The 72,089-nt window shown below is 41.1% G+C and overlaps 1 protein-coding gene across 3 annotated transcripts; it reads right to left on the minus strand.

Annotated features, from left to right (window-relative positions):
- Positions 1 to 4,507: 4,507 nt before the first annotated feature.
- On the minus strand, positions 4,508 to 46,962 carry PAN2 (poly(A) specific ribonuclease subunit PAN2). 3 transcript variants are annotated; one of them, XM_034412363.3, is made up of 26 exons: positions 46,749 to 46,962; positions 38,337 to 38,619; positions 37,142 to 37,311; positions 34,401 to 34,521; positions 33,010 to 33,087; positions 32,656 to 32,923; positions 32,135 to 32,477; positions 31,870 to 31,966; positions 31,306 to 31,425; positions 30,105 to 30,224; positions 29,885 to 30,013; positions 22,713 to 22,912; positions 21,919 to 22,061; positions 20,052 to 20,155; positions 19,527 to 19,625; positions 18,443 to 18,519; positions 17,871 to 18,012; positions 15,076 to 15,213; positions 14,841 to 14,900; positions 13,408 to 13,498; positions 10,783 to 10,940; positions 10,559 to 10,702; positions 9,667 to 9,846; positions 7,830 to 7,923; positions 6,849 to 7,046; positions 4,508 to 5,132 (listed from the first exon to the last, which is right to left on the minus strand). In XM_034412363.3, the coding sequence occupies exons 2-26, from the start codon at positions 38,604 to 38,606 to the stop codon at positions 5,098 to 5,100; spliced, it is 3,579 nt and encodes a 1,192-aa protein (XP_034268254.2). In that variant the 5' UTR covers positions 38,607 to 38,619; positions 46,749 to 46,962; the 3' UTR covers positions 4,508 to 5,097. The 3 variants fall into 3 exon arrangements, with proteins under 3 accessions (XP_034268254.2, XP_034268255.2, XP_034268256.2); XM_034412364.3 differs by having other exon boundaries at positions 46,745 to 46,927; XM_034412365.3 differs by having other exon boundaries at positions 46,796 to 46,926.
- Positions 46,963 to 72,089: the final 25,127 nt, after the last annotated feature.

The raw sequence follows: 72,089 nt of genomic DNA on the forward strand, positions 1-72,089 counted from the left end.
TTTGGTAGGTTGGGCTATGGTTTCTTTTTTGCCTGAAGACTGATGCAAAGAATGAGTTAAAACAGTTCTGCTTTCTCTCTGCTGCCTGTTGCTTCCTTGCCATCTTCTCTCTTAAGTGGACCTACTGTTTCCTTGACTTTTTTCTTGTTATTTACATATTGAAAGAAACTTTTTAAAAAAATTATCTTTGACTTATGGGAAGCCTCCCTCCCCAGAAGAATGGAATATTTTGGTAAATATTAAAAAGGCAGGATAATATATTTCCCCTAAAGGAGAAATAAAAAAAATCTTAAAGGAGACAGAAACCAGTCCCAGTCTCCCTGCCCCAAAGCAGAAACTGAGGTGGCCAGCTTTTGAAATGCAGATTTTGTAATCCATTCAAATCTGGATATTTTGAAACTCCTTGGCAGAATGGTAGGATTAGAAAGCAGCCCCTCACCCAAGATCCAACACAGGATGAAAGCCATTAGCCACAACAGGAATTGCCCAACACCCTTTCAGAACACAAGGCCCTTCATTGCATCATCCCCGGAGCAGTCCAGACTTCAAAGTCACAGAAACCTATAAAGATCCATCCACTCATTCAACCATTTTGTCAGCTGTCCAGAATCACATGTGGTTGGTGGTCCTGCTTCATCAATAAACCTTTCTTTCCCATCAGCCTCCATGTTTCCAGTGTCTTTCTCCCAGCTTGGAATGGAACCAGATGGATTTTCCATCCAACAGACTTGTGTTGCAAGACTTTGTTTATTCTGAGCTTTTGCTTTCCTGACTTCGTCTTTGCAGATTCGGGCTATCTGCTGGTACTCTTCCTTAGAGACCGGTGAATCAGGCTTTCCCCACTGACTTTACTCATCAGAAGCCCCCTGGGAAGGTTCGTAAATGGTGATCACATTATCCTGGGATGCTGCAACTATTGTAAATACATACCAGTTGCAAAGTGCCTGAATTTTGATCGCATAACTACTGGCATACTGTGCATAACTACAGCATAACTACTGGCATGCTATGACTGCTGTAATTGTGAGGACTAGTTTTAAGTACCAGTACTTTTTTCAGCGCAGTTATTAACTTTGAATGGTTGTAAGTTAAGGACTACCTGTACCAATCTTTGGTCCCTATGGCTCTTGGCTTCTAATGTGAAGAATAATGAAGCATTTTCTATATCTGCCAACTGGTTAAAGGAAGAAATCCCACCTCAACACATGACTTAGAGAAGTGTCACTTTCAAGCTTTGAATGAGATGACTGTAATGTCATGGGGACCCAGTCAAGAAAAAGAGATTGCTGGGCTTATTTGTGTTACACTTTAGTGCAACTGGAAAGGCAGCTCTGTTTCTCCTGTGTAAAAACTGAAATAACAGTAGCAGAGTTAGGATGGACCTTGGAGATCATCTAGTCTAACCCCCTGCTCATGCAGGAGATCTGTACTAGGCATTCAAACCGCTGAACTGCTGACCTTTCTGATTGACAAGCTCAGTGTCTTAGCCATTGAGCCATATTACTGAAGGCTTGAATTTGGCTCTGCAAAAACAAGCAATTCAAATGAGTACAATCACAGACTTGAAAAATTGCCAAATGATTCAAAGACCAGATTATGCAAAGTAGAAGAAACAGTAGACTACATACTCAGTTCATGCAAAAAGATTACACAAACTGATTATAAACAACATAACACAGTTGCTAAAATGATTCATTGGAACATCTGTAAAGATTACCATGAGCCAGTAATGAAAAATTGGTGGTAACATATAAATGAAAAAAAAAAAATAAAGCTGAAAATAGTGCAGGGCTGCCTTATACAGACTCAGAACTTTGGACCCGCTGATTTTTCACCATCTATCTTTGGCTGACCTGGTATTGGCTTATAGCTGTATCATCCCTGACTGCTGGCAATACTTTCTGGAGCTACTGGAGTTCCAGTTCAACATCTTAAATGGCAACAATGCAGATTTGTTCCCCCCCCCCACCGCGCCCCCCCCCCCCCCACAAAGTTTCAGGGTAGATTTTCCCATCTTTAGTTGGAGATGCAACAAGAGACTGAGCGGACAATCTCAAAGGTTTAAAAGATGTAAGTGAGCCAGTATTTGCAGGGTTTTCTGCATTCTAAGACCTCCATGAAAAAAGGCAATATCAATATGTTCCAACATATTCTATGCCCCTCTGAACTCAGTGGACAGAGCAATAGTCCACTGTGAAAACTGTCATATCCATGTCGATCGAGCCGCGTCTTCATGAGAGGGAAATGCCCTTTATTATATAGATAGACCCCAGGTGCTAGAGAAATCCTGTGGTTGCTTTATATCCCAAGAGAGATTTCCAGGACCCATGGGGGGCAGGAGCGTGGACCAAGAAAGGGAGATAAAGGGACCTCTCCAGAACCTCTGATTACAGCACATTTTTGAGAAGGAATTTCCAGGAAATACTTGAAGCAGACCACTGCATTTGCAGATTTTCTGTTCTCTAGAAGAATGGGGGGAAATTATAAACTAAATTAAAATTGTTTTTTTTTTCTATGCAATAACATTTCACTAAATTAGGAAACTGGATGTTTCCTATCCTGGACATCAGCTTTCTTTCACCTGTGCATGATGAATATTATATTAGGATCTTCTTGGAATCTCTGTATTAATTTGGAATTTTCTAGTCCAGCCTTTGACACAGAACTGTAGTAGATCAATCCCCTCTTCTGGTCTACTTGGGGCATCATTGTTTTCAATCAAACTTCTCTTGATCTATACTTGAGCTTCTTCACTTCTAAATACTTGTATCTTATGATAGGGGGAACAGCTTTTTTTTTCTTTTTAATAAAGAAAATGATTTGATTACTGATTGCAGGATTAATTTACTTTTCAAAAGGTGAGTGGGACAGGAAGGGCTGAAAGCTATAATCATATATTATGTGCCACATGACCAGAAAATTGTAATGTAGAAATGGTTGAATTATTCTCATCAGAAGAGCAACACATGTGATGAGAAACCTCCTTTACTAATTGGAGTTAGGGAAAAATACTAGGTAAGGCATCTGGAAGACATGACAGTGGAAGCAGTAACTCCATGCAGCTGGCTGAAAACAGGAAGTGGATTTAGTTGTATAAAACCAGAGGGGTCCATCCTTTCACCCTTTGGGCTCAATTGTTCAACTACCACGATGACGTTCCATGATATTTTATAGAGTAGAGGTGATCCAAAGGAAGAAGTACTTCCAGATGAAATGTAACATACTGTACCTATGCTGTGGCAGGATATGCCTGAGAATATGTAAAGTACGAGTCTTCTGGGGAACAGATGACATGAAGGAACATCCTGAGGGTGCACGTTTCTGAATTTTCATATCTTACAATTTGCTTGATAGTACAGTCTCAATGATAAGGAGTGCAACAGTACTCTGGCCTGACCAGCCAAATACCTACAAATGAGGGCAGAGGGAGCCTCTCTATCCCTTTCCTGTAGCTAAACACACTAAAAATTTGAGTTTCAGTCAACAGAAGAAATTTACTATTACAGAATTGTTACCAAACTATTACTATGTTGCAGTTAATATTCAAGAATGAATTGTTTTCCATGCATTGTGTTTGTGACTTTCAACCTGACTATTCACTGCAGAATGGTTACAACTATTTATAATAAAATACATCCTCTTGTTTGATAATTCTAGAGCATATCTTCTCTATTTTAGATCGGCATGGATTAGAATCAATTCTCCCAAGATATGGAAAATTGCTGGGCTAAAAAATGAGCAGAGTCACATCTTCAGATAACTTTCATCTTCCATCAAAACGTCTTTCAGAAAGTGTCATCTCTTCCCCCGACTCAAACTTCTTTTTTTTTAAGGGGAACTTTTATTTGGGTTTCTTAACCAATTAGCTTGGTGGCTTGGTACCGCTAATTACAGATATGCAACTGAGCAATAAGGATGCCAAATATGCTAGCTCTTTCTTGTATGCTATTAATTTATGAAAATAAATTAGGCAGGAAAGAAATTACTAAAAAGACAGAGAGGAGTCATTTGATTGTTCTGGAAGACTATTATGATGAAAGGAATTATGATGGCTGAATGGATTTCAACCACCTGGCCACTGCTGCTTCATGTATCAAAAAGCAGAGATCCTTTTTAAATGACTGAGCAGATACATATTAGATTCCTTGCATTTTTGTTTAAAAAAGGCAATAATCGCAAGATGTTCCTGACATAAATAAAAAATGTTTTTTTGCCCTGGCAAAACATTATGGTTGTCAATCATGCTGTTACAGATTCACATAAACTTCATTCCTCTAAAGTTTAGGTTGTATAAAAGGGGTTGATCAACCTTGATGTAAGATTATCTAATAAAACCTGAACTTGCTCGGGTGACTTGTCCACCTGCAGGTCCAATTCCACTGAATTAAAACCAAGATATATATTAATGCTACTCTGATTATGTTTAACAAGAGAGATGATGATGAAACAATATGGGATAACTGTGAATTAACAGGACAAAAAGCAAACAAAAGGCTGGATTGCAAAATAGCATTAGAAGCACCAACATTTTTATAGAGTCTTTATGTAACCTTGATCACAATTTACATACAGAAAAGATTAAAAAGCCATGAAGCCTCCATGACAATAAGAGTCCAGCTCTGGATTTTTTTAGGAGCAACTCCCAGCTAGAAGAGAGCACAGGTGCCTCCTACAAGCTCTACTAACAACATTGACACCTGTAGAAAGAATCTTGAAACACTTCATCAGTTGCTTCTCTCCATCTTTTGATCAAGAACAGCCTATCCCTAAGCACCTAATAGATGCTGCACCATGTATCTACTCTGTGAATGCAGAATGCACGCAGTCTGTGATCCTCTGTGGCCTGCACCAAAACTGTCTCATGTACTCTCTTGGCCATGGTGGTTTAAAATGTGACCTGAGATCCAAGAGACTTATTGGGAAACCCAAAAGAAATCCTCTGAACCCTGAAATTCATGTTGACTAGGCATTAATTATAATGCCTTCCTGTCTTATACACCCACACTATCTTTCAGTCCATTGATATCCATATTCCGGGGAGCAGGCTTGGAAGGGTCCTCTTCTCAAGGGACATTGGAAATGATAGGGTTACGTGGATCAGAGAGACAACACACTTGAGAACACTGCAGCACCTGCCAAAGAAAGACAGCACAGTCTGTGAATTATGGAGAAACCATGATGAGCAAGGCTACAACTAAGAGGGGATTTAAAGTCACATCCCAGGACCAGAAATCAGAATATAGGCAAAAGGAAACCAAGCCCAAAGCCAACAGTCTCTGCTGGAAGATTGTAATAAGCTTAAGATACAGAAGTACGATGTCCCTTGGTATATGGAGGACAAGCTTCATATTCCCCAAAGCAGGCAGAATTGGTTTCTTTTGGAAGGGGAAGGGAGGAGTTTACAGGGGACCCCTCCCAAGGGGAGGGCACCTATGGTATCTTGCTCCTTCAAACCTCCCAAATTGGAAAGGAAGCAGACAACATGCAGCCTGCAGGCCATGTTTTTTACGCCCTTTAAAAATTAAGGGATTCATGTCTGCATAAAGTTAGCCTAAGAAGCCTTTCAGTGAAGCAATACATCTTTTTGTCTTTGTTGCAAAGTAAACTCTCTGCAAGACTTTAATTTCCAGCATCTTTTAAGCAAATTCTGCTCTGCAGGTGAAATTAAAAGGACTGGAGACTTGGTCTTTCTATCTGAAGGCGTAAACAGGATCACTATCCATGTATTTAAATATTCTGTATGAAAATACAGAGTTTTATAGGTTCAAAGGCAGGTATGAAGGCATATATTTGCAGCCATCACACTTGAAACACAGCTAATTGAGGTTCTGTATGCCAAAATGCACTCTCCTGCACGTGATTATAAGCATTTGTAAATCTTGTAGAATCTTTATACAGAATCACTGAAATGAATCACTGAATTGGGAGGATCCTTGCAGCTCATCTATCTCAAGTCCATGTTTAGGGCAGGAATCTTCTAACAAAACAGGGAACCATCTCACTATCGAGGTCTAGACCGTCCCATTGATTAACAACTCTCATCATGAGGTATTTCCTCCTAATATTCAGCCTAAATCTAATTTCTTTTAATTTTAGTTCGCATTCCAATCTCGATTTCAGCAAAGAAACGGGCTTATTCTCTTTTGCACATTACAGCATTTAGTTGTCCACACGTCTGCTTGCAAAGACTCTTCTCCTATTGTGAAAAGATGGCCGCTCCTTCCGTTCTTCTATATGGCACTTGATTTCCAGGTCATTTTATTTTATTTTATTTCATTTTTATTATACTTTTAACAGTTATTAGCCGCTCACCTTACCGTGTGGTAACTCTGTGTGGCTTACAATTTATTATTTATTACATTTTATTCTGGTAGCCTTTCACTGCAGTTTCTCTATGAAATATTATTTTCCATAATCTGGACATGTTTCCGTTAATCCAGGCCAAGATTGGCCTGGCTTTTTAAGGGGCTGTATAAGGGGTGAAATTCAGCTAGTTCTATCTGGCTCAGGGGAACTGGTAGCGGTGGCTGTGGGAGGCTCCACCCACCTGTGCGGACATCATGTCGTTGCTTTTTTGCGACAATTTTAAGACTCTGCGCATGCGCAGAAGGCTTTGTGTGTGTGCAGACAACGGCGCACGCACATTTGCAAACCGGTAGGGAAGGAAATGAATTTCACCCCTGGTATCCCATTGTTTGCTCACATTCAGCCGACACTTTTGGCAAGCCTTATCTCCCCAGTCCTTTATCAATGAGTTTGATTTTTTTTCCTCCCAAGATACAGAATCTTCCATTTATCTGAGGGTCACAGAACGCTAACACTCAACAAGCCAAGCAACAGAAACTTACTCTTGGGGCTGCTCTGGCCATCAGGTTCAGGGACCTTCCAGTCCATTTTTCTCCCTTTTTCGTAGAGGCCCTTCAGCACCTTCCGGAACTCCTCAGGTTCCAAGCCTCCAGTGCTCAGTTCCATGTATTTCCGATACAGCTGGAGTGCTGTTCGTGCATCTTCAATGCTGTCGTGAGTCTCTCCTTGAATTTTCAGGTCTAAGCAAAAGAAAAAAAAAGAGAAAAATCCAACACATGGCAAATGTCATCTTGCCTACTTCCTTTGGTTCAAGAAAAGAGGAAATCTCTTTAGGCTAAGGTTAGTGGCAAGAATTTATTTTTGCAGGGTTGAAAATTAACTCAACTGTAAGACTTTAATATTAATCTAATCTGGAAGGCCTTCCCTACTCCCCATTCTCTATATCAGGGGTCTCCAACCTTGGCAACTCTAAGACTTGTGGAGTTCAACTCCCAGAGTTCCTCACCTAGCAAAGCTTTGCTGGCTGAGGAACTCTGGGAGTTGAAATCCACAAGTCTTAAAGTTGCCAAGATTGGATACCCCTGCTCTATATCCAAATTCTCAATTGCAATGCAGGGTTTGAGAAACTGTAAAACTCATATGAGGGCAGTCAGCCTTACTAGGTACATACACTGGGCCAGGAAATCAATTCCACAGGAAGGACATAAAACTACTTTTATTGATTTATTTGGGCTTTAATAACAAAACTGTGCAAGTCTGCTGGTATGGCATCTCCTCCTCCTCTGTTTTAAAGTTCAGTGAATTAGGGAGGCGTCTCTGCCTGAGCAGTTTCCAAGTTGTTATCTCCTTATTCAGCTGTTTTTGCTTAGATATCAGTTCCTGCACATTATCATCAATATCGTCTTCCTGAGATCTTTACATGAGGAATGCTTTAGCAACTAGATTATCCTTTCATACAGGGTGGCTTGGCTGACTGGAAAAGGGGCGCAGCTTAACACTGCCCATAGGATTATTGTACTGACCCAAAAAATACCAGGCAAGGAAGCGCAGGGAGATCATCCTCTTCCTGGGCATGTGGAACAAATACACTGTGTCGATTACTTGATCTCTGGGAACCTGTAAGAGGCAGGAATAGCCCTTTTAGCACACAACCACATAATCATTCCCCAAAGAGATCTCAGTCTTCTAACCTTAGATCAAAACCAGACTTGGCCTAAAGTCCACTTGCTCCAAGGGAGATAAGCAAGACAAACAACTAAATCTAGTAATTAATATAACTGAGCTGCAGTGGCGCAGTGGTTAAGAGTGCAGTACTGCAGGCTACTTCTGCTGATCACCGGCTGCCAGCAGTTTGGCAGATCGAACCTCACCAGGCTCAAGGTTGACTCAGCCTTCCATCCTTCTGAGGTGGGTAAAATGAGGACCCAGATTGTTGGGGGCAATATGCTGACTCTGTAAACCGCTTAGAGAGGGCTGTAAAAGCACTGTGAAGCGGTACACAAGTCTAAGTGCTATGTCTAAGTGCTAAAGCAAATTAGCTGAATGTCTTTGATTACTCCTGATGTATTTAATAATTTTTGCTTTCCATATTAAAAGTAGAGTCTGATAGCAATTTCTGAGTGGCTCAGGAGCTGACCCGGGCAGAAGCTTCTTCAGTTCTCAGAAGCAGCTTCTTGGATGAGAAGTGAAATGTCTTCAAAGAAAAACCAGAAAGTCCAGTTGCCTCTTGAAAAAGCACTTTTGGGAGAGAAAGCTAACAAAATTCAAAGGTAGGCTGTGAAAATGAGATGTGTCTGCAAACAATGACTTCAGATTCTTCAGTGACTTCGACAGTGGCAGAGCTTCTAATGTACTTGAAAAGTTCTTTAAAATTCAGGAAGGTATTCAGAGGTGCATCTGCCTTGAAAGTAGCCCACGTTGAATTGTATACGTATAGGGCAATCAAACATTACTAGTTGACAACATGTTTTGTGACATTTAGTATTATGTCATAAAATGGTTTATGATAATTTTTGTCATAAAATGTATTATAAATTTTGCCAGATTTCAATTCCATGGCTCCTGGACTTTGGACACATTCTCTAAATTAGCCCATGTGGTGTACTTTGGTTCAAAAGGTTTTACCCTGCAATGTACTGTTTTGCCTAGTTAAAAGTTAAAAGTATTACTAGTATATCAATAATCCTAGAGCCTTGCTCCCTTCCCTAGGTGTGCTGTCTTTTCTCTCTCTCACACACATTCCACTGCAACCTCTTCACACATGAGGCCTGCACTGATCATCCTATCTGGTGAATCCCCAGCAGTGGGGGACCTGAGAAACCAAACTCACTTGGGTCATCTCTTACTCTACTACAGGAAATGTTGTAAAATATTTTGCCCCCACCCCCACCCCCGGAAGTGCAGAGAATACCATTTCTTTCCAGTGGATCTTGGCCCAAGTTGTGCAATTTCCAACCTACTCCTCCTGTTATTGTTTCATTGGTTTTCACATTGACTGCCAATGATGAATTGTGTCGTTGTTTTTATTGTTTAACTGTTAATAATTCCAGACACAAGATAAGTGACTATGTGGAAATGCCTACAGAATTACAGAATTGGCAAAACAATTTGAGTCAGGGAATCTAATTTAAGGTATTAAGTCATTCACACATATCACTCATGTTCAGTTACATCTCAGTTACTATATCTTCTTTACACACACTCTATTTTCACTCACCATAAGAAGTTAACCTGTGAGAGAGAGAGAGAGAGAGAGAGAGAGAGAGAGAGAGAGGGAGAGAGAGAGAGAGAGACAGGGAGGGAGGGAGGGAGGGAGAGAGAGAGAGGATATCTATCAAGATTTTATAAGGAGACAGTCACCATGATATTGATAACCCGGAAGTCTTTTTGCAATCCATGGCCCACAAACTTGACTCCAACATCTATAAGGAAGCGTAGCTTTAAATAGGTGGATTTGAGGGTTGTGAGATGTTTGGATGAAATTTTGGCATCCAGATCTCCTGGCTTTATTCCCGAGTACTGAGTAAGATAATCCACCACCTACAAGAACAAAGAAAATGGAATCATTATGTAGTGAAAGGTCTTCCTGTCCCTTCCCATCTTCCAGGCCACTGAGTGGAACTACTTCCCATTCAAAAACATGTATTACCTGATAGGAAAAAGGAAGACAAATTCCTATTAATATGCTAGAAAACGTACTAAAAAACAAAGCAAAACAGGAATAACAAGCTTCAGCTCAACCAAAGCAAGACTAAGTGACTTTGGGTGTTAGGGGCTCCTGGTTCTTGAGACTTTCCACTTTTTGTTCCAGGTGTGGTTGTGCTACCCCAAAAAGAACCTGTGTGCAATTTGGGGGGTGGTTTTCACAGCTCCTGTTCAAGGAACAAGTGATAGCCATCCCCCTAAGGGCCTTTGCACAACTATGTGTTGTGTGCCTGGTCCTGGACCATAAAACCCTGCTCGGGATCTCTCATATCTTGGTCATTTACCTCTGCTGTGTGGGCTGCACTGGTTGCCAGTCTGCTTCCAGGTGCAATTCAAGATGCTGGTGATGACCTATAAAGCCCTTCATGGCACGGAACCAGGTTATTTGAGGTATCATCTCTCTACAGTCAGGTCTTATTAAGTCTTTTTCTATCCTGGCTCCTTCTCTGTGAAACATCATTCCTCCAGAGCTCAGATTGGCTTTGATCTCTGTCCACTTTTTGCACGGTCTTAAAACCATGGAATATGCTTTGAAGTTGTTGCATACCTGTTCTTGTGTGGAAATGTAATCATCAATGAAAGGAACACCCTCATTGGGACCCTGCCCCCGGACACAGGTGATCCTGGCCACTGACATCTGACTGGGTTTGATTGTGGATTTGGTCCCGTCACTGCGAAGCTCGGCTTCCTCCTATCGCAGACGATGGAAAGGGTGAATAGATACTGCCTGTGCTCGAAATCTTGTCTCTTGTCCTAATGTGTGATGCCTACCTCATTGAGGGTCACAAACTCAGCATCCAATCCCACCAAGTCTCCAACCTGTGGCATTTCGCTCAGCATGAGGGGGATGAAAGTGGCGTGACATTTGCGCTGTTTGCGAGCGAGGGAAGCCTCAGCAAGCAACACGCTGGCTTCAATCGGGTTCTTGACTTGAAAAAGAAAATGAAATTTGATCACAGTTGACTCACTCAGAGATTACATTCGGTTTACAGAAAAACCAAACGAAAAAGGGAAATCCCATCTTGGTCAGGGGATGCCCCAGAGAAAACCTCAAGAGCACAACTTCTTCCTTCGTACGAATGATACTATTTTCTAAGAATCGGTGGATCACTCAAACCTAATGGCCTAAAACTCTTAAAAGGAAACCTCTAGCAACATAGGACTGACTTCTCTAGAAGAATTGAACAGCGGAATTTAAAACAAGGATTTTATTTTAGGAAGACAGATCCATAACAAGGGCAACTCAATCCTGAAGCTGGACACATCAGTTGACACAGTTCTAGAAACATGCCAAATAGATTTCTGGTGGCACAGAGAGTGTAGTTTCAGGAATCCACAATGTCCATTCACAGCCAATTCAATTCAAAATACATTAAAATTAAGATGGAAAACACCACTGCAGCTGCTTCTCGAAAAGTGACCAGCTGCCTTGCAGAAAATATCTAGACATGTTGGTTTATGTGGAAAAACAGCTGCATAGCTGCTTCAGCATTCATCTAAACACCCTCCAACAATTTCTATTTCACAGTGTTTTGGCTAGCAATGTTTTTCATTCTTGACGCGACCTCTGTTGTCTATGCTGATGGGCCTTTTCATCTCATGATGATCGCTCAGTTTGTTTCACTTCCTTTTGAGAGTACCGCACTTCCTCGCAAAACATATTTACTTTGTTGTCTCAATCTTTGTGGTGTTAACTTATGACCACCTCTCAAAAATTCCATCCTCACACTCACTGACTGTGAAGGAGGGCAAGGCTATTTCTCCTCCCAGCTGTACAACACTATTTATGATGCTTCTTGCTGGAATTTCCATTTGGCTGTAAAGGCAATTAAGGAAAAGACCAAGGAGTGGGTGCCCAGTGATTGTAAGGAAGGCTGAAAGTGAGGAAATTGGGGTGGTTCAACGTGAGAACACAGGTCACTCCAAGCAGGATAGAAACTCCCCTCCCCCCTCCTAGGACACTGAAGGTTTCATGTGCATCTGCTGAATATGTACAAAATAGGTCCCTGAAAAACAACCAAGTGAGGATATAAAAAAAATGAACTGTCTGAAGGCTAAGATAGTCATATACCCCGCTTGTTAAATGGGCAGAGCTATCTTTGTGTGGAAGCAGGAAGGAAAGCTTATCTGCTTTGCTTGATAAGGAGATTTCACTGGGCAATGTAAGGCTGGCAGGACCCTCGGCCATTCCAATTGGCAGTCTATGTGCCAGCTAAGCCCTATGGCTCGATTAACCTGAATATAATCTATGGCTTTTCAAATTGAGCATCATGTCAAGTGAATTATCCATTTGGGATATTATTATTTTTTTAGTTGTATGGGAAGCAATTTTCTTCAGGCAGGAGAACGAGAGGGCTCAGAGAAACAAGCTTAAATTAAATCATAGTTATGCTTTTGCTTATTCTGGACAAACAAAACTTTTTTCCTACACCTAATTTCACCTAATTGGTATTTAAAACATACTTTTTAAAAAAGAAAACATATTATTTGGCCTCAATATGCTCAATAACCACTGTAGTTTACTGGGATCTATGAACTGGGCTCATGGGGGAATGACGTACAATTGAATCATACTCTATTCCTATTATATAACATTCAAAGCTACTTGCTCAATAACATATCTCTCTCTATATGTACCTGTATAATAAGGGGGCTAGCTGCTGGAATTCCTGAATAAAGATTTCAGTACAAGGTAGTCCTCAACGTATGACTGGATGTTTAGTGATTGTTCAAATTTACAACGGACCTCCCTGGGGGTACTTATGACCTAGTTCCAAAGTTACAACAGAAACCTCCCCCCCCCCCAAAAAAAAAATCAGATGACTGCATTTTGCGGTCTCGGCAACTGGCCCACATTTATGGCTGTTTGTGGCATCCCACAGTCATGTGACTGCGTTTTAGGACATTTTTGCTGGCTTTTACTTCTGGTTTTCAGCAAAACTGACCTATAGTGAACAACTGGTTTGCTTTCCAACCATTGCAAAATAATAATAATAATAATAATAATAATAATAATAATAATAATAATAATAATAATAATAATAAATTAATTGGCTTGGTCATGTAAGTGGCCTGTTTTACAACCATCACAATTTAGGACCACAATGGGCAGGCTCCATTATAGTCCTACGTCGAGGACCACCTCTATGTCATTTCAATAAGCTATAATAAAACAATCACCTATTACTTGTTTAGGAATTCCTGCAGTCATCCTTCTTCTATACATACCTATATAGAGGGACGTTATAACTCCTGCCCTAATATTACTGGATACCTGGGTTATAAGAGACTAAAGGTTATCATCATGGCTGAACTTGGTTGTCAGGTTTTAAGAAAGAGCAGCTCCTAATTTCTTGCTACTTTTGTAAGTGCGTTTGTACATGCACACACACTCACTGTGTAAATTGAACTTGGAGTGGAGGTTCCTCCGCACATAATAAAGGATCGCAGGCACTTTCCAGGTCATGTCAAATTGTACAGCCTCACACTGCAAATCCAAAGGCAGACAGGAAAAATCAGACAGACAGAAGTAGGAGAACAGACAGATCAGAAATGAGTTCTGGAAGCTGTCTGGAGCTGTTTTTAATTAAAAATGGAAAAAATGGGGAAAAAATAGTCCAAAAGAAGAAATGTTGACTTAGAATTGTGCCTGTCTGTGCTGACTAAATTTCTTTAGACTTCAATGCAGAATGTCAAGGAAGTTTCAGCATGGATACAAGTTGTGACTTGGATCAGGGATGGGCTTCAGATCCTTTAGCAACGGGTTCATTGCCCCGTTGCTGGGTGGGCATGGCCATGGTGGGTGTGGCCTAGTCGGCTGCCTGAGCCACGGCAGGGTGTGTGTGTGTTTTTCGCCCTCCCCAGGCTCTAGAGGTTTTCCTCAAGCCTCCGGGAGGGCGAAAATTGCTTCCCCCAGGGTCCGGAGGCCCTCCGAAGGCTGGAAACAGGCCCATTTCTGGACTTCCAGAACCTCCGGGAGGCCAATTTTTTGCCCTCCCAGACCCTCCGCGCGGCCCCTGCACTTACCTGGAATGATGAATGGGCCGTGTGGAGACTCCTGGGGTGGGCGTGGCCAGCCAGGGGTGGCATTTGGGGGTTCGCCAAACCCCAGCGATCCTTGGCTAGAGGATCACCCAAACCCTGCCGAACCCCCAGGGGCCCACCACTGACTTGGATGAATCAATACCCACATTTGTTTATCCATGGAAACAGTTCAGGGCAACCCTGGCTAGGCTGTAAATTCTAAGATCCTAAAGACAAGATCTCAAATTTCTCAGTGGGGACACAGCACAGCATCTTGGTGCATATTCCCTGGCACAAGCCAGGCATATACATTACTAAAATATGCTTTATAAATATGTTCTGTAGTAACATTACATGTCTCCAAATAAAATAAGCTGTTTTATATCCACTTGACTATAAAATACATTTCACGTACCGTCTTTAATGTACAACTTAATATTGTTTGCAAGAAAAAAAGGTAACACAGGATATGATGCCTCAGCTAGGCCATTCAATAAAACAGAGATTCACAGAAGCTTTAAAACAAATATCAATTCTCATTAGCATGGAAATATGTCTTGAAACACTCCAATCTGTGTAACTACTTTCTATGTACTATGTACCATGTAGCTACTTTCTAAAGATATGCTCTTTCAAATCTATTCAGTTCTGATTTCCATTTTATGTCAAAACACTGCATAAAACCCACACTATCTAGTTTCAAAAAAGCCTGGAACGTGAATAACTCCATACTAAATATTCATTTCTATTTCTGTTGTATGTAAGAAAGCAAGAGAATAGAATATAAATCATCGTAATATCCTTACCTTATCCACAGGTTCAATGAGAAAGTCATTAAAAAGATACCACTGCTGGTGTGTGACACCCTTTAAAAAAAAAAAAGAAAGTTATGATGCGTTAAATACAAAGATGTTCATTGCAATCATCTTACAAGCAGGTGCAATTAACTCCTACATTTAACCCCCTTCCATTTAATAGGAATCGACAGTTAGAGTGCAGATAGAAAGATCAAGATGCTCAGCTTTTTATTAAAAGGCTCACCTCCTTTCTTTGATGGTAGGTCTCTCCAACTTTGATATGCCCCACAAGGCTGCCCCCAGTCCGGGAATCCAGAATATGTACAACTGTTGCCATGAGGTCATAGACGTACGTAGATTCTTGATCCTCCAACATGCCCAACTGCAACAAGAAAGAGAGTCCCAGAAGTGAGCTATTTTTCTCTGTGGCTCTAGCACAGTTCTACATGGGTGTAGGTCACTACATTCTCCCCAAAGAGGAAAAGCGCACTATATTTAGTACTACTGAAGCCAACCCCCTGGATAGTTCAACTCCAATATGCTTGCCTTTCCAGAACCTGATATCCTATGTCAGTGTGGCAGAACAAAGTTTGGAGTCTAACTTGTCTTATTTGTTCATTTATCCTTCATCATGTTCTCTGTTTCATGAATTGACATAAATGATTTAACCTGATGAACCTTTGGTTCAGTAGTGGGTTTCACTCAGTGGTGAAACGTAAAATTTGTTACTACCGGTTCTGTGGGCGTGGCTTGGTGGTGGGGGTAATGTGACTGGGTGGGCGGGGCCAACTTTTTTTTTAAACTTTTAAAACCATTTATTCTACAACCTCTTCGGCTGAAGAGGTTGTAAAAAAATGCTTTTAAAAGCCTCTGATGATCCCAGCTGAGCCGCGCGATCATCAGAGGCTTTTTTTTTTTAAACTTTTAAAAGGATTTTTTCCGCCGAAGAGGTTGTAGAAAAAATGCTTTTAAAAATTAAAAAAAAAGCCTCCGGTGATTGCGCAGCTCAGCTGGGCATGGGGGGGCAGGGATGTTTGCTACCGGTTCTCTGAACCACCCGCCTCCATCGCTACCTGATCGGGCAATCCGGTCCAAACCGGGAGCATTTCACCTCTGGTTTCACTTACCTTCGCTACTGGTTAGGAACTGTGAGCACATGCGCGGTGCTTCTGCGCATGTACAGAACCTCCTGCGCATGCGCAGACCATCCGTGATGACGTTCAGGTGGGTGGGCGGAGCCTCCCACCGCTGCCACTACCGGTTCACCCAAACAAGAGCAAACCAGTAGAAAACCAACACCGCTTTGGATATGTAAGTGCTTCCATCGTGGAAAGCCAGACTGCTTTTTTCATATAGTTTTTTGCTTTGACTTTTTCCCAAATTAAAACATAGTGTCTTTGAAAGTATCTGTGAATTCTATTTTTTCCATACCACCGAAAGGCATGCCATCTCAATTGAAGATCGTGTCCCTCCAGCAACAATAACCTTCTATGCTTCAAATCTATCCACTCTCTCACCCATGTAAGTGCTGAAGCCTTGTAGTAAAGCTCCCAATCTGGCAACCCAAAACCCCAAAACTTTAGAAACTTCCCAATCTGGCAACCCAAAAACCCAAAACTTTAAATTTTTGTCGCATTTTCAGTCTTATTCTTGCTCTTTTCCCTTTCCATATATATTTCAAAATTATTTTAATTAGCCCCTCAAAGTATTTTTTTTCTAATTTTTTAGGAATTGTTTGAAACAAAAAGAGCAATTTCGGCAGAATGTTCATTTTTATAGTAGCTATTCTTCCTAACTTTGATAGTTGCGTATTCTTCCATTTCTCCAAATCCAGTTTAATTTGTTGCTTTAGCTTTGTATAGTTATCTCCTTTAATTGTTACACATCTTGCTGTTAAATAGATTCCTAAATATTTTACTTTCTTAACTACCTGTAGATCTATCTTCTTCATTAATTCATTTTTCTGTTTATCTGTAAGGTTTTTAATTAATAGTTTAGTTTTTTCTTTAATCCTTCTATTCTTCTATTTTTCCTATTAGCTAATGGTTCTTCTAAGAAAAACACCAGATCATCTGCAAATGCTTGTAATTTTTATTTTTTTCTTTGTTTATTTCCGTACCTTTTATTTCTAAGTCTTTTCTAATACTTCTGTTTAGCACCTCCTGGATCTACTGGTAATTTTTATGAGGATTTTCAACAGATTGGTAAATTTACCCAGATGGATTGCCTATTGCAACTAACAATATTTCTCCATAAAACTGGGTTGTTTTATGAAGATTAATTGTTCTGTCAGGAAATTTCTTTGTTCTAGGTTGCTTCTCTCCTTGATTAGTTTCCATTCTTCTTGTCTTGCCTTCATGTGCTTTGGAAAAGAAGCTGATCCCCCCCCCCCCTTCTTTGTAGCAGCCTCTCAAATATCGGAACACTGCTATCATGTCATCTCTAGTCCTTCTTTTCACTAGACTAGACATACCCAATTCCTGCAACTGTTCTTCATATGTTTTAGTCTCCAATCCCCTAATCATCATTGTTTTTTCTGCACTTTTTCTAGAGTCTCAACATCTTTTTTATATTGTGGTGACCAAAACTGGATGCAAACGAGATAATCCAATAACTTCTTTTTGGCTAAATAGCCATTTCTCCCACATTGGTCCAAGTAGCCCCAATTATCACGTGGGAAGAAGCTTGACAAGCTTTTATCTCCAAGCTGCCTTAGTATCTTTATGGTGGAATAAAACACAAATAGTCTGTACTTGGTTTTTCCTGATGAGTTCTTTCTCTATACCTTTGCAGCTTAGAAAAGCAACGAAGAAATGAAAACTTGTCCTCACCTGCTGAGGCTTTTGAAAATTAAATACTTAAATTCTTTCTGGAATGATTTAAGCATTCTCTCAAGTGGGCAATGGTCCTATGCAACACAATCACTTGGCTTGGGAGCATTCACAAGAACTAGGATACCGAGAAAACATTTCATATTTAAGTCAGGTATAAGGAAAGTATTTTAAGGAAGTACTTTCTTGTAAGCAAGAAATATTTTACTTCACTGCTTTCATCCCAGTTGTAAACCTCCAATTCCTTGTTCTTGGAGAGCTTCATCTTGATGGAATAAGGAATCCAGATGTTCTTTAGCTCTTCAATGGAGGTGTAAGAGTGTCCCCCCTCAGCCATTCCTAACTCATTCCTGAAAGCAAAGCAAATGCCAATCGATATCACAGAGATGGAAGGAATTATCAGTGAACAGTGAAAATCACAGTGAACAGGACTGAGCAGCAGGCTGATTTTCTTTTTCTTTGCTCAAGCACCCAATACTTCCAGCCAAAAAATGAGGCTGGTTAGTTCAGCAAGAAATGGTATTAATTATCTCATCATCCATTATTACAATGGGCCAATTCCATATTCTTTGTTTATAACTGCACTTTTCCATCTGCACTATAATGGCAATTTTACTGCTTCAGTGTCTTTCTCTGTCCCTTAGTTATGAGTCTTGGTATAATTAAGAACATGGTAGAAGTGGTCATGTCTTCAATAACAAGACCTCTCATTAAGGAACGGTAGGGTCAGGACCATCTGTTAGGAAAAGTAGGGATACCCAGGACAGAAATGGTACTTACCATTCTCCAACCGCTATTTCTCTACTTTTGGGGAATTCCAGGCAACCCTTCTTCATCATCTTCTTCTTAAAAGCATACTGTCAAAAAAAGGATGTACCTCAAGCACAGAAATCTAAATCTAAATTTCATGTACATTGAAATGTTTTTATTTACCACCAACTCAAGCGGATGTCAATAGATCAAGATAGGGTATGTCAGGGGTGAAATGTAAAATGTGTTACTACCGGTTCTGTAGGCGTGGCTTGGTGGTGGTGGGGTAATGTGACTGGGTGGGCGTGGCCAACATTTTTTTTTTTAAACTTTTCAAAGCATTTTTCTAATGCTTTGAAAATCCTCTGGCGATCAGGCAACTCAGCTGGGATGGTCAGAGAGGCTTTTTAAAAAATGCTTTGAAAAGCCTCTGAGGATCCCAGCTGAGCTGCGCGATCATCAGAGGGTATTTTTTTTACTTTTAAAAGCATTTTTTCGTCGGAAGTGGTTGTAGAAAAAATGCTTTTAAAAGTAAAAAAAAAAAAAAAGCCTCTGATGATCGTGCGACTCAGCTGAGCATGGTGGGGGGGCACAGGGATTTTTGCTACCGGTTCTCCAAACCACCCGCCGCCATCGCTACTGAATTGGGCGATCCGGTCCGAACCGGGAGCATTTCACCCCTGGGGTATGTTCTCCAACTGCTTCTCAATGTGTGGAACACATTTTACTTCTGTTTGCCAATGGCATTTCTGGCTTATTCCCCAAGCTGCTGGCTCTTCAAGAAGGATTATACCATTTCCCAAAACACATCTTGATAACTGACCACTGGAAATTGGCTTCCTTATTTTAGATTATTTTAACAAAGGTCCTACCTGTAAAACTACAGGCATTAGAAATGGAGTAAGGATCTTGAATGGCACTCAACTCCATTCAGTTGCCCAGGCTCCACCCCACAAGGGATTATGGGTCATTAAATGACAATGATGATCTTGAATGGGCATGAAGCAGAGATGGTGAACTGCTTGACAATGCATTGTTTGAGGCCACCTGAGAGGGGACTGCACGCAAAGAAAAGAAGTGTAATAGAAAACAACATATGTGTGCATCTCCCTACCTCAGCTTGCACCTTCCAAAATTCAGCTTCCTTGGAGCTGTTGACTTCACAGTTAATGACTAACACATCCGGCAGACAGCGGATGTTGCGTGTCTGGACCTAGAATGGCAGAGAGATGATGTGTAACATTGAAGCAATGGCACAGATTTAATCTTTGATACTGACATTGTAACTTTATTTGGTAATGCCTAGTTATGGGCATGCTCTGATCAGTCTAAAGATCCCTATTTTGGTCTTTCAGCAAGTGTTTCATAGAAAAACTGATAGCAGGAGTTGAAATTAGGGGAGAGGGGAAAATACTTTTCTTCTTTAAATTATCTATTTAATATTTATCTTCAAAATCAATTAACCATAGATCTTGCATAAATACTGGAATCATACTTCCGCCTGGTCAGCTGTCTATCAAATACACAATTCCCATTCTCAAAGCAATCCGATAGTATAGCTGTATGCCATACCTAAAGTTTTCTATGTATCAGTGCTACAGACCTCTTATTGCCCAACGCTTCTTCCCTCGTCACTTACTGTGGGTTGGTACTTCTCGCAGTTCTCACACCAGGCCTGAGTGTTCTGTTCCAGACAAATGCTTCTTTTTAATATCTGGGCAAATTCATAATCCATTATTTTATCTGGGAAAGATGGGAGGCACAAAAAGAATGTATTTGCATTGCCGCAAAGATTAGAATAGGACATCAAACATCATGAGCCTGAGATACACGGGGAAGAAAATGAACCCTGCTGAAGAAAAGCAAATGGCATCAAGAAATAGTTGCCTAGACCAGTTGAGAAGCCCAGTTCCAATAACTGTCTTCTCAGGAATCTTCAACTTTGTCACCATCCAGGCAAGTAACAAATTCTTTTAGACCCACTTGACAAGGATCAAGCATACAGACAATTCACTTCTGTCCCTGCACAAGGGCTAGGCATGCTTTAGAAACGAAGAAATCAGTTTGAAAACTGATTTTTGCCAAAATCTATTTTTTTAAATATAAGCAACCTATGGAAATATAAGCTACTCACGGTTAATTAATTGATTCAGTGTTATTGATATGATTGTTTAATGCACATATATCACATTAAAACATACCCTTTTAAGGTTTGTCTTCCTATGCTTCTTACAACCTCTTTTCTTTTTTTTTTTTTGCATCATGCATTTTAAAATTCTGTGAAAGAGTAACTTATGTTATTTTTAATCAATCTGGCTTGCTCTTGGATCTGTTTGATAGATGAGTGTGGTAAAAATTATTTAAATTAGGGCAGACAAGGTAGTCTTGCTTGCTCATGCAAGCTAAACTTATTTTATCTAATCAATCAATCAATCAATCAATTGTATTATGCTTTAGAAATCTGGGACTGAGAAACCAAAATTCTTGTTTCAATAATTTTTTTTTTAATTTGATTTATATGCCGCCCTTCTCCGAAAACTCAGGGCGGCTTACAATGCGCTAAGCAATAGCCTTCATCCTTTTGTATATTTATACAAAGTCAGCTTATTGCCCCCACAACTGGGTCCTCAATTTACCTACCTTAGAAAGGATGGAAGGCTGAGTCAACCTTGAGCCTGGTGAGATTCGAACCTGCAGTAATTGCAGGCAGCTGGTCTTAATAACAGGGTGCTTTAGACCACTGTACTACCAAGGCTCTTTCTATGAACTTGGTATGTTTCCTCCAGCACATTTATATTTTCTCAGTGTAAAATGAAAAGTATCACTATAAAAGGCAACAGGGTTGGTTAGAGTAATAAGGTAAAAATGGCAAAGCACATGAGAGAAACTGCTACAAAAATTAAATAACAGAAGGGCCCCTATTTGTTACTCAGAATTTAACTTGGGTTCAACCAAACAGATTCCAACAACTAAATATCTGAAATATGGTTTGAGATGTTAAGATTTATGGTTACTGAAATGGGTGAATATGTAGGAGATGAGCCCAAGGGAAAGGTCAAGCATGTCATCAATCTCAAGTCTCTTCGTGCCCACAAGAGATCTAAGTCCAGCCCACCTTGAATTCCATTGACTCTTATCTATCATAATTTGCTTTGACTGTTAGTAGTTCAGATTCTTGTAGAGAGTGTTAGCATGCAATAAACCTGTAGTTATTTGAACCGTCCTGCTTCCTGATTTCTTATGTCTTAGAAGAAAGACACCAGAATTCTTGTGGCTTAGAATTTTTCTAACAACTGACTGATGCTCTAGGAATATGTTTTATTATATTTTAAAAACTTTTAATCCAATTTTTCTCTAAAAGATAGGGGTTCAGGCACACAACAGGTAGTTGTAAAACCTCAAGCACTTCACATTTGCTGTCCCATGTTTTGAGAAAAGACCAATCCAGTTCCATTCAACACTATGTTTACTCTATCCTTGTACAGTATTATTCTGAAACTCCATACCGTTGTTCTCAGGATAAGAGAGAGTAAAGAGGAGGGTAGAAGAAACTCGGACTGTCTCTTTGCCACAGCGGCACATACTGCAATTCTCCACTTCACAGCTGAAAAGTTGCCCAATGACTGAGTCCCCAGAAGATCCAAAGTTGCTAGAAGAAACACAACTAGATCAGTAGAGAATGTAATGAGACGATATGCAGGAGCACAAGGCCAGGGCAGGCAGACTTCTGCTTATTCCCCCCCACCCTATAATCTCAAAGTCTACTAATGAGTGAACCACAAAACAATAAGCCAGGACAGGTACACATCTAGAAGAATTAAGGGATAAGTTAACTGCATGCACATAACTCAGTCTCAGACCAATTAAAGTCTAGCTCAATACTTCGCTCCATCAATATTCACTCCCCAAGAGCAAAATACCTTCTTGCAATAGTCCAGTGTTTCTCAACCGCAACAACATTAAAATGTGTGGACCTCAACTCCCAGAATTCCTCAGCCAGCATGGGAATTCTGGAAGTTGACGATCTCACATCTTAACGTTGCTCAGGTTGAGAAACACGGCAGCAGCCTAATTTAGAGGTGTTGTTAAGAGAACTGAAAATGTTAAGTAACAGTGGCAGATATATTTTATGATCAGAACTCATTTTTCTTTGCTAAATTATTAGTTTAAATTAATGATTATTAAATATAACTCTGACCCTTAAGACCTTTTTTTTTTCCTGAAGCACAAACGGCAGATCAAGACAAGACATGTCAAGTACATTATAGTTAACAGCTGTCCCATGTAGAGGGTTTATTACCTGCACCCAATGCCTCGGTAAGCCTGAGGGCCTTCCTGCTCTTGAGTCTCCTGGTGGAGCTGGGTCAGAATGAATCTGTTCCAACTTTGAATCAACCGACCTAAGTTCACCTTCCCTGTAGCTTCATCCGAATCAGCCAAGATCAATCCCAAAGCAGCCGCTTCTGGGATGGTGCGGAAGGCACGCAGAAAATTACTCCCCTGGGACACAGGAAGGCAAGAGAAAATTATATATCAAAATAATAAGCAATTCCTAATCCAACATAAGTGCTTGAAAGACCACACTCAAAAACCTTCTACGTCAGTGGTGGAATTCAAATTTTTTTTACTACCGGTTCTGTGGGTGTGGCTTGGTGGGCGAGGCAGGGGAAGGATACTGCAAAATCTCCATTGCCACCCCACTCCAGGGGAAGGATACTGGAAAATCTCCATTCCCTCCGCCACTCTGGGGCATTTGTCGGTTCTCCGAACTACTCAAAATTTCCGCTACCAGTTCTCCAGAACCTGTCAGAACCTGCTGAATAGCACCCCTGTTCTATGCTCTCTTGTAAGCATGCTTGGGCTGACACCCACTACATTAGGAATCGTATGGAAAGGACATGAAATCCAAGCTAACCAAAGAGTGTGGGACTGATTCAGGAGAACTGTAGGGGGAAGAGAAGGCCAGCTGCAGAATGGTAGGCAACCATGCTGGTAGTCCTTGATCTATGACCAGTTGCTTAAAGACCATTCGAAGTTATGACAGAGCCCAAAAAAGCTAGCTACAATCTGCCCTTGAAATTACAACTGTCGCACCATTCCTGTGATTATGGAATTGCATTTTGGGAATTGGGCTTGTTATTAGTCGCAGCATCCTACACAATCACATTTTGCAACATATTTTCGCTGTTTTCTGGCAAAAAAAACCAAAACCCACTTGGACAAATTGGGTTATGTTTCATGACGTGATTCACCTTACAACTGTGGTGATAACTTAGCGACCATAGTAAAAACAGTTGTAAATTGGGATTAGTCATGTAAGTGACCTGACTAATGACTACAATGATTTATGACCAAAATTCCAGGCTCAATTCTGGTAGCAACTTGAGAACTACTTGCACTGTGATGCTGAATAATTGGGGATGATGGGAGAGGGGAGGAGAAAGAACAAATATGAGACCAAAAAAAAAAAAAAAAAGATTCAGTGACAGAGGCAAGAAGAAACACTTGATGAAGTCCTCAGTATTTAAGTGAATCAAAACTGGTTCAGGATAAAGTTAACATGTTCCTTTTTTTTCTTTTTTGGTACCTTCGAGTCAATGTTGACTCCTGGCAACTGCCTGGACAACTCCTTGCAATTTTCTTGGCAAGATTTTGGAAGTAGTTTGCCCTTCTCTGGTTCCTAGGATTGGGAGAGAGTGACTGGCCCAAGGATACTCAGCTGGCTTTGTGCAGGCAGGCCTAGAACTCATGGTCTCCCATTTCTAACCTGATGCCTTAACATTACTCCAAATTGGCTTCTTAACAGTATTTTGAGAAAGAAAATGAGTAAGTTTAGTATGTGTGTGAGTATGCTACATGGTCCTTCCAAATTGATAGAGTGCAGGCTACAATATGTTGGTTTGCAGACCCTTTCTAAATTAGAGATCCTTGCTCGCATAGAATATTAGTGTGCTTGAGAGAAAACAAGGCTTCAATTGCACCTATGGAGCATTAGGCAAAATAGGCCCAAATTGACTGGCAGCGGTACTGTCCTTTCTGTTTGCAAGGAATGCTATCTGTGGGTGGTATCCTTGGCAACATCTTCCTCATGGATAGCATTATCCAAAAGCTCCAATGGACCATAACCACGATGGGCACTTTGTCAAAACCTATGAAATGGAATTTGGCCTAGAGAAGTATGCTATAGTTGCAATAAACTGGGGTAAAATCACAAACAGTAATGGAACCGAAATGCCGAATGACCAAACAATCAGAAGCCATCAGGATGAAGTCTGCAAATCTCTGGGTATTTTAAAGTTGAATAACATCAAGCATGGGTGAGTTAAAAATATGATTAGTAAAGAATACATCCAAAGAGTGAGAAAAATGTGAACAGAATGCTGGCAAGAAAAACATTACACAGGCAATTCCCACAAAAGACTGAGGGGAAAATGGATAAAGATAAAACCTGGCAATAAACCAGGGGGGTGCTGACCTGGCAGGGATTACGGAGACCTGGTTAGGCCAGGAGGGAGGAGTTCCCCTTGTGGAAATGTGCCCGCCAGGTTTTCGTGCATTCCATCAGCCAAGGACTCAGGGAAGGGGTGGGGGAGTGGCAGCAATCATTAGAGAAAGTCTTTGCCCGAGGGAGGCCTCTGTTCCTCAGATAGCCGGATGTGAGTCCCTCCTTGTGAAGTGGGGTCAGGGGATTCAGATGGGCCTACTGATTGCGTACCTGGCTCCCTGCCACGTAACAGCGGTCCTGCCTGAGCTGCTCGACATTATAGCCGGGGTGGCGGTGGAAACCCCCAGACTTATTGTTATGGGGGATTTTAACCTGCCATCTGCTGGTGAGATGTCGGAGACGGCTCGGGAGTTCATGGCTTCCATGACGGCCATGGGCCTGACCCAGGTAGTTCAAGGCCCCACCCACTTGGGGAATCACACTCTGGACTTGATTTTTATCTCTGATCAGTGGCTGAATGATCTAAGAATAGGGGATATAGACATCAAGCCCTTGTCATGGTCTGATCATTCTCTCCTTCACATGGACTTTCAAGTCACTTCCACCCACCGCAGGGAGACGGAACCAACCAAATGGTTCCGTCCCAGGCGCCTGATGGACCCCGAAAGGTTCCTGATGGAGCTTGGGCCATTTCCTGAGACTCTGGCTCACGACTCGACTGAGGACCTGGTGGTCGCCTGGGACAGGGCGGCTACTGGGGCCTTGGACCGCGTCGTGCCTTTGCAGCCTCTGACCCGATGCCGATCTCGTCTATCTCCTTGGTTTTCTGAGGAGCTGAGAGAGATGAAGCGTCGGAAAAGACGCCTGGAGAGTGATTGGAGGACAAGCCGATCTGAATCTGACCGAACACAGGTGAGATCTTATATTAAGATCTACCTAGTGGCGATAAAAGCGGCGAAGTCTAGCTACTTCTCCGCTCTTATTGCATCTGCAGAGAACCGCCCAGCTGCGCTGTTTAGGGTGACCCGCTCCCTACTTCAGGTGGGGGTACGGGAAGATCCCTTAAAGGGTCGAGCTGAGGATTTTGTACAATTCCTGCATGATAAAGTCGCTCAGATTCGGGAAGGCCTGGACTCCGATTGGGTAGATCCAGGGGAGGAGACGGGGGCAGGTCTTGAGAGCGTTATCTGGGAAGAGTTTGACTCTGTGGCTCCTGAGGACGTGGACAGGATTCTGGGCAAGCTTAACGCTGCCACATGTTTATTGGACCCGTGTCCCTCCTGGTTGGTACTGGCCTCCCGGGAGGTTACACGAGGCTGGCTCCAGGGGATTATAAATGCTTCTTTGAGTGAGGGTGTCTTTCCCGCCGCCTTGAAAGAGGCGGTTGTGAAGCCCCTCCTCAAGAAGCCTTCCCTGGACCCGGCTATATTATCAAATTATTGTCCAGTCTCCAATCTTCGCTTTGTTGCGAAGGTTGTTGAGAGTGTGGTGGCGCAACAACTACCCCGATACCTGGATGAAGTTGTCTATCTGGATCCGTTCCAGTCGGGCTTCAGGTCACGATACAGCACAGAAACGGCATTGGTCGCATTGGTGGATGATCTCTGGAGGGCTCGGGACAGAGGTTGCTCCTCTATCCTGGTCCTATTAGATCTCTCAGCGGCTTTTGATACCATCGACCATGGTATCTTACTGCACCGGCTGGAGGGGTTAGGAATAGGGGGCAGCGTTCTTCGGTGGTTCTCCTCCTTCCTCTCTGACCGTTCGCAGTTTGTGTTGGCAGGGGGGCAGAGGTCGACCTCGAGGCACCTTATTTGTGGGGTGCCGCAAGGGTCAGTCCTCTCACCCCTTCTGTTCAACATTTATGTAAAACCGCTAGGTGAGATCATCCGTGGTTTTGGGGTGAGTGTTCATCAGTATGCTGATGACACACAGTTATACATCTCCACCCCAGACCACCCCAATGATGCCCTTGCTGTGATGTCCCGTTGCCTGGAGGCCGTACGGATCTGGATGGGGAGAAACAAGCTCAGACTCAACCCCTCCAAGACCGAGTGGCTGTGGCTTCCGGCGTCCCGGTATAGTCAGCTGGTACCATCACTGACAATAGGGGATGAGATCTTGCTCCCCACAGAGAGGGCCCGCAACTTGGGTGTCCTCCTGGATCCACGGTTATCTTTAGAAGATCATTTGACGGCCGTGGCCAGGGGTGCCTTTTATCAGGTTCGCCTGATCCGCCAGTTGCGTCCCTTTCTGGATCGGGATGCCTTGCGCACGGTCACTCATGCCCTAGTTACCTCCCGTATGGACTACTGTAATGCTCTCTACATGAGGCTCCCCTTGAAAAGCACCCAGAAGCTCCAACTGGTCCAGAACGTAGCCGCACGGGTGATTATGGGCGCAGCTCATTACGCCCATGTAACACCTCTCCTACGCGAGCTGCACTGGCTCCCGGTGGTCTTCCGGGTGCGATTCAAGGTGTTAGTTATCACCTTTAAAGCGCTCCATGGCTTAGGACCTGGGTACCTACGAGACCGTCTTTTGCCACCAATAGCCTCCCACCGACCAGTTCGTTCTCACAGGGAGGGACTACTCAGGGTACCGTCAGTCAAATTATGCCGACTGGCGACTCCCAGGGGGAGGGCCTTCTCTGTGGGGGCTCCAACCCTTTGGAATGAACTGCCCCCAGAGATAGAAATCCAATATAAATAAATAAATAAATAAATAAATAAATAAATAAATACGGAATATCCCTGATCTCCGTGCTTTCCGCCGTGCCCTCAAGACCCTGATGTTCCAACAGGCAGGGCTAAACATACAAACATTCAAATGATTTTTTAAATGTTATCTAATTCTGGGTTTTATTTAATTGACCAAACTAAGTAACAATTTTAATTAGCAATTTTATGATGTTTGTGTGTCTATATTTTTCTTGACTGTACACCGCCTTGAGTCCTACGGGAGAAAGGCGTTATAGAAATATAATAAATAAATAAATAAATAAATATCTTACACCTGGAATATTACTGAAGGTTTGAATTTGGCTCTGCAAAAACAAGCAATTCAAACGAGTACAATCAAGGTCAGAATTGAAAAATTGCCAGATGATTCAAAGACCAGATTATGCAAAGTAGAAGAAACAGCAGACTACATACTCAGTTCATGCAAAAAGATTACACAAACTGATTATAAACAACATAACACAGTTGCTAAAGTGATTCATTGGAACATCTGTAAAAATTATCATGAGCCAAAAATGAAAAATTGGTGGTAACATATAAATGAAAAAAAAAAAAGCTGAAAATAGTGCAGGGTTTCCGAATACAAAAAAAAAAAGTCTTGACTAATAAGACACCAGATTTAACTGTGGTTGAAAAGAAGAAACTGAATAATTGATGCGGCAACAGTACAAGATAATAGAAGACATAGATAAGATCACAAAGTATCAAGATCTGACAATTGAATTTGAAAGATTGTGGCATAAACTGGCCCTAGTGGTGCTAGTGCTTATTGGCACTACTGGGTCAAAAAATACTGGACGCATTGACAAAATTTCCATCTGTTGATTACAAAAGACCACACTGCTTGGATCTGCACATATACTACGCTGATACATTTTGACATCCTAGGTTCTAGGGAACAACATAATGTGTATGAACACCCACACCAGCTAAAAAAGTAGTAGTTGTGATTTCACATGTGTAATAATGTATTAAACTTACATTCTGCCTGATTCTCAACAATTCTGGGTGGCTCGTAACAAACGAACAAATTACAATAAAACCAATAAAAGAAAAAATGGTAAGCACGACAAGCCCATATGGAATAAGCAAAATGTCTCACCTTGCCAAAAGCTTAGGTGAAGGTCCAGGTCTTCACCGCTCTGTGAGAGTGAGGGCCATCTCAAGGATGTATATCAAGAAAGAACAAATGAATTGAGAAGAAGACCGAGAAAGTTATCATTGGATAGAAAAACGACTCTATCCAATGATAACTTTATCTTCTTCTTTTCAGAGAAGTTTGAAGAAAAATGGGCAGTATATGGACATGGTAGAAAGAACAGTGGTTTGCAAGGAAAGAAAGGTACGGAGAGCTACAGTGCATGATGTGTTATAAATCAGGTTTAGCAATGTTTAGTTTTCTTATTTCGTGTTTTTACTGTTTTGAATTACTGTTTCTTATTCCTTTTGTGTTTTGCAGAACACACTTAGCCCAAAAGGCAACAGCATGAAGGGCATGTATGTATACAATTTTAAGTCTTATAAATGTTACTATGCTAAGTGAATTAATAAAAAGGTGCAACAACTCACAGAACAGGATCAAATGGACAACTACAAAATTGATCAGATAAAAAAAAAGAAAAACATCTGAAGTTATGAACGGCACAAACCCCCAAATTTTATCATATTGCTTGAAGACTAAGAGGTACAGTAAATGCAAATATTGGCAAAGTCAAAACAAAGGAAAATGTAAATATGGGCAAAGCCCACATATAAACAAACCAATATCAAGTGAAAGTGAAACTCAAGTGTAGATGTCTCCTAGCAATGGTGTATAATTCTTCTAACCAATTGCCATGCCTGAAACATTCACATTTTGACAAAATTAACATGTATCATTGTTTGTCTTACAGAAGCCATAAATCTCTATTCTGCCCTGTAGCTCTGCTGCTTGACAGATGTCAAAGAATTGCCGCTCCCAGATAGAAAGCTTCCACCTGGGATTGCTCTAACACACTATGCCTCTATCAAATCAACTCTTCCCAGCTGTGTCCCATCATATTCAGTTATCAATAAGTATAAACCAACTGATGAACAATTGGTCCTAAACTTTGGTAAACTTGGTTTCTGGCCATTAATCATCATCCTTGCCCAGAAAGCTTAATACAACCCTAGACTTGATGCTGTTTTGAAAGAAGTTTCTTGTGTTGTCTTCTAAATAACTTTTTGATCAAAACGCCAAAGGTTCTGTTTGCTCCTCTCTACCATGGAAAGATCTGATGAACATGAAGATTTGTTTATTTTTACCTGACAAGGGTCTCCCCTGGACAAATCCAGCATGTGGAATAAAAAACCCAGCTCACAGCTGAGGCAGAATTCCTTCTGGCATAAATGATTCTGGACCAAACAGCGCACAGGCTCTAAGAAATAAAGAACCTATAAAGAGACGATCGGAAAACATACCATTATGGGAGGAAAAGGAATGTAGCATAGGCATGTCACAAATAAGAAACAACACTGTGCTTACCTGGATCATGCAATTGCAGTAAGCGTTTGGAATGTGGGGCTCAAGACCAGCAAAGAGGGTCTTATTGTAATGTTTGAAGTCAAAATCTTCCAGGCCCAGCTTGGAATATTTTATTGTGACCTAAATAAGACAAGCCAAAAAAAAAAAAATGTTCTGGTGTGACAATCTTATAAAGCCACAAGGACAGTACACCTATGGTAACTTATTTATTTATTTATTTATTTATTTATTTATTTATTTATTTATTTATTTGAGGACTCAGGGCGGCTCACAACGACAATCAACCAAGCGACTATTAAAACCAACAAATATACATAAAGAAATCAAAAAAGTATTTTAAAAATTAAAAAATACTACCCCATCAGTCCAAGCCGGGGGACATAAATAGCCAGGTTTTTAATTCACGGCGGAAGGTACAAAGGTCAGAGGCCAACCGGAGCTCCAAGGGAAGTTGATTCCAAAGGGTGGGGGCACTCACAGAGAAGGCTCTGCCCCTGGGTGTCGCCAGCCGACATTGTCTGGCCGACGGCACCCTGAGTAGGCCCTCTCTGTGAGAGCGTATCGGGCGATGGGAAATTGATGCTGGTTGCAGGTCGTCCAACAAATAGCCTGGACCTAAGCCATGAAGGGCTTTATGGGTTAAGACCAGCACCTTGAATCTCACCTGGAGGGCAACCGGCAACCAATGCAAGCTGCGCAGGAGTGGTGTAATATGGGAGTATCGGGTCCCTCCCGCAACAACCCACGCGGCCGCATTCTGCACCAGCTGAAGCCTACGGGTGGTCTTCATGGGCAGCCCCAGGTAGAGAGCATTGCAGTAGTCGAATTTAGCAAAACATCGTAAGTCAGAGGTCTTAAATACTATTTTCTCTTTCACATAAATTTCCCTACAGTGCCTTGCAAAAAGATCCTAATTCAAGAAAATTCTCAGATCATAATCCCCGTTTCAACATTATGCTTGTGATATTACCATAGTAACCTTAGATTTCAACATTAGCTTTTCTTATTCCCCAGCTCAAAAATAATAATAATCTAACGAAGGAAGCTCAGCATTTTTTTTCCCCCAGATGGGGTTGAGACTTATAAGGTATGGTGCAAAAGATAGGTATTTTAATTTTTTTCTACCTCTGCACTCTTGAGTATATTTAAACCTTTCTCTAAAGAAAAAGGTGAAGATTCTGAGAAGCACTTAAAAATGCACCTTCCTGTATTTCTTTGCCACCATATAGATCCGCGGTTCCTCTTCTCTTCCTATGGGGGATTCAGGGACTTGACTGAAATTATCAAATTCGTTGTCAAGCTCCTTTAATCGGTAGGGAATCTGCAGAAAAGAGGAACAGGCTCGTTTTCAGTTTGTCCACTTATCTTTCCCTATTTTACATTTTGCAACGCCAAAACAAAGCAGATGCACAAAAGCAATCAGATATAGTTGAAAATAACAAACCCTTCAACCCCAAAATCCATATGGCTGTTCCTTTCTCCTTCCATCTGGCTCCAAACCACACATCAATGCCACACTTTTTGCAATAATGTTAACTCCAGACTCAGCCAGAGAAAAAGACCTTTACACATCAGATATCTCTGATTCCTAATTTTCAACAACCTGAGCCACTGTGGTCCATGGTATGGAAATTTGGGAGCGTTAATTCAGTAGTATTTGTAGGATTCCCCACCTAACTATAAACGGCAAGCTCTTATGAGGCAGTCATTAATCCTATTTACTTATAGCCCCCCACATAAAATGAGCAGGTCCCAAATTTGTTACCTGATTCCGGAGCTTGGTCCTAGGGTTTGGAGCATATCCAATGAAGCCAACTTTCTTCATGGTCCGAAGGATATCTGGATCAACAGGTGGAGCTCGTCTGCAAAATAGGCAATCATTCAATCATTTTTAAAATCTCTTTAATCATTCCTTTTAATGCTATGCTCCCCAAACAGTGAGGATTATACCACCAAACTTCCCATCTCAAATGATGCTACTTTCACACAGCTTGCATCCTCTTCTTACCACTCCTAGATTGAAGAAATACCTGGGTGCCGGGATAGAAGTGGCCGCAGGCCAGTCAGACAGCAACGACTCAGTGGTCAGAGGTACAGGTATAAGTGACAAGGGCATGAGATCTTGGTTCCAGTCAAGGTGGGGTAAGGTATCCACAATGCAAGGTAAGGCAAAGTCAGTTTCCCGGGAGTAGGCGTTGAAGGTGATCTCTGGTGAATCAGCCCACAAGTGGACACAGCCTTCCGAGTCTCCAAAAACCATAGCTTGTTTGCTGGATGACACATCAAAGCTCATTATTAGCTGTCCCACTGTATTAACATGAAATATGTCAGCAGGATTGGCTAATCCCGTAGGTTCACAGAACTGACATTGACCTGGAACAGAAAGCAAAAGAAGAAATGAATTCTCTCTGGATTTTTAACATAACATTCCCCACATGACTTCGCTTATTTTCTAGGGTTACGTTTTGATGAAATATGGGTGGAATTCTATAGTTCCTGCACAATGACGATCAAATTTTGAGGTCAGTGGACAATTCAGCTGGCTACTTGCCTGTCTGGGAGATGATGGCCAGGCGAGATGTGTAGGTAGGAATAAACTTAAGAAACAGAGGATCAATATGGACCTGCAGGGGTGTAATGGCTCGCAGCATGCGTAAATCATACACCTTGAGGAAACGATCACAAGCTAGGCCGTTCATTCGACTGGAGAAGCCACACGTCACCAACAGATTGCCATGGACGTCAAAATCGGACAAACTGCCTGAGTAGGCATCAAACTCATGTTCTACAGCAAAAGTGCGGAGATCACGCAGGGAAACCTAATGAAAAAGCCTAAGATATATTATATGAGAGCTGCTTATAGCTATTGGAAGCCAAGGGGTTGAAATAAAGAGGTTGATATTACCTTTCCTGATGTGTGACCACAAAAGAAGAAACGGTTGGACTGCCTCATAATTGTAACTCCAGGAATTTCCACCGAATACTAAAATGGATAGAGATATAGATATAAGCTGGAGTTAAAAAAAAAACTTGGACAGGGAAAATTTAAGCCGTTGTTCCTATTTATTTATTTATTTATTTATTATTATATTTCTATACCGCCTTTCTCCCGTAGGACTCAAGGTGGTGTACAGTCAAGAAAAATATAGATACACAAACATCATAAAATTGCTAATTAAAATTATTATTATAACATAGTTTGGCCCAATTAAATAGAACCTAAAATTAGATAACATTTTAAAAACATTCACATGTTCATATGTTTAGCCCCGCCTGTTGGAACATCAGGGTTTTGAGGGCACGGCGGAAAGCACGGAGATCAGGGATATTTCGTATCTCAGGGGGCAGCTCATTCCAAAGGGTTGGAGCCCTCACAGAGAAGGCCCTCCCCCTGGGAGTCGCCAGTCGGCATAATTTGACTGACGGTACCCTGAGTAGTCCCTCCCTGTGAGAACGAACTGGTCGGTGGGAGGCTATTGGTGGCAAAAGACGGTCTCGTAGGTACCCAGGTCCTAAGCCATGGAGCGCTTTAAAGGTGATAACTAACACCTTGAATCGCACCCGGAAGACCACCGGGAGCCAGTGCAGCTCGCGTAGGAGAGGTGTTACATGGGCGCAACGAGTTGCGCCCATAATCACCCGCGCGGCCACATTCTGGACCAGTTGGAGCCTTCGGGTGCTTTTCAAGGGGAGCCTCATGTAGAGAGCATTACAGTAGTCCATACGGGAGGTGACTGGGGCATGAGTGACCGTGCGCAAGGCATCCCGATCCCGATGTTTTAACCAAAACATCCACCGACTGCCAGGAAAGGGATGTTGCTACACTACCATTGTGACCCCTTTTGTCTTCTCTTCATATCTGTATTGTGATTTTGTATTATGATCTTATTCTTAACATTCGAAACGCTGATAACAAGTTTGTTTTGAAATATGCAAATTAATTTAACATACCCAAAATTTGTGTGAGCAGAACATGATTTTTATTTCAACAGTACCTCTTTGGGGGAGAGGGAGCAGAAGTATTGGTATTCCCACTGGTCATAACAAGAACCAATACTGTCTGAAAAAATTATCACTGGGAGGGAACAGTATTTCTCAATGAATTCTCTCTCTCTCTCTAACATGAGCTAAGCAGTATCTCTTCTGCTTTAGACTCACAGTTTGTTTATTTATACTGAAATTGACATTTCAGTAGAAACTCTTCTTGCCTTCACCAGATATCTGCGTTTAATCAACCCATGCTGTGCAGCAATATGAGATTCTTAGGATCAATTCCACAGTAAAACAACACGGTACCTTCTGGGTTTCCTGCACTGTGTTGAGGTCTATTTCAATCACATGGCTGGTTAGGCCTCCAACAAGCAAAGTGCCAGGATCAGTCAGTAAAAGGCTGTGCATGTCCTCATTTTCATCCATGCTTCAGGAGAAAAAGGGAACAGTTGAGGCCAGATCTGATTGATATCTTCCATTCACACATGATTTTCTTATACCTTTTTAAGTAAATACCCTTTCCCCCCCAAAATAAGACATCCCCTGATAATAAGCCCAATCGGGTTTTTGAGTGCATGGCAATAAGGCCAAGCACTTATTTAAGGGTTCAAAAAAATATAAGACAGGATCTTATTTTCAGGGAAACACAGTATAGACAATGTTACATCACCAAAAAAAACAAACAAACCCAAAACCGCCTGTGATCATCAACACAGATATTGACCCTTATTCTTCCTGAGAAAAGACAGACTATGAAATATAAACTACAGTTTCTATGGGATTTTTCAAATAGGAAATAATCGGCTCTGGCATGCAATGCATCAGAAGCATAAAACGAAAAAGCCGACATCATGGTTCTGAGATTCTGTCTTTTCCATCAGTCAGCAATTAACAACATTTTGTGGACTAAAATCCCTAATCAATCTTTGCATGATAAACTACATGATTCCTACAATATAGAATCTCTTCTCTTATAAAAAGTTTTGGTTTTATCAAACTTGGAGTTTACCAAAGAGGATAATTAGATTTAACTGGAAAGAAAGGCAACTTCCTGATATGAAGTTGTTCTCTACATTTGAAAAGTCTTTTGCTCTAAAAAGACTGAATATTATACAATCCAGATTCAATAAACTAAATAAATGAAGTGATTTCACAAAGACATTTATACTTACCATACATACACTGCCCAGAGTGTACGGAGGACAGTTAAGAAATATGAAATATAAATAAATATGGATTGTTTATTATTTGTTATGTTTGGTTAATTTAATCATGGGAATATACTTAATTCCTGTTTCACTTTATTATCATAATTCAATGTGGACCTTTACTGTATTTTACTATTTTAATAATATATTAAAAATGGTATACTATAGGCTGAACTCCATAAAATGGATGCGTTCTGAACAAAAAGAGGGTGAGACTAGGACAAAAATTGTGGGGAGAATTCCTAAATGTGTCTTATCCTAAGGACATGCAATTTCATGGAAGAACAACATCATGATTCAGTGCCTAAATATCTATTTTTAATAAAAAAAAATTATTGAACTTTAAAAACACAAAGGTAAAAAAATCAATGCTAAGAAAAATATAACAATTTTTCAACCAAAAGTATCTTCCTTCTATATTTCATATTTTATCTATCAGAAATAATACTCATTGTTCAATTTTAATCAGTAAAACTGCATTAAAAATTAACAGAATTTATGTGTATGTGTATATTAACCTTAAACAAATAAATCAATTTCATATTTTTTTCCTTTTCTTTACACAATCATTTCTTTAAAAAGAAAGCCAAAAAATCTCTTAGTTCCTTATCTTATATCTGTAAACAAATCTTTAAAGTCTCATCATTCAATTTTAGTCAACAAAAATTCCATTAACAGCCACCAGAAACAATGATGTATTGAAAATCTTGATACTTAATCCCTTCAAATAATATTCCACAAATTAATTTTTTATCATTTTCTCTTCATCTTCTCTCAGAAATTCTGTCACAAGCACTTGCCTTTTTTATCACTTTTTCGAAACATGAAACAAAAATTCTTCTTGCTGTATCTTATCTATAAAAGTTCATTAAAGTCTCATCATTTATTCCTGGTCAAGAAAAAAACCATTAAAAGCTACTTGAAAAAAATATATAATTTAACCTTAATTGAATAAACCAATTTTATAATCCTTTGTTTTGCTTTTTAAAATCTTGATATTTATTTTTTTCAAGTAATATCTCAAAAGCTAATTTGTTTTCCTTTTCTAAAAAATTTGTCCAAGTCACTTTTCTGAGTTGAAATCCACACATTCAAGGCAATCTTTAGATTTATTATTTGAGTGTCTCTTCTAGCTATTAAAACGTCAGCCAGTTTCATTTACAAGTCCTTATAACTTCTTTGTTAGCATCATTTTTGTAGCCTGTCATTTTTAAATCCATATCCAAAACAGCCTGATTATCAGTTGTATTCTCTTCTATCTTCTCCTTTAAATTCATTTGTATAGTAACAATCTTAAGAAATACCTCTGAGTAAATTGTTGTCAAAGATCCTTGAATTCTTTCAAAGTGATTATATAATCACTTTTGTTTTTAATCTTATAATACTAGAAGCTGCTCAGAGTCTCTAGAAATAGAACGATACATAAGTTATAATAATAAATATATGATAAATACATTTACAAAATCTTAATCCATTTCTGGTGTGCACCATTCACTTCCAAGAACTGCTAAACTAACCTCTGGAATGGCACACATTTCCAAGACTAAGTCTAGCATTGCTCAAGTCTTAGCATTGCTCAGAGAGAAACGAAATATTGAAGTAGTTTGTGGGAATGTTCTGTTCCCTGATTTACAAAGTTTGCACATCCTTTTAAATTAGATTTGCCTTAAATTCTGTCATGCTTGAAAATGCAATTCAGCACGAGGTTTTTCTAATAATTGCATTCAAGGTTTTTTAGAAAGCAGGCTAAAACCCCTTGCTGAATATAAAGAAGAGGTGAAAAGAAACTATAAGTATCTTGCAATCATCCAAGAGCTCCTATAAATAGAAGGTACTTACAGGTAATCAAAGATTATGAGCCCACCTCTTGACATGTATTTTAGGTTGTTTTTGGTTAGAAAGAGAACACCATTTTCCAGGCTTTGGATCTGTCGAATGTCATCACTACTGTGTACCTGGAAGGAAGAATATCGTTCCAGGGCTGGACCAAAGAAAGAAGTGGCATGACCCTAAAACAGAGAGAGGCAAGTCAATCAACCTTTTTCAACAATGGGCTGAATGTGCAGATACTGCAATGAGTGAGACTTTTTTAAAAAATCCAAATGTGCCCAATTCACTGTCTTCTCAATCAAAGGGCCAGTTTCCTTTTTATTCTCATGAAATCTTCTGTTTCTTTCACCTAGTCAAATATGTAATACTGTCTGTTAAGTCAATTAATCTTAGCTTATTCTTCCTTTGGCTAACATACATGTCACTGTTTGGTCAAATATAGTGAGATCACAAAGTAACTAAGTTACAAACCATTCATCTGTTTCAGTTTCTTTTTTTAAAAATAATTTTTATTAATATATTCTATGCACCAATACACAAATGAAATATACAATCCTGCCACCATGGTGTAATATGAGTACATTGTCCATAAATATAAAGTCATTCCTTTATACATACATACTTGCCATCATATATATACATCATCATATATCTATTCTATCCCACCTTTTCTGGACCCAATCGTACCATAATTTCCAACTGTTATAAAATTCTGAATCTTTTTTACCATTGATCAATCTAGTTAATCTATCTGATTCCGCATACTCATTAATTTTATATATTATTTTCAAATGCATCGGTAAATATTGATTTTTCCACTCCTGCGCATACGCTAATCTTGCTGCAGTAATAATGTGAATCAACAAAAACCATATACCTGATTTAACATTCAAAGGTTTTGCCCCCAACAGGAAAATCTTGGGCCTTAATTCCAAATTGATCTGTGTAATTTCCAAATTACACAGTATTTAACCGCAGGCGGTTAAATATTGGAAATATTGGAAATATTGGAAAAAAATACGGCAATGGATTTTGGAAATTACATCTGTTTCAGTATCAAAGACTGTATTCTATCTTTTCCTAAAATCATCCATCAAGGCCACCAAGTTAATTTGAAGTCCATCCTTCCTCAGAGAATGGTCTAATACAAACATATAATCAATTTTAATCAAACCTGGCACACAAACAAAAAAAATCTACTTACTCCATGGTTTCCCACCCAGAGCATTTCTTCATGTAGGTCAAAGTGGGAGAAGGAAACAGGTACACCCACTTCTGAAACAACAGTGTGGAGTTCAGAATACATGCCCTCCATGATATGCACTGAGTCAGGCACAGCGATGCCTTCCAGAGGGACCCCCTCTGGATCCAGCTCCACATTCTGTAACAGGCTTGGGTTGAGGTGTGGATCTAGGGCAGGATGTAGGGAAGGAACATATTCTGCAAGGGCTGGATCAAGACCTTCAAAATTCATGGTGGGTGTTTATCTGTATAGCGGAGGGGAAAAAATACAATCCTTAATTTCCCATTTAATATAAATATGGTAGAAATATTCACTTAATGAGTACAATAAGCTCTTCTCTTAGTCCTAAATTTGAACCAAAGTGTAAAATAAAATCAACTGAGTTATGTACACGTGTCAAGCAATCTGGTTATCCTAATTATCAATAGAAGTCTTTAGAAAAGCAGGCAGAGACTATCTACAATACTAGTGCATTCCATTTCTGATCAGAGAAGATTGCTCATGTTCAAATCTTACACTCAAAGGTCACAATCTAAGAAAGAAAGTGAGACGAAGGATTACATACAATAACTCCAGATAAGGGAATAAATTATGAGTAACATGCAATTTTAACCCAACAGAATATTGGAAAGAAGTTATGTAAAAAGGCTGATTTTCCAAAAGCAAGATAGTTCTCCCTAACTAAACAGAATGTGTGTGGAGGAGAGGAAGGGAAGAGAGAAGCCAGAAAAAGAAAGACTGCTGTAGACAACAAAAAAGGCCTAATTTTTCCCTCAATGTATCCTTGTAGTGGAGGCAGTTGCACAGTGCATTAAAATGTTGCTGGCTACTCCATTCTTTTCTTTCTTTTTTTTTTTTTTTGAAATATTTTTTGTGTTATCTCATACATTCCATTTCTATGTTGAGCAATGCGTTCTTTAGGTGTCCATGCTGGCTACTCCATTCTAAGCCCCTCCTCTTGGTCATGTGACACTTATCCAAGCTACTATTGAGGGGTTGGAAATAATTCCAGAAGCAGGCATTGGTTTTTCCTTGTCTTATTTATTCTCATGCTATCTATGGTGATATCGTATACTGCTGTACAATTATTTCCTGAAGAATTACATGACCATTTTTTAAACTGAACATTCGGATAAATATACTCGGCATATATTCACTACTGAATTCAAGGTGGTTTACTCTCAAAACTATGCACTACTCATTTAAAAAATGGAATTAAAAAACTGCAGCAGATAAAGAATGAATTACTAAAAAATAGAAGAGAATAAATAAGAGTAAAAATAGAGTAATTAGAACTTGAGGGCGAATGAAGATGTTGTTTATATAAATAAGCATAGAAATGATAAGATATGATCAAAAAACATGGAAAAAGAAGGTTTTGGCAGAAACTGTAACTCATTGGCATCCTTCAGTCTCAAGAGACTATGGTATCGTGCTCTGGAAAGAGGTCCATAACAGCATCTAGTGTGACTAAAAAGGCCAATTCGAGAGTGGCAATCCCTTCCACACTGAGGGCAGATACATTATGTCCCCTGCCCAGCCCCCAGATTTCGGTGGTTCCGGGACTGCCTCTTTGCCTCAGCCTGCCGAACAAGTGTCTCTTCGAATTGGAGAACGCCATGCTGCATCTTTAGCCTCCAAGCTGAACGATCGGAGGTCAAGGTTTCCCAGTTGTTAATGTCCATTCCCCGGGCCTTTAGGTCCCTCTTGCTGATATCCTTATATCCCAGCTGTGGTCTCCCTCTGAAGCACTTTCCCTGCACTAATTCTCCATACAGGAGATCTTTCGGAATCCGACCATCAGCCATTCTCACGACATGCCCCAGACAGCGTAGATGTCGCTGTTTCAATAGTGTATACATGCTAGAAATTCCAACACCTTCCAAGACTGTGCTATTTGGAACTTTGTCCTGCCAGGTGATGCCAAGAATTCATCGGAGACAGCGCATATGAAAGGTGTTCAACTTTCTCTCCTGCCATGCGTAGAGGGTCCAAGCAAAATGTATTTGGATATGATAAGTTGTGTAAGATATGATATGGCCAATACTCTGTTCATAAAATATGCAGGTGAATGTGGAGTGGGGGGGAAACAATCAAACTTGATTAAAAAAAAACCAAACTGCACTACTCATTTAAAAAATGGAATTAAAAAACTGCAGCTAGTATTAATAATTTAATACTAATTAAATGAGATGTAGCATCCTGAGAAGGGCATCTGCTATAGCTGGACTTGAATTATTCTAATGGCTGTTTTCAAAAAAGAGGCATTGTCAGATCAAAAACATAAAGGCATTAAATAGAACGATACCGTGTTTTCCCGAAAATAAGCCCTAGCCTGATTTTTTGGGATGGGCGTAATATAAGCCCCAAAAATAAACCCTAGTGAAGGGGGGCACAGGAGGCAGCCCTTCCCTTCCCCGGTCACCTCATGGAGGCTTGGTCCTTTAATCACGGCCCGCAGATCAGCTGACCCAGCAAGGGCCGGGAGCTGCCTCTCATTCTGTCTCTCTGTGGAGGCCTCCCAGTGCAATGGTCTGCCACAGCTTCAGAGCAAACCTCCACCTTCCCTGCGCAGGATTGAAAGGCTGAAGGCTTCGGAGGGAGCATTTTTGGGATGTGCGTCTGTGCACAGCTCCCCAAGGATAGAACGATCAGCAGGGAAACGGAGGGTGGGATGATTTTCCTGTTAATCGGAGCAAGGCGAAGCCTCCAGCCTTGCAATCCTCTGCAGGGAAGGTGGAGGTATGCTCTAAGCTGCAGCAGAGCATTGCACCAGGAGACCTCTGCAAGTAACATTTCTGAAATGTTAACTTTTAACACTATACTCACAGGAAAATCCCACCCCCTCATCACGGTTTGATTTGTTTTCTGTGAAGCTTTGTACTGAGAAAGGTCCATGTTTTCTCGTCCCCTTCTTCCCCTTCCCCTCCTCCATCTGTCCATTTCAGTTTTCACAGACAACCGTCCGCTAGGGTGGAGGATCCCTCGTGGGGTGCGATCGAGCTTCCAAACCCAACAGACCTGGTGGGCGCAAGCTATCCCAATCTAGAAAGGGGAAGGAGCTGATGGGGGAGGGGGGGACTGTGGGAAGTTCTGGGAGTTGAAATCCACAAATCTTTAAATGGCCAAGTGGCTGCCCATGCTGCTGCTGGCCTCTTTGCCCTCCTGGCAGTGTTGCTATTGGCAGCGCTGCAGGATTGCTCCTGCCTGGCCAGGTTGAATCATCGCAGATTTAAAACCTCCTGAGTGGCACCAGCCTGCCAGGACCCCTTCGCAAATGGCCACTGGTGGAGTCATGCCGCCTCCCCCGCTGCCATCCCCCGCACAGCCGGAATGAGAGTTGCAGCGCCTGTCAAGGCCCGAAAAGCACTGGACTCAGTGTAGCAGCATGGGGCCTGCCGCAGTCGAGAAGTGTCCCAGCAGTGGTTGGGCCACCAAGCAGGGTGGGTGACAAGCTCTCCACCAGCCAGGCACTGAAGCTCTGCCACTGCCACTGCCACTCGGGGAGCGGGGGAGAGATCCGATCCAACTTCGGAGGGCAAGAAGTTGGAATTGATTGATTGAACTTTTTTTAAGGTAGTCGCACAAACTTGCTTTCCTGCGCACAATGATGAGAAATGCAAGGGAGCTGGAAACTGGGTACCGGAAATCGGGTACCAAGGCAGGGGGGGAGCCAATTCAGACAGGCCGCATGGCTTTCTGCCCCACTGCAGCAGTAGCCTGAGCAACACCAGAGCACAAACCATGGTCGCTGCCTGCTCCATAGCCACAAGGCGAGCTGCGGAACATAGGGGCCCTCAGCTACCAGGTTGCCTGGTGCCATGGGCAGGGCAAGTGTGCACCGGAAACATCTCCAGGCGCCTGGAGAGACAAAACTCCCGGCCTTCACTGGCTCAGCTGATCCGTGGGCCGTAGTTAAAGGGCCGAGCAGCCATGAGTTGACCATGCTCACCGCCTCCTGCACCTCAAAAAAAAAGACCTTCCCAAAAAGAAGGCCTAGCCGTTTTTGGGGGGGGGGGGGTCAAAAGAAAATAAGACCCGGTCTTATTTTCAGGAAAACACAGTATAATCCATTAGATTTTTCCCATTACTTTATAAATAACTCAAGGTGTCAAACAAACCTAATACTTCTTCCTCTTCCTATTTTCCCCACAACAACAACCCTATAAGGTAGGTTGGCCTGAGTGTGACTGGCTTTCATGCCTAAGATAGAACTAGAATTCAGTCTTTTTGTTTCTAGGCCAGCACCTTAATCACTACCCCAAAGTGGCTCTCTTAATAAATTATTTACGATCCAGAACTCAACCTTTAGATGCATAATAGTGGATTATGCATCCAGCTTTAACTTGGAAGAAAATAATATTCAGCTATCAGACATATCACAAAAGCTGTCCTAAAGTCTGATTTATCTTAGCACCACAGTATGAAACAAAATTGGACCAAATATGTTGTCTGTTTTTCAACTAGAAACTAAATCAGTAGTAAAGCCTAGGAAAAAACATAATAAAATTTCTCTAATACTAAAATGTATAGCCTAAATGTATTAAGTGTACATTAATTGTCAGTGAAGAAACTGAGATATACTGGAAACAAAAATAAAGTTGTGTTGTGCAGCCACCAATTTTGGGGAGTACCTCTAGTAGTTGTACTCTGTGAGATTTATTTCTAATTAAACATGCATGTCTCACAATTAAGCAGAACCAACTTCTTCCTTAAGGAAGTGTTATATGTCAATTTACCTTCAACTCTCTGACACAGAATCAAAATTCCCAAATACATAACTTAAGTTATAAATTGCTATACTAACTGGAATTGGGGAATTGTAGTCTTAACACATCTTCCCCTATTTTTGGGAAAAACCACACTTAAAAATGCTCAATCACTCAAGCCCTGATCCTTTCATGCCTGCACTACTGCAATGCAGACTATACGGGGTTACCTTTGAAGAGTATTCAGAAATTACAACTAGTGCAGAATGAGGCAGGCAGGGTTTTTTTGGGGGGAGGGGGCATAGGTTGGCCCATGTTAGTGAATGCTAGCTTGAATCCAGGTACAATTCAAGGTGATGGTTATCACCTTTACAGCCCTTCATGACATGGGCCCAGGTTCTCTGAGGAACCACCCATGCCGGCAGAAAAAGCATACTGCGAGCCCCGTTGGCCAAAGATTTTCAGCTGACAGGATCCAGAAGAGCCGTTTCTGCTATAATGCTTGCACTGTAGAATGATGTACACCCACCACCATCCCACTCCCTCAGATGTGATCCATGCCCTCTCTTCTGGCTTCCCAAAAGGTCCTGAAGATTTGGCTCTGCCAGTTGACCCCCAATGGGGATGCACCACTTGAAGGTGGCCATTGGATTAAGAGAAGGTCTCACCTCTCCATGTACATTGTGCTGCCTTCCTCCTCATCTTTCAATTGTAAATTTCATAATCAATAGTAATAGTAATATTACTAATAAATTGTTTTAATGTTTTCCAGTTTTTAGTGTTTGTAAGCCTCCCTGAGTTGACTTCTAGTCAACATGGCGGCACACACAAATCTAATAAACAAAACATTTTGTTACTGATAAAGGTGAATATTTGTAACTTAATATTTGTTGAAATGGGTTTGTGTGTGTGTGTTTCCTTGATACTCTCTTGAGTTTGCTTATTTTCTTGCAGACGTTTCCTTTACCCTAACTAGGTAATCCTCATTGGTGCTAGTAAGGAGTGTTGTTTGCTATCAGGTTACATTGTACACAATTTTCAAATTCAGTTCAAATCTTTATTATCAGTGCACAACATATGTACAATGAGATTGGTTGAGCTTCCTCAGTGCACCCCACTAAAGTAGGACATAAAGTGAGATTTGGACATAAGAGTAAAATGATACGGGGTTGGTTTGGATGACTTCTAAAGGTCCCTTCACCTAGATATTGTAAGAGACATTTTCTGAGTTCAAACTGTCAAACCACTGAGTCGGCTAGCTTTTTCACCTCTGAGGCAAAGCGTAGAAGCTAAAACCATATCAGTCAATATGAAACTAGGATTTCTTGCATGATACCTTTGTCTCAGATGCAAGATATAATCAGCTTCTTTGCCAGTGGGAATGATCTAACATATTTCCGTGTTTTGCTCCTTTTGAAGACTATAAGAATGCTTGTCTTAATCAGAACGTTGTTCAGATGTTAGATGGCTATCTTTTCTGTCTGAACCTTTGGCCAAAATAAAGCTTCTCTTGATCTCGAAGTCTGAGTCCTTTGATTTTCTGCAACACCCTCACAACACAATACAACTCACCCCCCCCCCACAACACAATACAACTCACAGTGAATCAGAAAACCCCCTAACCCAATAAATCATATTAACAAAACACCCAGTCCTATTGCATTAGTGTGAACATGGGGCTCCCCTTGAGGAGCACCCAGAGGCTCCAGCTGGTCCAGAATGCGGCCGCGCGGGTAGTTATGGGAGCAGCATGGCGCTCCCATGTGGCTCCCCTCCTGCGCGAGCTGCACTGGCTCCCTGTGGTCTTCCGGGTGCGCTTCAAGGTCTTAGTTACCACCTTTAGAGCGCTCCATGGCTTAGGACCGGGGTACTTACGAGACCGCCTTCTGCCACCAATAGCCTCTCACCGCCCAGTACGCTCCCATAGAGAGGGGCTTCTCAGGATGCCGTCAGCCAAACAGTGTCGACTGGCGGCCCCCAGGGGGAGAGCCTTTTCTGTGAGGGCACCCACCATCTGGAACAAGCTCCCCCCAGAGATACAGAAGATTCCGGATCTGCGCACTTTCCGCCGTGCCCTCAAAACATTCCTGTTTCAGCAGGCCGGCCTGGCCTAACTTTCCCTTTATATTGCTTTTTGATTTTATTTTAAACTGGGATGTCTTGAATTATCTAGGACCAGAGTGTTTAGTATATTTTAATTGGTTTTTTTATTAACGTTTGTATTACATGTATTTTTATCGTTCGCTGTTCACCGCCCTGAGTCCTTTAGGAATAGGGCGGTATATAAATTTAATAAATAAATAAATAAATAAATAAACATGCTGCACATTACGCCGGCCCTGCAAGTCCATCGTACTACATAGTTATCAGAGGTGGGCTTCAGCAGGTTCTGACCAGTTCTGGAGAACTGGTAGCGGAAATTTTGAGTAGTTCGGAGAACCAGTAGTAAAAATTCTGACTGGCCCCATCTATTCTCTGCCTCTCAAGTCCCAGCTGATCAGGAGGAAATGGGGATTTTGCAATATCCTTTCCCTGGAGTGGGGTGGGAATGGAGATTTTACAGTATCCTTCCCCTGCCACGCCCACCAAGCCATGCCACGCCCACCAAGCCACACCCACAGAACTGGTAGTAAAAAAATTTGAAACCCACCAGTGGTAGTTATGATGTTATTTTGCATTCAGGAGTCTGACAGCCCACAAATAAAAACTGTCCTTCCGCTTGTTTGTGCGGCTGGCTATGCTTCTATATTTCCTTCCCGATGGTACTAGGAGGGTAAAGAAGTGGCGACCAGGGTGGGAGTCGTCCCTGAGAATTTTCCTCAGGGAAAATTGTAAGTTTTGTTTTTTGTAGTTAGCGTCTACAAACACATTATCACCATTTTAGTGTTATTTCCAGGAAGAACAGAAAGAGGGGGGGAGAACAGACCCAAAGGAATAACCCCCCACACACACACACACACTTCTTTTATTAGGTATGCGAAGGATGGCACTGTGACAGCTGTATGTTGTGAGAGACTGGTGGATTATTCCCTTCCAAACGGCCAGCTGCCACATAAAAAGACCACTGCTTTCTCTCTCTTGGAACTACAATTCCCAGCATCCCTCATCACTGGCTGCGCTGCTCGAGCTGTTAAAACAGGTCTTCAAACTTGGCCGCTTTAAGATTTGTGGACTTCAACTCCCAGAATTCTCCAGCCAGCACAGCATAGCATAGCTGGCTGGAGGATTCTGGGAGTTGAAGTCCACAAGTCTTAAAGCGGCCAAGTTTGAAGACCTCTGCTGTTAAAAGAGTTGTAGTTCAATTTCATCTGAAGAATTGATGCGCTTTGGCGACCTCGAGGAAAAGCTGAGTAGAAGCGGCTGAGATGAGCAGAACCAACCCCTCGCCATTTCGGATCAGGGACACCTCGCAAGACTGGCCTCCGTAGTCTATGTCGGCCCAAATCAAGAAGCTAACCCATAACGCCCATAACCCACCGCGGAAAAGTGAGGCTACGGGAAGTTGTTCGCATAACTTCCTACTCCCACAACCCCGATTCCTCGGGGCCGTAATATTCAAGACGTTAAGCGCTTCTTATACAACGCCCATCCTTTCGGGAAACGATACACAAACTCCGCTCTCCAAAAGGAGGGAGGGGGGGAAAGAGAGGGAAGCATTACCCACAATGCTTTGCTTGTCCTGGTTCGCTTCGGCCGTTTCCGCTTCCTCACCTCCTCGGCCTCTTCCCCGCAGCTATAGCAACCCGAACCGTCCTCATTTCTTGTCCCGCGTCCACCTCTCCGAAGCTCGCTTGGGGGACGAAAGCAGCCGCGCGCGTCTCGACCAATCACCAGAGGGACCTCGTGGGAGAGGATCCAATCAGCGAAGACGTCGTGTTAGCCCGTACAACGTAAGAGGACGCTCTTTTCCCTTCGCCGCGTTAAAAAGGAGGAAGGACGGAAATTCGAAAGGGACAAAACAAAAGCCGCCGTCACGCATGTGACTCAGCCAATTAAAGAGAAATTCTTTCCCTCTTTCCTCTCCTCCACCACACCGGCCAGGAGTGAGGTCGTTTCATGTCTTTGAGGCATGTAGCAGCAAACACGGGAGCCTCGCCCATACACAATAGTGACACAGTGTCAGAAAAGTTTTCCCACCAGGCGGGAACAATTATCGGATTTTTAAAAGTGTATTTTTAATCTCAAGCACAATCGAAGAGCTCTTCTGTACTTTCCTGCCTCACTGAATCAGTGCAATACCCGCATTCAGAGGCTGCCTCTTCCTTTTCTATAATGATGCAAGGAAGAGTGGAAAATTTCCAAGGTCTGGTTGGAAAAAAGGTGGCACAAAATGCACGTGGCCTTCGATAGAAATACCTGGATCAAGTTGGGGAAAATGCTAAGAACGCTCTTCTTTGAATCTGCCAAAGCACCCATCAAAAACAACCTTCCTCTGTAATGTTCAACCTATAAAGCTCTGTAAATGCTCCCTCTTTAGAGCATTTCTGCACTGCAGCCTTAAACCAGCTGCAAAGAAAATGGGCTTAAATCTCTTTTTAGATTTCAAGCATTCCTGTATTTTGATCACAGAATACACTTTGGTTCTGTCTGGACCAGGCTTACTCGCTTGTTTCTTCAACCCCTGCCACTTGTGCAGAGGAAGCGAGCGCCAATCACTTTGGTTTTAGGTTTGTTGGATTCACTTGACAGATCAGGAGGTGCTCAGGGTCTGTACCTGGAATTGATGGCAAAAAGTAGAGTTGGTGTTATGGGTGGTGTGGGAAGCCAAGAATGAAATATTTTGGGGGATATTAAAAAGGAAGGATAGAATATTTCCTCTAGAGGAGAAATGGGGGAAAAACAACCCTTAAGAGAGGCAGAAACCAGCCCCAGTTTCTCTACCCCAAGCAGAAACTGAGGAGGCCAGCTTTTAGAAATGCAAATTTGGTAATCCATTCAGAAAGACTAGGTCAGGCAGAAACTTAGTTAAGCAACAAAGGTTGACAAATTAGCTCAGACAAACACCTAGGATTTGCATTTCCCCTTTTGCCTACTGAGCCGGCCATGACCCCTTCTTCACATTCTGTTAAGAAGATAGGCAATATGGAGTCCTTTGAGCTCCAATATGCAGATAAATAATTCTTTTGTGCTCAGTGACTGCCATCCTGCCCCTTGTGCCTTTGATTATTGTTTTTAAAGAAATATGTAGGAATTAATATGCTGTGAATTAAAATGCCAATTTCCAGAATGATCTTAATTTCCAAGAAATGACACTGGGCTTTATATATAGACCTGATAACCTGATTGATTAAATGCTGGAACATCAGTACTAATTCTTAGTAACCATATAGATAACCGTTCTCAGGAAGTTCTATCCCCAGCCTGGCCCTTTATAGTTCCTAGAGTGTACCTATCACGTATCCATCCATCCATGTTGTTGCTGATTGACTTCTTCCATAGTTCTCATCGTTCTTTGGGCTTCTCAAAAGACATGTGTGTCATATAATGTATCCAAAATATGATAGTTTGAACCTGATCATTTGTGTCTCAAGTGAGAACTCTACATTGATTTGTTATACAAGCCAAAAGTTTTTTTTTTTTCTTTGCTGTCCATGGTATTCTCAAGAGTCTTCTCAAATATTAAAGCTCAAAAACATCAATGCTTGGAAGAACCAGGATAGATTCTTCAAAGTCCAATTTTTGTTTCCACAGAGTTTCAGAGGAAAAACTACTGCCTGCTTGGTTCTGATCCTTGTAGGTATGGACACATCATGGCATATGAATATCTTTTCCAATGACTTTATTGCTACCGTAACCCTTCCTGGTTCCTTTATTGTTCATAGTCAGTGTTAAAAAGTATATGCTACTGTTGGAAGAAACATCCTTCTAGGTTCTGCTCCAAGTGGGGAAACAGACACTGGAAACATGGAGGCTGCTTGGAAAGATGGTTTAATGGTGGACAGGATCACATGGCTTGAGTTCCTGAACAGAAAAGGGGCCAAGATGGTGGGTGTGCCTTGGTTTTATGCCCTCTCTGAGCTTTGAACTTCCTGGGGCACAGGAAGAGTATCCTGATTTGTTGTCAGACTCCCAGGGGTTGGGGGTCTTAGCTAGCCTTGCTGTCTGATGTAATCTTCCCAGGTGCCATGTGGTGAGTTTCTGTTGCTAGATGGGTCCTTTGTGTTGCAGATGGGATGCTGAGGCCTTAATGGCCCATTGGCAAAGGGAGGGGGCAGGAAGATGGGAGCTGCTTCAAAACATGCTTATCCTAGGGAAATATAATATTCTGCCTTTTTCATATTTCCTAAAATATTTCACTCTTCCAGGAAAGGGGTGTTGGAAGAAACATCCTTCTGGGTTCTGCTCCAAGTGGGGAAACAGACACTGGAAACATGGAGACTGCTTGGAAAGATGGTTTAATGGTGGACAGGATCACATGGCTTGAGTTCCTGAACAGAAAAAGGGGCAGATACAGCAAGTTTTCCAGGTTTTATGCTCTCTCTGGCTCTGCCTTTCTTGGGGCCCAGAAAGAGTTTCCTGATTGGTTGTCAGACTCCCAGGGGGTGGGGGTCTTGCTGGCTGATGCAATCTTCCCAGGTGCCATGTGGTGAGCCTCTGTCTAGATGGGTCCCATTGTGTTAGTTTCTGTTGCTATTGTGTTGAAGGCTAATCCTATCTTTGTCAATTCCTACTATGGCTCTGCCTGAAGGAGGTAGATCTTTGTTATGTAGAGTAGACTGGCCCAAGCCTCAATGGCCCATTGACAAAGGGTGGGGGCAGGAAGATGGGAGCTGCTTCCAAACATGCTTATCCCAGGGAAATATAATATTCTGCCTTTTTCATATTTCCTAAAATATTTCACTCTTCCAATAAAGGGGTGGGTGCTAACTTCCTACAATCCCTACTTTTTTTTTTTTCAAAACGTGAGTTTTGAAACAAGTTCTTGGCAAAAGATTAAAATTGATCAGGTCAAGGAGGCTTGATGGGTGCTTTTAATTGTTCTAATGCAAAGGGGAAGGCATTGATAGAGGCAACAGAAAAGGATTCCTTCAGTGGCTTCCAAAAGCTTTCAACCATGAAGGTCTAGCAGCCAGGAGAAAAGTTCTGGTAAGAATTTTACAGTATCCAATTTTCCATGCCAATTAATTTCAGACTTCAGATATTACTTTTTGTGAGCTTCCAGTCAGGTTTCAAGCAAGCACATGTCCCAAAATTTTTCACAGCCATGGTTTTCCTTTAAATTACAGGCTGCCCATTTCATGGGTTGGTTACTGAACCTGCCCTAGCTCTTACTTTAGTGCATCCAGGATTTGCGAGTCCAAATTGAGGTTAGCCAGTGTACAATATCCAGGTTTTTGGTTTTTTTTGGTGTTACACACAATGAGCCCTGGGACTTCTACTCATGAGACCACCAGCGCAACATATCATGCTTTACTGGGCAACTGGGCAGCATCATTTGTAAGTCACAGTCAGGGCTTGGGTTTTGGAGATCACTTTTCTGCTATCTCTTCAAGTGATGGAATTGCCTGAGGGGGATTGCTTCCTTCCCCATGGAATTAGCAGGGAGATATGACTACTTGGGCTTTTAGTGCTACAGAGCAAAAATCAACCTAGGAGAAGCTTTGTGTGGAGGTAAGTGAAGGGAATAGTTTCAATCTAATTCTGAATAGTGTGTCTCTCTGTGTGTGCATGTGTATGCAGCTACTTTTACAATACAGACAATACAAACATTTTGGACATATTTCTCCTCTCCACCAGACAGAAATCTAGAGTGTACATAACTTGCTGTGGCAATCACTCCCAAATACAATTCTTACAATAAACTGATTACAATATAAATGAGACAAGAAAGAAAACCTTACAATGAATTTCCACCCTCCCCATAGTCTTTCCAGCTGTCTTCTGAGGATTGAAAAGAGTCTTTTGGTCTTTACTTATACATCTCAGGGTCTTTTCTTTAATGTCTGCTGGGTAGCATGCTTGGTGGTAAGGCTGGTCAGTCAGGCTTGGGAAGATCTGCTCCACTCTGGTTGCTGTGATGACTTTCAGTGGAGGCTGGATTCAAACCCAATTCCTGGTTCAAACAGATGGAAGGTCTCCTTTGGAGGCAGCATCTGGATCCATGTGCTCTGCTTCCACAGTTGCAGAGTCATCTGTGCAGGGCTGAAAGACATGAGAACAGGGTCCCCTCCCCCCTTTTGTGGGTAATCTTCCCAGGAAAGGCATTGTAACAGGATTAGAGATGGGGGGGGGTGTAGATAGCTTGCAAGTAGAGTTTGAAAAGAAACACCACAACAGTATTGCAGTTACTAAACAGATAATGCAGTTTCAACAAAATGGAGACACAACAGATAAGAAAAAACTGGATTCACATGCTTCAGGAAAGAGATGAACAGGTAAACCCATTTAAACACATACAATAAATGCAAGACTGATTTTTTTCCTTGTAAACGAACTTAAAACGTTTCCTCATAAACTTGAGTTGTTACTTTAAGATACAGAGAGAGGAGGAGAAAAAAAAACAGAAATGAAATGAAATGCTCTCTTTAATCTATGTTTGTTGGCCAGACAAACACAGGGCAAAGGCTCTTTCTTTCTTTTTTCTCTCTCTCCACCATTTTCATTGCTTCAACCTTTTTTTTTTTCCTTTTCTAACAATTTAAAATTCTTGTCTCTAGAGATCAGATACATTTTACAGTTACAATTACCTCGAGGGTGCACAAAGACTTAGACACACACACATAAAAAGAAGAAGGACAAAGAGAAGAAAGCAGAACTCTGAGATTTCACACACACTGATCATTCCCACATAAATCTCAGTTAAATTAGGGAAGGCACAAATCTTAAGAAACATACCACGTGGTTGCATAGAAGACAGAGAGACAAACAAACAAATAAAACAAACAAAACAAAACAAAATAAACAAAAAGCCCCAACATTCCTATTTATATATTTCCCTTTTCTTTTAAGTACCTTTATTTAGCCAAATTTGTCTCCCGGTGTTATCTCTTAGCAAAGCCCATTTTTGACACAATTTTCCCGCTCGTTTCCGATCGTTTCCGATCCATGCCATTTAAAATGGCATCCGCCTGGCGTCCCAGGCCTCGAGCACTTCTTCCAATCGGGGTTCCTGCCACCCGCGAACTACCGCTACCCATGACCCTATCTTTTCACCTGAAGGATCACTTCAGCTTAGCCGGGTGGCCCGCCTCAAGTTTGCAGAGAAAAAGCTCTGGGAAGGACTTCGATTCCCTTACGAAGTACGGGCCCCTTCCGTAGGGAACTCGCCACAGTTTTCAGATCCAAAAAGGGGATCCGGGAGGACCTGCTGACCCCAGCAGTGAGTACTGGCCCCTCCTCACACTATCTCCGTGTCTGGGCTGGACACACCGTGATTCCCTTTTACAATTTATTCCCCCCCTTCACACGCTTGGCTTTCACTCGGCTTCCATTCCTTTTAAACACAAAGTTCCACATTTGGTGACCCCCCCTTGCTTTCTCTATCCTACCGGTCATGGCTCGGTGGAGCTAGCAGTAGGCAGAGGTGCGGCTAGAGGTCACTCAAAGAGGTGAAATCAGACTGTTTTCCAGGTGGAATCCCACACACACACTTCCTCCTTCCCTAACAGAAGGTCCTGTGCTCTGGCAAAACCCCCATGCTGTCCAGACTGTTAGTCTTTCTGCGGCTAGGAAATGCACAGAGGAAGCAAGATCCAGCTGTGGTTGGGAGAAGGGCCTTCACTCACACACATGCAGGCATACACAAATTTCCCATGCTTTTCCATACTTCAAAATTAAAATTTAGAGGTACTCACCTTCTTTCCAAGCAGCCTTTGAGCTCAACACTCAAAACCCCTTTAAAACCTAGTTCCAAATGGCCAAGGTCCAGGAAAACATACCCACAGACTCAATGGGTCTGCTGCTAGCAAGGGAGGCTTACCTGGGCCTGGTCCATTGGTTAGGTTAGCTTGGAGTCCCATTTGGCTCGCCAATTGTTGGAAGAAACATCCTTCTGGGTTCTGCTCCAAGTGGGGAAACAGACACTGGAAACATGGAGACTGCTTGGAAAGATGGTTTAATGGTGGACAGGATCACATGGCTTGAGTTCCTGAACAGAAAAAGGGGCAGATACAGCAAGTTTTCCAGGTTTTATGCTCTCTCTGGCTCTGCCTTTCTTGGGGCCCAGAAAGAGTTTCCTGATTGGTTGTCAGACTCCCAGGGGGTGGGGGTCTTGCTGGCTGATGCAATCTTCCCAGGTGCCATGTGGTGAGCCTCTGTCTAGATGGGTCCCATTGTGTTAGTTTCTGTTGCTATTGTGTTGAAGGCTAATCCTATCTTTGTCAATTCCTACTATGGCTCTGCCTGAAGGAGGTAGATCTTTGTTATGTAGAGTAGACTGGCCCAAGCCTCAATGGCCCATTGACAAAGGGTGGGGGCAGGAAGATGGGAGCTGCTTCCAAACATGCTTATCCCAGGGAAATATAATATTCTGCCTTTTTCATATTTCCTAAAATATTTCACTCTTCCAATAAAGGGGTGGGTGCTAACTTCCTACAGGGGTGGGTGCTAACTTCCTACACTACCTACCAATAACTTCTTTATTAGCTAGAGGACTAACTGTTGTACCTGTGGTTTTAGGTTTTTTAACATTTTTAGTTCTATTTCTTCACTATGTTCCTTGACTCCCATTATTAGAGCTTCCAGATCATTTGTATTTATAGCTATCAGAATTTTGTTGCTGTTCAGTTGCTGTGTCTTATCGCAACCCCATGACCATAGCACCCCATCCCTCCGTCCTCCACTGTCTCCCTGAAGCTGCCCAAACTCATGCTCACTTCATTCATGACACTATCTAACCATCTCATCTTTTGCCATCTCCTTCTCTTTTTGCCTTCAATCTTTCCCAACATCAAAGTCTTTTCCAATAACTCTCTTCTCATTTGGTGGTCAAAGTATTTGAGCTTCTACTTTAGTATCTATCCTTCCAAAGGACAGTCGGAGTTAATTGTCTTTAGGATAGATTGATTTGATCTCCTTGCAGTCCAAGAGACTTAAGAGTCTTTTCCAACACAATTTGAAATATCAATTTGAAACATCAATTCTTCGATGCTCAGCCTTCCTTATGGTCCAACTTTCACAGCCATATGTTATTACTAGGAGCTATCAATATAGTGTTAATTTATTTGATTTATATGCCACCCATTATCATTTTCTTTTTCACCCTCTTCTTCCCCTCTTCTATCTCATATTTATACACAAATGTTTAAAGCCTCGTCATACAAACTCAATGAAGAAAAATTCCATTAAGAAGTACCACAAATAACAACATATTGAAAATCTTGATCTTAAATAATTTCAAATAATGTCCTGAAAATTAATTTATCATTTTCTCTTTGTCTCCTCTCAGAAACTCCTTCATAAACTTTCCTTCAGTTCTAACACCATAGCTAATCACTTTCTCTAAACATACAACAAAATAATATCTTCTTCCCTTATCTATAAATTCTCATAGTCATGATCTTTAAGTGGGAAAAACACTGCATTATAGGGCAACAATTTTTGAACCAAGATACCTCAGATGGGCTAATTTACAGAATGTGTCCAAAATCTGGGACCTATGACTCCTGGGGGAATGAAATTTGGGGAAGTGGTGACTGCTTCAATGTTACTTATTAATGTTGCACTGATAGACTGTTGCTGCAGTCACATGACCTTCATTTTCAATGTGACAATTTCCCAGCCAATCTCACAATCTTTTGCTCCCTCTTGCTGTCCACCACCAAGCAGCATCCGTTTACCTGCCTATTAGGAAGGGAAGGGAAGGAGGAAGAAAGGAACATAATGACAGAATGACAGATAAGGAAGAAGGAGCTAGAGAGGAGGCAGAGAAGGGGGCAGGAAGGATGATGACATAATGATAGGGAGGGAGGGAGCGAGAAGGAGGGCTGAAGGAAGATAATGACAGAGGGAAGGAGAGAGAGAGAAGGAGGCAGAGAAGGAGGAAGGATGATGACAGAATGACAAGGAGGGAGGGGGAGAGACAAGGAGGCATGGAGGGCCGAAGGAAGATAATGACAGAATGACAGGAAGGGAGGGAAGGAGAGAGAGAGAGAAGGAGGCAGAGAAGGAGGAAGGATGACGACAGAATGACGAGGGAGGGAGAGAGAGAAGGAGGCATGGAGGGCCAAAGGAAGATAATGACAGAATGACAGGAAGGGAGGGAAGGAAAGAGAAAGAAGGAAGCAGGGAAGGAGGAAGGAAAGATAATGACAAAATGAGAGGGAGGGAAGGAGGAAGGAAGGAAGGATTTTTGATTCTCCCTGCCAGCCTCCCTCAAGAAAACTAATGGGGAAGCCAGAAGAAAGTCGGAAGTCAAGTCTCCATATTTGTCCCTTTTAGCTATTAAAATATCAACCAGTTTCCCATGGAAAAAAATATTTTTAAAAAGTTCTTAAACTTGTAGTTAAGACTTTTTTTCACTAAGGATTCAAGGAAATTCACCTGGTGCTGTAAAACATGTTGATCCAAACGTGTTGCTAATTCTTCATATATATATATATATATATATATATATATATATATATATATATATATATATATATATATATATATATATATATTAAGGTGTGTGTGTGTGTGATTCTTTTTCCTTCAGCTTGGCAAATAATAACAAAGATCTTTGAAATGACTTAACAAAGCTGGAGCATAAGTTTAATGCTCCCAGTCTCTCTTTAAAAGAAAGAGAGGAAACAAGAAGAGGCATCATGATATCAGGTGTGATGATTGGCCATAAAATCATCACTCTGCAACATGTTCCTTTTTACTGATATTAACATAGGCATCTGAGAGTGGTAATGGTTAAGGCATCAGGCTAATAAACCAGGAATTCTAGTCCTAACTCAGGCTCAAAGCCAGATAAGTGACTTTGGGCCAGTCACTTTCTCTCAGCCCTAGGAAGGAGACAACGGCCTTCCAAAAACCTTGCCAAGAACACTGCAGGTACTTGTCCAGGCAGTCTCTGAGAATTGGACTTGATTGAACAGAAGGGGGAAAATGGGAAAATGGAAAAGAATTAGAAAAAAAATAGAAAAAGTCTATAACTTCGGCAAATATAATGGGAAATTCCTGCCTAAACTATTCTAAATTGCAGCCTGGGAAAAGAGTGTAGATTTCCTTATTTTGGGCTGTTTATGAACCATAAATGTCATGATAAATTGTCAGATATATGAAAAGAAGGGCTAATATTTTTGATGTTGAATCATAGCACCTAGTGTTGCTCCCTGGTTTTATATTCATTGGTAAAAAATAATATTTGGTAACTATTGTCAAAATACAGACTGTACAACTTTGTATTATAGATCAATGGCTATAGCAGAGGTAGGAATGAGATAACAACACTGCGCTATTTGATTCTTCGTGCTATACGGTTATTCATTCAATTATTCTATTTTTTCATATTGTTCTTTCCTCAGTTATGTGATTTATGTTTATGTGTTCATTTTCTGGGAATCTACACTTTAGACATATAATAAAACCAGGAGTGAAATTCACTTATCTTCCCTACTGGTTCGCAAAAGGATGTGTGTCAGGCTCAGGCTTGCTTCGCTCGCACGCACCGTCGTCCATGCATGCGAAAAAGCCTTCTGCACATGCACAGAGGCTTAAAATTGTCGCAAAAAAAGCGACATCATGACGTCCATGCGGGTGGGTGGAGCCTCCCGCAGTCACTGCTACCGGTTTGCCCGAGCCGGATAGAACCGGCCGAATTTCACCCCTGAATAAAACCCATACAAAAAGAAAGGTTACATTTTCTCACTTGGAATACTTCTCACAGAATATAAGAATCCAAGTTATCTCCAACACTAGTCATGTCATTTCCTAAACTGTATAGATATACTGGAGTAATTTCCAGGTATACAGTTAAAGAGAGTGCCACGAATTTACATGATTAATCTTACTTCAAGTATTTGGAAACCAGTCTTAAAATTTCTCAGGATATTAAAAAGAAAAGCATTTACTGACTAATGTTGTAAGTTCGTAAGTTAGTTTTCCACTTAGTAAGTGATCACAATCTTTTGTGCAAGACAGGCAGAATGATGGAGTGGAAAAATTATGCAACAAAGGGAAATTAAAATGTTTATCATAGATAACCTTTGGGCAGCATAAACCCAAAATAGAAAGTTTTAAATATTATTTCAAGGATGGAAACTGAACTGAAGCTAATCCAGAAATCAGTGATACTCTTTATTGAACCCGTAACACTATTGTTGCAGTTGTTACCTGTTGGATTCTACGTGCAATTCAAGGTACTGGTTGTCAGCTTTCAATCTTTTATGATACAGGGTTGGGATATCTGCAGGACTGGAACTCTTACGGTAACATCTACAGCTCATAAGAATAAACATGCTTCCTTCTGCATTCCCATCACCAGGACCATGGGAACATGTCTTCTCTATCCTCCACATTGTGATAAGAGCCATGGTGGCACAGTGATTAGAATGCAGTATTGCAGGCTAATTCTGCCAACTGCCAGCAGTTCGATCCTGACCTGCTCACGGTTGACTCAGCCTTCCATCCTTCCAAGGTGGGTAAAATGAGGACCCAGATTGCTGGGGGCAATAGGCTGACTCTGTAAACCACTTAGAGAGGGCTGTAAAAGCACTGTGAAGCAGTATACAGTATAAGTGCTATTGATAAGTGCTATTTCCTCTGGACATTTGAATGGCATTTTAGAATTTTCTTAAGACCTACCTATTTAAACATTTCTGTGGTCTGGATTTTGGAAGATTTGTTTTTCTTTCTAGCAACTGAAAGTTGTTAAAATGCTTTGCTAGCTGTGGTTTGTTCTCAGTTTCTTATGTAGGTAATTTCTTTTGTTATTTTGCACAGGACACACACACACACACACACACTCTACAATCCATGATAAAAAAGAACTATTTGTAGAAGGAGGGTTTTCAATAGGATTATTCCTTACCAACTATCTTTATTAGCTTCTTCCTTGCTTATCTGCTACATTGAAACATTGATAAAATATATAGCTGTGCTGTGAAGCAGGTTGAAAATGGACACATTATTTCAGTACCAATTGCTCTTATTTGAACAATTGCAAAAGAAAAAAAAAACATGTTACAAAAGCAAAAGGGGGCTGGATGGTACTGTATTTTAATGCTCCCATCAGACAAATAAAAACAGAGTGCCAATTTGGTCTAGTGCAGTGGGTCTCAACCTTCCTAATGCCGCGACCCTTTAATACAGTTCCTCATGTTGTGGTGACCCCCAACCATAAAGTTATTCCATTGACCATTGAAAATATGTGTTTTCCGATGGTCTTAGACGACCCCTGTGAAAGGGTTGTTCGACCCCCAAAGGGGTCCCGACCCACAGGTTGAGAACCACTGGTCTAGTGGTTAAGGCAATAGGCTAGAAACAGGGAGACTCTGAGTTCTAGTCCCACCTTAGCCATGAAAGCCAGCTGGGTAACTTGGGGCCAGTTACTGTCTTTTAGCCCAACCTACCTCACAGGGTTGTTGTTGGAAGGAAAATAGGAGGAGGAAGGTTTGTTGGATAGGTTCGCCACCTTGAGTCATTTGTAGAAATAATAAAGGCAAATAAAAACAAAACAAAACAAACAAGCAAACAAACAAATGAGAAAGTTAATACAAAGAGTCAAAAGAGCTACTGTGGAAATGACAATGGGAACTGTACACCAGAGAGCTGATGAAAATGGAATCCAGGGAAACTGCAGAAATAGAAACCAAATTATTGAGGGAAGGGGGGGGGGAAAGCGGGGACAAATCAACTTTTAAGTATCGTTCTTCAGAACTAAGGAAAACAGAAGACCTCACTTCCTGATTGATCTAAGATAGTTGATGACATGCAAAGGGAACATGCTACTCTCAGATCTTGCAGCTTATAGATAGATAACAGCTTTAAAAATGCTGCAAAAAAACCTCCATGATCGAGGGCTTGAGGAGTCTTCAATATTGTGTCATTCAGATAGATCCAGCCCAATGATAATGAAATGGAACTGGGGCTTCTTGAAGTTGGATTGCTAAACTGTACTTTTTTATTAAAAGGCCCTACCAATTCAATGAACCTCTGCTTTCCCCAGCTTGTCAACAGCAATTCTAAGCTTAGAAATGAGAAATACAAATCACTCAGTGGTCCTGTTTGCATGATGTATACTTGAGGAGGATAGGCACAGATTATTTGGGATTATGGAAATTCTAAAATCAGATAATTGACTCAGCCAATTATAAGGTGTTATTTTAGCCCCTCCAAAATCCCAAAGTGCTTTAGGATTAAACTAACTTCCCCACTGCACTCAACTATTCTGCCATGTCATGTGACTTCCTGTGGGTCAAGTGTCCCATCTTCTGTCCATCACTGAGAGGACGCCACAACTGGATCTCTCTAGGTAGGGTCTGTGGTTGTTCTGATGTTCACATCTCTCACCCTCCACCACCATAGTCATAGGAGAAGGGGCAGAAAACATGATGGATAGGTGTGTCTTTGGCTCTGCCCACAGTGGCTACAAACCATGATTACAGTGCAATTTTCCTTCCTGCTCCTGAGAACTGAAAAAAATGATTGTTCTTCAGCTGAATGGAATCATCCATGATGATGTGCCTTGCTTGGAAGTCAACTGGATCACTGGATCAGCTTCATTCTGTGTTCAGAACCAGAACAAAGGTTATCAACTAGCTATTTTTTAAGAAGGTTGAGGCTGTTTCAGGAGATCTGCCTATCTCAAACAATTGTGAGTGAGTCTCTAATTTCACCAGCAATAGATAATGTGCATCATCAATACATGACTACTCTGCAATATATGGTATTCTTGCCTTTCTCAGGGGAATAAAACATTTTCTACATAGGGCTATAGTACCAGGGGTGAAATGCTACTGGTTCGCTCCGGTTCGGGCAAACCGGTAGTGATAATTTTTGAAATTTCTGAAATTTTTTGGCCAAATTGAGATATTTCCTTTTAATTTGTTCTTAATGTTTATATTATGTGTTTTTATCTGGCTGTACACCGCCCTGAGTTCCCAGGAAGAAGGGCGGTATATAAATTCGAAGTAAAATAAAATAAATAAAAATAAAATAAAATCTACCGGTTTGGGAGAACCGGTAGTTAAAAAAAGCTACCGGTTCATCCGAACTGGTATTTCCGACGATCAGCTGTGCAGGGGGGTTTAACTTTGCTAGAAAGCAGGAAATCCTACTTTCTAGCAAAGCTAAATCACGCGCCACAGCTGATCCCCCCTCGCTGTTCTATTTACCTTCCCAATCCTTCTTTTGGCGTGTACTGTGCATGCGCGCACGTGCACCACTTGCCAAAAGGAGGCTTGGGAAGGTAAGTAGAACAGTGGGTGAGGATCAGCTGTGCAGCGCAATTTAGCTTTGCTAGAAAGCAGAAAATCCTGCTTTCTAGCGAAGCTAAATTGCACGCCACAGCTGATCCCCCCCCTCGCTACTACTTACCTTCCCAAGTCTCCTTTTGGTGCTTACTGCGCACGCATGTGTGTGCGCAGAGCACTCTGCACTTGCACACGCAGCACGCATTTGATGCACAGTGCGCACATGCACGGCCAGTGAACCAGTAGCGGTTTGGATTTCACCATTGTTTTCCAATTTCTGAATTGGAAAACCCTGGCTTGGATTTCACCACTGTTTTCCAATTTCTGAATTGGAAAACCCTGGACAACTATTAGAGGACAATAAGGAAATGTGGAAAACCATGAGCCATGGTGGTACAGTACTTAGAATGCAGTACTGCAGGCTACTTCTGCTGACTGCCAGCTGATTGCAATTTGGCAGTTCGAATCCCACTGGTTCAAAGTTGACTCAGCCTTCCATCCTTCCGAGGTCGGTAAAATGAAGACCCAGATTGCTGGGGGCAATATGCTGATTCTGTAAACCACTTAAAGAGGACTCTAAAGCCCTGTGAAGTGGCATATACCATGTTTCCCCGAAAATAAGACCTTGTCTTATATTTTTTTTGAACCTTGAAATAAGTGCTTGGCCTTATTGCCATGCACTCAAAAGCCTGATTGGGCTTATTATCAGGGGATGTCTTATTTTTGGGGAAACAGGGTAAGTCTAAGTGCTATTGCTATTGCTATTATCTGGATTTTAGGAGCCTTAGAAGAGGTAGCCTTATCTTAGGCCAAGGAGTCAGGCTAATGTCAATAAAACAATAAGCAAAACTAAACTCACTTCTTCCTAACAGAATTCACCTGAAGCTCGGGACAAAACGGAGATCACTCATTATGTGCAGCACTTAAAGAATGTTTTTCCAGACTTTAAAAAAAACAGGCTTAACATTTATTTCATGTTTCGTATTTCATTTCCATGCTTTATTATCTAGCCATTGATAAAATAAATCCCATATCAAGTAATATTGTTTGTCTTCCTGTTCTCTAATTTCAAAATAACTTTGATATGGGATTTATTTTATCAATGGCTAGATAATAAAGCATGGAAATGAAATACGAAACATGAAATAAATGTAATAATAAAATATATGAAGCGGTTTTTTACGGGAGATAAGCCACTGTTAAATAATTGGTAAATGAGAATAATAATATAAAGGGATATAATAAATTGTCAAATAAGAGAATTTTGGATATGGGATTAAGCACAAAAGATTTGTAACCGATCGACACACTTTCTGTAATTGTAATGGATGCTGGTTGTTTTATGTTTTGTTTAAAAATAAAAAACAAATTTCAAAAAAAACCCCAAAAAACAGGCTTAACCATTCATCCCATTAAATGCAATCTAGGTTATTCTGAACTGCTTTATTTGGGTTTTGTTATTGATTAACAAGAAGTTAAGCCAGAAGAGAAGATTTAAGCTACTCAACACAGGAAACTATCAGGAAGATCAAAGCAATCCCAGGAATTGTATGGTACCATAGAGAGTTTATATTTCATCTTTTCTCCAAAAGCAAGAGCTCTTACAGACTTAACAAGAAAGAATTAATGTACCAAGGTTTGATTGGATTCCTGCATGCCAAAAAGCCTTTCAAGAATCAACAACTGCTTTCTGTAGCCACTCTGCATTAAAAGGATTAGATAACAGTCTTCCATTTGTTTTACATGTTGATAGATCTGATTTGAGATTGGGAATAATCCTAACCCGACAATCTGAGGATGGGGAACATCCAATTCTTTGTCTTCAGAAAAGTTACTATCTAAAAAAGGGTATACACTATCATACAAAGTAAGATATTCTCTGGGGAAAAAATGGAAAATTTCAAGGTTATCTATGTAATTCTGAATTCACTATAGTCAAAAGCCACAAACTACTAGTTTGTTTGAAAAAGAAACAAAGACTAATAGGAGACTCAGCTGTTGATGTCTGACAGCATACAAGTTTGTATAGTAGTTTATCGCTACTCAGAGAAACGTAATCAAGTGGCTGGTTTTCCCTCTAGTTTTGGAACTGACCCAGAGATTGCTATCTGCAAAACTGATCTCAGTGAGTCCAGCGGAAATCTTGAGGAACATCCCCCATTCACTAAAATGGGAGGGAAGGGATATGACAGAATGGAGAAGGTAGACCTGGCCTGCCATCCTGTCATGTGACTTCCCAGACATGTAAACCACTTGCAATTGATAATCTGTGTCTGGGAAAAAAGATGAGAGAATCATCAGATATCTTTTTTCACACTCGCCTAGAATCTCTTACCAGGGGGAGGAGGAATTGAAATGAACTAAGGCCTCCTAAGTCATTTGAGACACCAAAAATGAATGTGGTGTGGTGTGGGAAATCTACGTGGTGCAGATTTCTAGAGGGAGTGTAGAAAGTCAGCACCCATGCACCATCCTAGAGAATGAAAGCGCGTGCACAAAGAGAACCAGTAGTAAAGCCGGTTAGAACCCACCACTGCCCCCAAGGTCCCTTCCAGTTCTATTCTGATTGATTGATCTAATGGGATGGATAGAAGTGATAAGGCAGAACTGAATTCAGAAGTAACCCAGTCCCATGCCACAAATGACTTTATAGATGGCCATTGGCCCTTTGAGTTGTGCCAGAAACATACTGGTGATCAATATGTCAGCGTTCCAAACTATGATTTCCCCAGCGCTGACATGAATGAGTGGGAAAGAGCCTGTCAGAAATAGTAGCTTGACTTTTCACCCAGTTCTTCCCCCCCCCACCCCACCCCCCCGGCAGATAATGTCACCTAGGTGATGAGAGGAGGGGGGAATTCCTGTGACTTGGAGTAACTGAAATGAAAGATGGACTTGGAAGATGGCCAATGAGACACTGAGATTTGAGGAACGGAAAGGGAGGGGTTTGGGATTGGAGGATCAGTTTCGGCTGCAAATGAGTTCAGGACTGGATCGTTATTCTTCAATAAATAAGAGATTTCATCAAAGACTTTGTGTTTGAGAATGAAATTTATTTGAGATAACATCGGAACCTGACACAATAGCTATTATAGTTTGTAATGACTTAATATTTATATTAAAGCCACTAGGAGAGGTTGTCTAAAGATTGTGTGGATACTATGCTGGCTTATACTGCATTTTTCTAAGATAGTAATGAAGTTAAGAATGTGCTGGTTCAGGACTCAAAGATATGGTAATAATGGACAGGATGGAAGTAACAATAAAGACCATTTTTAATCTGGCTGAGTAAAAGTTTAAACAGTTTGTGGGAAGCCATGCTTTCTCTTGCAAAATATCAGCTTTTCAGTTGGAAATGCTGGTTGATCCAGTATTGGTCACAGATAATTTCTAGGATTTGCTGTCCCTTTGATTAGTAATACTCCAGCTAGGATTTTACTTGAATGTAAGTGTAGAAGTATATCTGGAAATGGTCTTGAAAAAGGAATGCAACCACTATTGTAATAATACCAGCATAGTCCAGAAAAACAGCAGGAGTTGAGGAAAAAAGTCAAGATTGCCCCACCTTGTTTCTCATTGGTATATGAGGTAGGGAGAAAGAAATTCCACCAGGCTTTCAAGATTCCATTATTATAACAACAAAGCAGAGTTATAGTAGTTCTTGTAGTGTCATTTCAGTGATGAAATCCAAATTTTTTTTACTACCGGTTCTGTGGGTGTGGCTTGGTGGGTGTGGCTTGGTGGGCGGGGCTTGGTGGGCGGGGCAGGGGAAGGATACTGCAAAATCTCCATTCCCACCCCACTCCAGGGGAAGGATACTGCAAAATTCCCATTCCCATTCCACTCTGGGGCCAGCCAGAGGTAGTATTTGCAGGTTCTCCAAACTGCTCAATATTTCTGCTACCGGTTCTCCAGAACCTGTCAGAACCTGCTGGATTTCACCCCTGGTCTGTTTCCTGACCTGGCTTTTTTAAAGGGTTGACAAGAATTAAGCGATCTTGTCTTCCATTGCTCAGATTTTGGAGTCTCTGATTTAGACTGTTGCAATGCATTGTTCTGTCTCTGTCTCTCTTTTCCTCCGTCCCTCCTCCCTTCCCCCCTCTCTCCCTCCTTTCCTCCTCCCTCTCTCCCTCCCTCCCTCTCTCTTTCTCTTTTTCAGAAAACTTCCCTGATGGGTTTTTTGTCTTTATTGAACCGAGTTCAACCAAAGTTGAAAACTTTTAAACATTTTTAAAACTTTTAAAATTTTTAAATTTTAAATTTGTCTTATGAATTTGGGGTGTTTTAAATTTCATTTTCTGGGCCAATTATTTAATTGTATTTAATGGTTTTTTAATATTTGTATTATATGTATTTTATTTGGCTGTTCACTGCCCTGAGTCCTTCGGGAGTAGGGCGGTATACAAATTCAATAAATAATAATAATAATAATAATAATAATAATAATAATAATAATAATAATAATAATAATAAGAAGAAGAAGAAGAAGAAGAAGAAGAAGAAGAAGAAGAAGAAGAAGTAGTAGTAGTCAGTGGGACTTCCTGGATAAAAAATAGGGTGAAGTGTCTAAGTAGATCCTTGGCCAAATCATTCATTTCTTTCATTATTATCTGATCTTTCATTCAGAATCTCAAGGTGGCAGAGTTCACTCCTATTTTATTCCAAAGCAACAATCTTGTGAGGCAGATAGGAGAATGACTGGCCAAAGTCACCGAGGAGCTTCTGTGGCTGAAGATGAACTAGAATCTGAATCTCCCTGCTTTTATCCAACACCTTCACTACTATATACCACAGTTGTGTAATTCATCTCATGCATGCCTCAGACACATTTTTTAAGATGTTGGGCAGGTTTCAATCTCTTCTCTGCAAAATAGCATGGATTCTGGTTGATCCTCTCTCACCCTCCCAGTTTATCAGGGGTGCTAGCTTTTTTAAAAAAATAAGACTTTTGACTTTGATCTCCTCTACCCGCTGGGCTTGATAGATAATCAGAACCTCCTTTCTTTCCCCAGGCTTTCTTTTTTATATTTAGTTTTTTCTTCACCAACACAATGAGGTGAAGCTCACATGGAGCCAAATCTGGAAAGTGAAGAAGGCATATATATCTATGGAGCTTCCCTTAACAGGTGCTTCCCTCCTGCCCTGCCATATGTTTGAAGAAGGGAGCAGAAAGCAAAGGATAATAAATGCTAATATTATTTTAAGATCTGTTGCACTGCAGCTTTCCAGACACATTATGTGCCAACATTTTCATGATTGTCCTAGAACAACACTTTCCTAACTCTTACCCTTGAAGTCTTTACTGAAGAATCATTGATGACATTCTCATCCTCCAGTCCCATGGAAATGAGTGTATCATCAAATTCATTCATAACTTCAACAAATTCCATCCCACCATAAACCTCAGCTTGAACCTATCTACAGAACAGGTCTTATTTCCTTGATGTCACTGTCAATTTACAGAATGGAAATTATTCTTGTTGTTATTGGTCATACACTCAGCCAGAAGTTTATTGTTATATAAAATGTGAAATTACAGCTACCAGTTTTTTGATTGGTATAAGGCTTCATATGCATCAAGTTCTTCCCAAGAATCTAGGATGTTATAAGGTATCAGCATCATTTTATTTATTCATTTATTCTCACTTCAAGGTGACTATATATGCAGATCCAAGCAGTGTGGCCTTTTGCAATTGACTGATAGAAATTTTGTCAATATTGTCAATGTGCAGATTTTCTAAATGCTGTCCAAGATTTTTGGGCATGGCACTCAGTGGGGCCACCATCATTGGTTTATGTTATAATCTTTCAACTTTGATTTTCAGATCTTCTCCAATTCTTTGTCTTCTGTGTATGAACAGGTTACATTTTGAGAAGCTGTTTGTAAGTCTGTTTTATTTGCGAGTCTACACTAGTGTAAAAAACATGTGCAGTAGACTTCTGACCTTACATAAGTGGCAGCAGTGCCACAATACCTGACAGCAATGGCATTGGTTAATCCTCTGGAGTTGATATGACACATTTCTCCACCTTCCTGAAGAAGCGGTACAATAGTGGCCAAAATTGTGGAAACCTTTTGGGAAAAAGTATATTTTTGAGGTTTGATGGCTAATAACACCACTTTTTTTTTGGAGTTTCAAGATAATCATATTCCACTGCTGAGAGCCCAGATCTTAACCCAATTGAAAATCTATGGAGCTGACTAAAGAAACCTGTTAGTCAGAACTCAGAAGGGACCCAGCAATAAAACCCAGTTAATAGAAGCAATCATTCAATCTTGGTTTCCCATTATAACAGCTGTAGAACTAAAAGACTTGGTTCACTCCACGGGAAGATGTTGTAAGGCCATAATTCATGCTAAAGGTTACCCAACTAAATATTAATTGATGTGATAATGTTTGTATATCTCATGTTTTCTATGGTGATAATTTTTGTATATCTCATTTTTTTACGTGTTTTACTTTTCTTCTTTATACTGTAACTGCTATTCTAATAGCAAATCCTTCATAAAAGTTATTGCATTACATTCTTGATTAAATTATCTTTCCATTGATATATAATTTAATGGTACTTCTCCAAAAAAAGTGGTGTTATTAGCTAGTTTTAGAAAATACACTTTTCCTAAAAGATTTCCACAATTTTGGCCACTACTGTACATTGAACTTTGGGTGATAGCCCTTCCTCTTATCTATGACAAAAATGGATTGCATCATGGACAGTTGCAGACACTTTGGAGAGGTCCTCTGTCATGAACATTGACAATGCTTTCTCAGTCAAGCTGAACCCCTACAGACAAATCTAAACCCATTCAAATTCACAGGGATTAACTAGGTTGTATTGATGCAAAGACAGCCTTGTAGATGTTGTAGGACTTCCATAAATAGCACAAGGTCATCTGTGAGTCTGCTTCAGTTGCCAGAACTAAATATATGATAAGGATAATATTTTTTCAAAATTGCTATTGCCCCATGGTCCATAGAATGTAGGAGGGAGGTGGCATTTGGAGACAGATACATGACCTTCACATTTGGATTGAAATTGTTCTGGCAAGGTGGGTGACCCAGGACATTATCCAAAATTGGCAAAATCTTGAACTTGATATTTTTGTCCCAGGAATACCTCTCCACTTCTGGGAGGAAATGATGGAAGAATCTTTCTTCAACATTGAGAAGGACGACCAAAGCATTCTTATTTGCTTTTCACACAACATAAAGTGAGCTCTTTGAGACATTCTTAAGAGCTCACAAGTCTTGGAGTGGTAGACTAGTAACTCTTTTAGGTCAAATCACCAGAAGGGTTGCCACCTAGTATACTTCACAGCTTTGAAGCTTATCATCATCTTCTCTTCCTTGTTTATGTAGGTAGTCTCTGGGATTTTCTTCCAGTAAAGACCCTTGTCATCCACACTGAATATTTGCTGGGGTGAATAACCATCTTTCTCAAAAAAATCTCCTTGAGGGTTTCCAGAAACTCCTCGGCTGCATCCTTCTGTTCACCACTCTTCTGTTACAAATGATAAAATAAGCTCCTGGATCAGCATTAAGCTAAACGGCACATATCGCTTATGCTGAATAGCATCTCAATTTTTTTTCCACGTCCTCTTGCTTATTTTCAGGGATTGCATAGGCATTGAACTTTTCACCCGTTCCATGATTGTGTCTTTGTTCTTAATTATTGTTCCAATTGTGGAATGATTTATGCCAAAGGAATGTACTACTTTCATCTTCTCTCTCTCTCCCTCCCTCCAATATAGTCACCTTTGTCTACTCAGGGGTGGGGAACTATTGCTCTTTTATGATCTGCGGACTTCAACTGCCAGAATTCTTGAGCCAGCATGGTTGGCTCAGGAATTCTGGGAGCTGAAGTCCACAAGTTATAAAGGGGCCATAGTTCCCCACTTCTGCTCTAGATCATGATGGATTGACGCTTCTTTGTGCTTCTTTGTGCTGCCTTCTCCTCATTATCATTCTGGTACTTCATTGCAGACATTTAAGGAGAAGACAAGAGAAGGCAGCAGAAGATGGGAAACATTTACTGGTAATTTCTGGTGTGCTGCTTATGTATGCAGCGTTCCAGAAACTAAACCTTTCCCACTTTTTCCTGACTTCCAGGACCTTCTAGGAAGGACTTGTGGACCAGTTGTTTGTATTGGTGAAAGTTTGCAACTCAAAGTTTTGTAAGTAGAGTAATATCTGTATTCTACTATCTCTTGGTATTGCCACATCAATTATACGCACTTTCTCTTTTTCAACCACTTTCTTGTTATGTGTTTAGACTTTATATTAGTATTTGGAAATCCCACAATATTTTAACCTGCTCATTTTTTACTACTTTTTCAACTGTCATATATTCCCAGCAATTTTTCATTATTGGCACATGAAATTTTTTACAGATGTTCCAGTGAATCATTTTGGGAACTGTGTTATGTCATTTTTTAATAATCAGTTTATATGATCTTGCGTGAGATACATGATCTATTGTTCCTTCTGCTTCTTTGTAAAATCTGTACTTTGAATCATTTAATGATTTTTCAATTTTGGCCGTGATTGTATTAATTCAAATAGCTTGCTCTTGAGCAGCCAAAAATAGGCCTTTAGTTCCCTTTTTATTGTCCCAGTTGTAGGCCATTGCCATGCTTGATCTTTACCTGGTTTCCTCTCAGTCTTTTGCAGAAATTGACCGTGACATGCTTTTCCTTGCCAGCATTCTATTATTGCTTTTATTACATCATTTGATATTCATGTTTTGTTTTCTGTTAATTCAGTAAGTTCCAGTTTTTAACTTGCATCGGTGCTTGTTTTGGGCTGTCTTTTACATAATCAGCCAATGCATGGTTTTCTTCTTCAACAATTTGTTTGACTTGAACTAAACCTCTGCCTGCATTTCTGCAGGGGAGGTATAATCTATCACTATCATTACAGGAATGAAATACATAGATAGATATGAAGTGTATGTGAGTGAATGTAAATATGAATATGAGTAAATGTGTATTTAGCTGGGCACCCTCTTACTCAGGAGAGACTTGTGAATGGAGAGAAGTGAGTTGGGCCATAGTTTGTCGGCTAGTGAGAGGAGCTGGTTAAGGTGATGCTGTTGGATGGGGTGGCATTAGTGGCTAAGCACCATGTGGGCTCATCACTATCTCTGCCCTGAGTAGGGAGGTGACTGAGGCCCTGAAGAAGATCATGCCTATCACGTCCAATATTCCTCATGACTGACAGAGGAGTTGAGGGAGTTGAAAAGGGTCAAAAGATGTCTAGAGCACCGCTGGAGGAAGAGGAAGGATGAATCCAATCAACCATGAATTAAAGCCACTATTAAGATACTAACTTGTGGTAATATTTCTCCGCTTTTGTTGCATCTGCAGAGAACCACCTGGCAGCCCTGCTGTTTAGAATTACCTACAGCTACTGGATAAGAGGAACTCAGAGGTTTACCTTCAGAGGAATTTTTGGTGCACCTGGTGGATAAAATTGCTTGGATCTGTTCTCAGTTGGAGACCAAACATGGTGCAGATCCTTTGTAGATGCCCAGGGAACTCACTTACCCAGTTATTTGGGAACATTTTGATCCCCTTGGAGCTGAGGAACTGGACAGGGTCCTTGGGACTGTAAGTATGGCCCTCTGTAAATTAGACCCATGCCCCTCCTGGTTGGTCAACATTACTCAGGAGGTGACATGTGGATGGGTCCTAGCAATAGTTAATTTAGCCTTGAGGGAGGGAATGTTCCTGGTACCATGTAAAGCAGTAGTGGGTTTCAATTTTTTTTACTACTGGTTCTGTGGGCGTGGCATGGTGGGCATGGCATGGCATGGCATGGCATGGTGGGCATGGCAGCAGAAGGATACTGTAAAATCTCCATTCCCTCCCCACTCCAGGGGAAGGTTACGGCAAAATCCCCATTTCCTCCTCATCAGCTGGGACTCGGGAGGCAGAGAATAGATGGGGGCAGGGCCAGTCAGAATTTTTACTACTGGTACTCCAGAACTGGTCAGAACCTGCTGAAACCCATCTCTGATGTAAAGAGGCATTGGTATATCTTCTTCCCAAGATGTTGTCACTGGACTTTATTGCTCTGAAGAATTTAGCACTTTTTAAAAATTTTATACTGTGATATTTTATTTGATTCTGCTTTTTATGGTTATTTATTGCTGTAGTGTATGACCTAAAGAAACAAAAAAAGCATAAGTAGTATGCAAAAGGACAGCATAAATGACAGACAGAGAATAAGGCAGATAGTACAGTCAATTAAAATGGGTATCTATTGAGTACACGTGGGATCAAGTCAATTTTTATTCTGATTATTTCCATCCTGCTTTGAATGTTCTCCAGAAATCTCATCAATACAAACAGCAAAGACAGGAACTAAAATAGATTTTTCAGGGAAAAGAAGGAGGCGGTTAAGCCACAACAGGATAATTTAAAAATAATTAGCCTGCTGTGTTATGCAACTGACATGCAATCATCACACATTAGTTCCTTTGTTCTTTTGAAATCGGGAGTGAAGCAATAGGAACAGAAGCCAAGTCCCAAATGTGCCTCAGGTTACTCATTACATGCTTTTTTCCCCCTTCCTACCTTACCCTCCCAAACACACGTTTTCAAGCAAAGAGGTATGGAAAAGAAGGATGTTGTAATGAGTTCAGGAAGGTCAAATGTGTCATGTGAATTTCATAGCTGCATGCAGTATCTTTCTATGCAATTCTGGATCATTAGGAAAACAGGAAGGGGATATTTCCTAATGGGTTTAGGTTTCACTTGACAACATTTGGAATCTCCATCAAACTAGCCATGTGCTTTCCTAGCCAGAACTTGCCGTGACATCCACTGACAGGATGGCTGGATTCAGCCCTGGGTCAGGAGGGGAATCCAAGAACATGAAAGATTCTTCCTGGCTGTAATGGAAAGAGAAACAGGAGGCAGAGCTGCAACCAAGCCAATGGCCAGATAAAAGAAATCTGAGTCCAGGCCAGAACTGTACTTTGAAAAAGTGCCTCATATGGGACCCTCCCTAATTTTCATAAAGATAAAGGGAGGGAGCGAGGATAAGCACATCAGACTTGCAAGCTTCTGTTACAGCACGGGTGTCAAAGTCGTGGCGTCACATTGCCGTCATGTGACGTTTTGGGACGCTTTCCCCTGCGGTGGGCATGGCCTGCGCGTGACACATCCAGCCCGCGGACCACCAGTTTGACAACCCTGTGTTACAATAACCTTATTTTAAAATTAGTATACCTTTGTGTGTCTTTGGTTTCCAAGTTTGGTTTGGAAAGTCTTGGACAACTGGTAGTGGCTAATTCCACATAGTCTTGGAGGACTGATAGTGGCTAATTCTACATAGGCAATTTGCCATGAATCAAAATAAATATGAAAATGACACCCCCATTTTCCCATTTGTGTGAATTATAGGTTTGGTTTCCTGGGCTGCTCCCTCTCCCTTCCTTCCTTCCTTCCTTCCCTTCCTTCCTTCCTTTCCTTCCTTCCTTCCTTCCTTCCTTCCTTCCTTCCTTCCTTCCTTCCTTCCTTCCTTCCTTCCTTCCTTTCCTGCACAATTTGCTTGCTTATTTTAAAATTCCATCCTGCTTTTCTTCTGCATGGTTAAGACAACTGGGCATGACCATTCAGTGCTGATATAATGGGGCGGCATCAAGCTGACCTTAAATGA

This window comes from Pantherophis guttatus, chromosome 2 (genome assembly GCF_059756535.1).
Source record: "Pantherophis guttatus breed Tessera chromosome 2, ASM5975653v1, whole genome shotgun sequence".
NCBI lineage: Eukaryota > Metazoa > Chordata > Lepidosauria > Squamata > Colubridae > Pantherophis > Pantherophis guttatus.

What these genes read in the sequence shown, in the direction of transcription:
- PAN2 (XM_034412363.3), bottom strand. Translation starts at nt 38,606, where the DNA reads ATGAATTTTGAAGGTCTTGATCCAGCCCTTGCAGAATATGTTCCTTCC. An exon ending in CCAGGGGAGACCCTTGTCAG is followed by an intron (nt 22,913 to 29,884) that starts GTAAAAATAAAC and finishes CCTGTGTCCCAG; the next exon opens with GGGAGTAATTTTCTGCGTGC. An exon ending in GCGAGAAGTACCAACCCACA is followed by an intron (nt 19,626 to 20,051) that starts GTAAGTGACGAG and finishes CTGCCATTCTAG; the next exon opens with GTCCAGACACGCAACATCCG.